Genomic DNA, 72,089 nt, shown 5'->3' with positions numbered 1-72,089 from the left:
CATTACTGCTGTTACACACTCTGCAAATAGCTTTGAAAGGAGTTCCACAAGCATGTCCTTATGCAGGAGTACAAAACAGAAATATCACAGGATGTAGCCATGTACTGCTAGCAACCAACTGTTACAATGCCAATGTGCCAGTGCTGAAAAGACTGGTGTGGTGTACAGACAAAGTATAATATGCTAACCTCTAGCTACCATTTGGATATGTCCACAGGTGGGAGCTACACAGACAGACTACTTGCTTTGATAGACTAACAGGTACACAGCAACCCTATATGTTCAGCAAGATAAACCTCACATGATAATAAGAAATGCTCTTTGCAGTTCTGCACCCCTACCCAAAGGTACAACACACCTGTGTATTCAGGCAAAAAACAGGGTGTAGGTAGGCATACTCAGTACTGAAATATGTCCAGTTGTGTTGAGCAGCCTGTGCTAATGTCAGCCCAAACAAACCACAAACTGTTCATAAGTGAGTAACGTAATAATTACAGTATAGCAGTTCACAAACACTGCATGTGCCACAGGAATACAGTGCACTAACCACATTTGTGCGGCAGTTAAATGTTTAATTCAGAAAGAAAGTACATACTCCCATGTATCCTGTGTTAGCATTTGGAGGGGTGAGTACATGTCTACACTGAGAAGTGTGTACTGGAAGCAGAAACAATCAGGTTTAAGTATAACATGCAGATCACTGGCTACAACCCTAGCTTCAGATAAGAGACGTATACCAACCTTCTGACTGACACAACAGTGTCCAGAACAAACAAGCATGGGCCCCACCTTGGAAAGCTGAAAGGGCTATGCCTTCCTAACCTAGCATTTTATAGCAGTGGGCTGCAATCACAGTGATTAATGCAATCACCACACAGCAGGCTGCATGCAATTACTGAATTGTGGGCAGCAATTGATGCAGAGGCTGTCACATCACAAGTGCAAATACCTAGAAAAGCAGGCTGTACCTGCTGTCCACACATGCAATAATATCATTGCAGGTACAGGGAGATAGAGAGCGAAAGCGAGAGAGAGACACAGACAGAGACACAGACAACAGAGAGAGGGAAACTGAGACAGAAACAGAGGGAGAAAACCCAAAACAAACAACCAAAAAAAAAAAAAAAAAAACCTACAAAACTGTAACAGACGGAGCAGGGAAATACAAAGGTAAGGTATGTAACTCATATGTATGTGTTGGCATGTAGATGTTCCTGAAGAGTACTCTACACACTGCAAATCATCCATGTGTGGCAGTAGTACGTATCTATCTGTATGTGCACATGTGCATAGGGCAAGGGACATACTGCAACTGTTAGTGAAGGGTGGACAGATATCTGTCATTGAAGGTTGTTATGTGCATATATCTATGTAGGTCGTAGTGTGTGGCATATAAAACAGCATGCAGTGCTGATATATGTTATGCGCTGGTTAAACGCTGTGGGACTGTTTTGTCAGATCTGCTGTGTTACAGCCAGTGAGGCCTGCTAAAGCTACATGGGCCGCGGACACCTACATGCATTCTGCACAACACTGTGCAATATAATCACATAACTGTACATCCCACAACTGTCGCATAAGTGATATCCCCACCATGAAACGTGGACTGTACATGTGCCTATATGTACATCTATGTGTACAGCAATGGATGTGTATATGTATGTGTATAGATATGTATGTATATATATAAATATATATATATATATATGTATATATATATATATATATATATATATATATATATATATATATATATACATATATATATATATATATATATATAGAGAGAGAGAGAGAGAGACATGGGGCCATATGTACTGCAACAGGTGTGTGGTGACCAAGGCATGAACTGTAGACAAGTGTTGATACTGCCGTGCCATTCCTCCTTTCCAAAACACTGTACCCATTAACTACCACATAGGTAGAGATCTACCCAACACTGAAGGTGTGATGAGAGGACATGGGACACAGGTGGACAGTAGCCACCTCTTTGATAAAGACAGTGCTACACTAGACCTGTAATCTGTCTGTGTGGTATGTGTCATGACAACAGATGTGTCATCTAGGGAAATATAGGTCAGTGTTCCCCTCTACTCATCACAATGCCCTGTGTGGTATGTATCTCACATGACAACTACAGCAGGTGGAAATGCCACAGACATACCTCACAAAGGGTAATACTGGCCACAAACAGATGCCCTATGCAGACTCACTCACAAAACCACATCTAGACTATATTGCATACCGGCCACACAGAGGTGACCTCTGCCAGACATACAGAGGTATGTCACACCCATAGCTGGGTGACAACCACAATGGCAACATATCACAATCCCTGCAGGATACACACTCTAGGGCCTTAAACCTTGTCAGCTGACTAAACAGCACATGCTGGAGGGATAGGTTCCTATCTCAGAGATATGCCATACACTGGAATAGACCACCTATCAATAGCAAACAAGGCTCCTCATTAGCAGTTGTCATAAATACCCCTGATGATTGTTTGGGAGATTGGTAATACACCCCAGGAACCCCCTCTGTGGTTCTGGTTGGCAGGGGCAAGTGAAATCAAAGTACATGTGTCAAAGGCCAGGGTAGCATATGGCTAGGCTGCTGTAGGCCCTAGGGCCAATAGCATATTACCTACCTATGACACTATGCACTCACACATGTACTCAATGCAATACCTGCTATGTGAGCTTGAATAAGTGTAATGCTGAATGTGTGCAAGGTCTGGAAAGGTGTGATAGGTTAGTGTGAAGTTGTATCTGACATGGTAGTGTCTATCCTAGCTGTGATGCCAGCAAAAGATGTATATTGTACTGTTAGGCAGACATAGTAGTATGACATAAAATGTAACGTAGTTCCTTGTTGATGACCGTGGTGTCTCATTTTAGGCTAAAGCAATACATGTATGCTTAGTGAGTGGTACTGCTGGTGAATCCAACTCCCATATGAACTGTAGTACTACCTGAAGCTGTAGGCCTAAACAGCACAGTATGGTGTGTGTTCACATTGCTTGGAAACACTGTCTTGTGTGTTTCCTGTAGTCTGCACAGAGGACAAAACTCAGGCATAAGGGTTTGTAAGTAGGGGCACACAGTACTGTATGGTACACAGGTAATGCTCATCTGTGTTGGCATACAGTGGTGCATTGTATGTTTGTCTGATGTGTGTGTAATTATGCCTGTACCATGGCTGCAATCATATGTGTGTTACAGGGTATACATGTGTATCCAGCAACTTATATACTCTGTTACAGCAGTATGCCACCTATAGTAACAACTGTACACATATGTTAGGCAGGGCTATGGCATCAATGACTAGGGTGGTTGACTGGTACTACTGTAACGGTACTTTACATTCATTGCAATGGATGACATCTCTGTTTGTGCATTGGCGTGATATATACCCCTGTGTCGAGGTTGTCCATTGTGTCACAAACAGTGTGCCGGGTACTGTTGTATAGTGGTGTGATGTATAGAGTGTGCCAGGCACTGTTAGTCAGTTGTGGCCTGAGAACCAATAAGTGGTATTGAACGTGTGTAACCTCTGACAGACAAATGGATGGTATATATGTCAGTAAAGTGATATCTTTAGTTAAAGGTTTAAAGTGTGCCACAGGACTGGCTCACACATATTGTTCATATCTTTTTCAGCCAGATGGCCCACCAATGCAACCTGTCATACACAGCAGTGGAGGAAGATGAAATTTTGCAAAGCCTGGTGCAGCAGTACACAATGCTGTTTTCCCAAAGCAGTCATCACCAGCAGGAGCGGACTGCGCTGTGGCAGGATCTTGTTTATCGGGTAAATGACATAGGCATGCATAACTGGACATATGAGCAGGTACGCCATCACTGCAGTGATTTAATTAAACATGTCCGGCGGCATGCGTCTGATATCCAGAGACAACAGCTTGCCACAGGTGGTGGGGTGGCCATTCATTCCCCCTCACCAGAGTGGAGGAGCTGCTCCTAAGCATGGTGGCTCCTGGACAACAGCAGCAACAACCTATGACATGCGTTGTCATGGAGGCCAGAGCCACCCAGCATGTTCCCATGGAGTGAGCAGGTAACATGCCCTATCTGTAGACTACAGTTAACTGTATTGTTAGATTATGTCTACGTGATATGCGTACTGTGTGTTTAGCAGTTGAGCTGCCTAGTGTTGTGCAATACTGATATTTGGAATATTATCTCTACACCTGTGATGGTTGACTGTTGTTCTACTGTATTTTAGCATACCCACTGTAGCAATGCCACAGTTGTGGCCAGTGACGAACTCTCTCATATTCTCATAGGTCCCTCTGGTGTGACAGCAGGGCAGATGATCCATGCTGGTGAGTGTGGTATAACTGCAATGTTGGTAATGAAATGTGCATGTCATAGGTGAGGTGTAGGCCATGTAAACGTGACACACCTACGCATAATGCATGCCATGCATGTTTGCTGTAAGATGTTGCACAGCTCAGTAATGTCAGTAGCTGCCTCAATGACATGCAATACACAGAGCATCAGACACAGTTGTGGCAACACCGTACTGCACATTGGATAGGCATAGTTGCTACAGCTGTACATAACATAACATGTTTATCATACGCAGTACACAAAAACATGCTACATATGGTGTTAACACACACCCGCTGTAAGGTCACACTTCAGTATCCCACATGTCATCCACACACACATGATGTACTTCAGGGGTAGAGGCCTATCATGGGGCTGTGCAACACTCTTCAACACATAACACAGTCATGTTAGGCAATGCTCCCTATTGGGCACCACACACACCCATGTACAAAGTGGCTGTGTAATTGTGAACGTAGCCACGGCACTGCCGTTCAGGTACAGCATGCTAGGCGGTGGTCTGTCACACATTAGTAGCCTTGAGTGACCACAAGATGCATGATGATGATGGCACATGGTACTACACCCCATCCAGTTACAGTGACCACAGTACTACACATAGCAGTCATTGCTTTGCACCTCAATGTTGTGTGTGTGCAAACATATGCACCTATACACAATATGCATAGCATGTTGGGTGTGTGCTTACATATGCCAGTATACACAATATGCACAGCAGTCACCATCTGTACAAAGTGTCACATATTTGTCCTGGAATGCTATTGGGTGTATAGGTCACATGACACACATTGGGTATGTGTGCTGTTTAATGTTGCAGTCATGTAGCATGCCATGTTATGGCTGGCACTGACATATCTGCAATATGTCCCACACTCACTAAAACCACTGTACAATGGCCATGTTGAGCATTGGGATTCCTTCATGTCTACATGCACCACTCATCCCGTGTGTGTACATAGCATGCATGTGCTACACCTGTGCCCACTATTATCTGCTATGGACACAGGCACTGTAGTCACGCATGGCAATCTATGTGTCACACAGATAACACATGCAGCCATGGTATGTATACCTGTGAGTGATGGTGCACAAGACATTGCAGAGCTGATAATACATGCGCAGCAATGTTGTGTCCATGTACACATTGTGTTCCAGGGTGTAGCCAATCACTGAACAACTACACACATGCATCAAAGCCATGTATAATATCATTAAATAGGGCCGTCTACACTTGCACTGCATGGTCTTGAGTAACACATATTCTGCATGCTGACACGTGTGAGGTGACTGTTTGCCTTGTGATACTGTCACCCAGCTTCACCCACTACTGAGTATGTGTTGGATTGCTGGTGTGTGTGTGTGTGTGTGTGTGTGTGTGTGTGTGTGTGTGTGTGTTTGTGTGCTATAGTGAGGAGTGTATTTGTGTGCATGTGTGCATGTGTGCATGTGTTCATGTGTTCATATGTTCATGTGTGCATGTGTGCATGTGTTCATGTGTTCATGTGTTCATGTGTGCATGTGTTCATGTGTGCATGTGTGCATGTGTGCTAACATCATGTACAGATTGTAAAGTGTTTCCTGTCTTCCTCTCATAGGTGCTGAGTTTGGGGTGGCTGAAAGCAGCAGGAAACCTGAAGTCACTGCCACTAATAATGGAGGTGATGAGACATATATTCTGGCACAGGAAGGTTTGACAGGGTCTGTCATTGCTCCACAAATCGACAGTACACAGTGTTCAACCCCATATATGTGCACACTCATACTGCCAATACATCCCTCATCACCAATGGCCTTAGCCGAGAGACAGCATACAGTTGGCATTGACCAGGAGAGTGTGGTACCCATGGCACTTGCATCCCCTCACAGCAGCCATAGCAGGATTCCTGGAATGGTACCACATAGGCAGATGTCCAGGAGTTCTCGGGGGAGCATCACTGGTCATATTGCCCCTGACAGATGTGCCCCCAGAGGTATTACAACCTCCAGTATGTTCCGGGCTGTAATGCAGGCACAGGCACGTATGGAACGGTACACCAGACAGGGACTAAGGGTGCAGAGGGCCCATTACACTGCTATCAATGACAGCATCCGTGACCTTGACGGTGCCATCCGGAATTACACCGAGGTCATTGATAGACGTTGGGGGGAGACATTAGATGCCCTCCACAATGTGTTTTCCATGAACCAGGACCATGCGGGATGGTTGAGACGTTCACGTGGACACATGTCAGCAACATCAACAGCTGGCAGTCATTGCAGGCAGCACACAGATCACAGCTGCACCCATAGTGGCAGTACCAGCCCCAGCAACTGGCCTGTCCATTGACCATGCTAGTAGACCACGTGCACGTGGCTATGGCCAGTCCCAGCAGGGACATGGGTCCAGTCATCATACCTCTGCCTCTAATGATAGTACCCAGTCAGGGTTGGTACCTGATACTGCCTGTAGCACCCCTGCCAGGCACAGGTAACGTGTCTGTGTCCAGAGACAGTGATCTGTACAGCCTAGCAGGTACAGTCTGTGGCTGTCCCACAACCTCCTGTATATGGCAGCCACATGGTGGAGCTGTGTGCATGCAGACACACACACATAACCAAACAGCTAGGGCTCACACATACACACACACATTACATCAACATTGACCCATGCTGTACTGTTGTCCCTCACATACACACACACACACACATGTCAATTGGATGGGTCAATGTCAGGCTTTAGAAAACCAACAACACACCCTGTGCATAATATGACACCTGTGCCACCTCTTGTCATCTGTAACATTGAAGGAGGAACAGGCTAACATGGTTCTGATGCACAGGGTGACATTATAGCAGTGTAGCAATATTAGCAAGTTGTCAAAAGGAAAGTGTAATGATATCCTTGTAGGTATATCTGAGCAGGCATTATGCATCACAGCTCTGATTGTCAATGTAGCATTGTTTACACCAGTGTTAGGTCTGAGTATGTTTTGTCCACCCATGTGCCACTTGGCTGAAGTGTACAGTGTTGCCAGCATGTGTTAGTGAGTGGACAGTACGTGTGTGGTGTGTGCATTACAGATTAGCAGGTGTACATCTGTGAACATGGTGAGTGCACACTGCATGTACGTGCATAGTAGACACATGGGACATGTGACATACCCTGTTGTATGCATTGTTAACATCTTATAGTATCTTTCAATGGCCAGTATGCATTCTACTACAGATATGTACTAACATGGGTACACATGTGTGTATGACATGGGTTGACACTATGCTGTGGGTGATACTGTTAATATCTGCCAATGATTTGCAGTCTGGTAGCATACACAACCTCAACATTATGACTATAACCAATCATTAGATGATGTCCTGACAAATGACACACAGTTGTAGGGAACTCAGTAACAGTTGGATTCTTCTGGTACTATACTATAACAGTAACCAGTGGTATTGACTGCCAACCCATTACTAGGACAACACCTGTTTGGCATATAGCCCTCTTAGGTACATGCAAACATACTAGGGATATCTGGAAATGGATGCATTTGCCTACAATGCATTCCCTGGATGGGACACATTTCCTACATAAGGGTATCATACAGACAGATAACTGTTGTCCAATACATGCTGTATAGCAGTAAGCTGACTATGGCATAGTCATCCACATTTACTATATATACTATCCCGACAGTGCCACATAAGTGGTAGCCCTCAGCATGTATGTTGGGTACCAATGTGTACATACAGCCACGTGTTATGTCATCTGTCCCTTGGTGTCCACATATCCATAGGTATTCTGGAGTCCCTTGGTGTGTCACATAAGACATTAGGGGCCTGAATGCATATCCACAGAGCTGTTGTACACCCATAATGACTGTCCATTATAGCCAGTCGTTGTTGTGTATGAACATGTCTGACATATACCCCAGGCATGTACCCTCACTCACAGTACTCTATAGTGACTGTCATGGGTGTGTGTGGAACAGATGACCTTGGACACATCACAACAGTGGCTGGGCTTGTCACATACATACATATGTGACCTATGATCTGAGAAGCAGCGGCACAATCTGTCAAAGGAAACAAATGTATTCATGTAGTATGCAGGCTTCACACCTATGTACTGATTGAGGTCATATGTACACATATTTATTTGCCACACAGATACCTGATGTGTGCAATGCACATACTGTTTTAATCATGATATGTCATACCATATTAAAAGCAAAATCCACACTGCATTGACCAACTGTGTTACACACATGCAGCAATTGCAGGATTCAAATCCCTACCTAGCTATGTTATGATACCTGAGAGATACGTATTAACACGGTGTGCTATATGCTTTGCTGGGTGGTTTGTCTTCTCCTGCTATATTTGTAGGATGCTGTCATCATCAGATTTTCCAAAGAGGAATGTACCTCTTTTAATGTGTTTTCCCAGTCTCCAAAAAGGGAACTCCTCTCAAAGGAAATCATACACATAGTCAGCATTTGCATGATTCAAGCCCCTACCTAACCATGTTATGATACTAGAAAGATACGCATTAACAGAGCACGCTATATGCTTTGCGGGGTGTTTTTTCTTCTCCTGCTATATTTATTGGATGCTGACATCATCAGACTTTCCAAAGAGGAATGTACCTCTTTTAATGTGTTTTCCCAGACTCCAAAAAGGGCAATCCTTTCAAAGGAAATCACACACCCACCCATCCAAATCACACACATACTGTCAGCATTTGCAGGATTCAAACCCCTACCTAACTATGTTATGATTCTAGAAAGATACGCATTAACACAGCGCACTATATGCTTTGCTGGGTGGTTTCTCTTCTCCTGCTAAATTTGTAGGATGCTGACATCATCAGACTTTCCAAAGAGGAATGTACCTCTTTTAATGTGTTTTCCCAGTCTCCACAAAGGGCACTTATCTCATAGGAAATCGCACACATACCCCCCCCCCCACACACACACACACACACACACACACACACACACACAGTGTTTGCAGGATTCAAACCCCTACCTAATTATGTTATGATACTAGAGAGATACGCATTACCATGGTGCGCTATATGCTTTACTGGGTGGTGTTTCTTCTCCTGCTATATTTGTAGGATGCTGTCATCATCAGACTTTCCAAAGAGGAATGTACCTCTTTTAATGTGTTTTCCCAGTCTCCAAAAAGGGCACTCTTCTCGTAGGAAATCACACACCCCCCCCACACCCACACACACAGTGTTTGCAGGATTCAAACCCCTACCTAACTATGTTATGATACTAGAGTGATACGCAGTAACACGGCACATTATATGCTTTACAGGGTGTTTTTTTTTCTCCTGCTATATTTGTAGGACGCTGACATCATCAGACTGGACATGGTAATGTGTGTACACTTTGTTTTATGCAATCCCAGGAATGAGCCATGTGGGTCGGCAGGTGTCAACAGCTTGAACAGGACCCCATAATTCTTACCTTGTGTGATCTATCTGTGGACACATTGACATTCCTTCATATGTCAACACATATGTATGCACAGATTGTTGGTTTTGTGGATATGACATGTGTCTGGGATGTTGATAAAGGGCTATTTAAAGTCTATGTGGGACATGTGTAGCTCTGTTCAGTGATGTATGTCCTGGGTGGATACCTTGCAAACAGTCTAGCATGTTTGGGATCCATGATCTGCACATGAACATACCACAGTTGGTAGGGTTGTGTGTTTGTCAGCTTCCAATAGCTCTGTTTATGACTTCAACCATGATGGACTCCATGGCCTTGCAGATCAGACTTCATAGGCTTACTGGACTATACTTCCCATGGTGGGTTGTGCATCAACACTTGTGGGGAGTGCCATATATTGCTGTAACACATTCAACGGTTCCAGATCCTGTGGAGAGGGTGAGGCTCAACAGACTGTTCAGGTGCAGGGTCTGTTTGTTCTGTAGTTCATGCATGACACATATTGGGAAACAATGTAATCCAATTGCTGCCATGCTTTTGGCTTTGGAGGGAGCTGGTCAGCCATTCTACATGTGATATCTCCTGGTATGATGACAGGGACTATCGTCTGTGGGAGGTGGATATGTCTATATGGGTCTGTCTGACAGGATGTCGGCATTGTCAGTCAGGTTCAGTTGGGCCTGACTCAAGACATATATGAGTGTACATTGCTATTTATGACATAGCTGAAAGAGGTGTCATGATTTATTCTGGACTCCTTCTCAGCTACTCTTTACAAAACACCAACGAACCTGAGCACTAATCCCTGCTATACTCTTTTACACACTTAACACCCTACTGATCCTTTGTGATCAGGCTACCGAGTATGTCATCATAATATCCTGGCATGTCCAGGGGTCGGTTTCATGTGTACTCTCCAGTCCAGCTAGTGAATATTGTGGTTTTGACACAATGTCACATCTGCCTCATGTGCACAGACAACCCTCTCCTTCTCCCAACAAACTCAGATATATGTGAGAGATGCAACAATATTGACATACAGGGGGCTGAGCTCTCTCGACCCATGACTGGCATAGTCTATCAGGTGGTGGACTGGCTCCATCATTGTCCATGCTAGTGCGTACAACCTCAGATGTTCCTCCCTGGACCTCATGACATGATACATAGAGGAACTCTCTGATCATGTAGCCCAGGCCAGTATGACCTTGACCTTGTCTAGCATCTTACACTCACCAAGTATGATGTCACAGTATACCAACAAACTGATCACTTTTAACAGTTGGCTAACATATTGGTGTCATTCACAGGGGATACAGTGTCTGTCAGCCTGGGGTGACATGCTCAACATGCCACGTAGCTTCCCTATGGACAGCTTGCACCTGTCACCCTTGGACTTTCAAATACTGGCTAAGGCACTTGCTACCACCATACCGCCTATTTTAAACAGGGCTCAAAAGACAAACCCACCTCCATAGACATTACAGAGTACATGACACTGAGGGTAATGCTGCTCAACACCAGATGTGTTACCCTCAAATTGCGCCCACTCAGGAATCTCCTCAGTATGTACAACAGCGATATCTGTGCACTAACAGACACCTGGTTCAGGCTCGCAAATGCACACCAGCACTACCAGGTTATATTTCATACCATGCTTTCTGACCACAAAACTCGGAATGGCCAACACAAATAGGGGGAGTATCCATATACATCACAGATACACATACCTCCGGGTTGGTAGCACTGCACAAAGCATCACAGACCATACATATGCACCTAACATTGTGCAAATCTGCCTTTTGGTTTGTTGCCTGCTACAGACCACCCTCGCACACTGAGGAACCACACTCAGCTTTCCTGGGAACACTGGATAATATGAAGGTCTCCCCAAACACCATTATATTGGGTGACTTCAAATACCCACACATTGACTGGGGATAGTACTCAGGCCCCAACACGCTCGCCCAACAGTTGCTACTATTTGTAAACTCATATCCTATGGCAGAACCGGTCACCACACCCACAAGAGGGGACAACATATTGGACATGATCATCACCAACATGGGGACTCTATGTTCCACACCTGAGATATACCCCTCATTGGTAAGGTCAGAACATACATTTATCTCACTGGACATCCTTATCCCGTCCCCACACCCATCCTGGGTAATCTTGGTGAGATTCTCAAAAGCAAACATCACACTTCTGCAAACCAAGGTGGTATCCTTCAGAGACCCTGCGATAGTGGTAAGTATGGCTCAGACTGCTGAATCCTTTACATACACATTCTATGGACAACTAGTGGACTGCATGGATCATGCTATCCCAAATAACAACTGGACTCACTCCTCCAATGGTAGGGGACCTGTCTGGTAGACCCCGGCCATTAATAAGCTATACAGTGAAAGGAGGATGCTGCTACATGATAGAGCACAATCTCAGACAGGGAAGGCATCTGTGATTTGTACTAGCAGATAGCTACAATCACTCATGTATTTATGTCAGGCCCGCTTCTAACGGACAATTGCACCAGACACGTATGACACTCACAAGGCCTTCTTCAGTTAATTCAGGTACCTGGGTGGACACTCACTGATATGCTGTAAGTTGCTGCATACTGACTAAACATACCCTGAACCACCCAACATCCTGGCAAACAGGTTCAGTGCAGATGTCCCCCCCCATCCCCCCTAAGGAGCTACTGTCCATCCCAACAGAGTGTAACCTCCCTGACATCACAAATAAGCAGGTGAGTGCTGCCCTCCCCACAGCGGACAACACAACATCAATGGGACCAGACGGTGTCCCGGCCTGCGTCATGACAGACGTAACCCTCACATTACGTCACTGTTCAATATCAGAGTTACTGCAGGATATATACCCACAGAATGGCGTACAGCAATAGTGGTCCCACTCCACAGAGTTGTTGCCACAACGGACCACAGACAATATCGGCCTATAAGGCTAACTAGCCTGTTCTGTAAAGCTATGGAGCATATTGTAATGGGACTCATGCACATAGACATCGGGAACCTACAGACACTGGGTCCTACACATTTCAGCATTGTTGTGGGCAGATCTTGCTGCTTGGACCTGTTCGTATTCTTTAAACAGTTACCAGGTCCATCGGTGTAGGGACGGTTGTCCACACAGCCTGCCTGGACCTTGCACAACCCTTCAACACAATACCCCACTTGGCCATTATGCATAGGCTCACCAGCGTCGATATCAACACATATCTCACACGATGGATTGCTATCTCTATCAGGGATAACACCCACATGCTCAGTATTGCAGGTGCCATGTCTGACTATACACCAGTTACACATGGCATCCCATAAGGCTCAGTCCTGGAACCTCTCTTGTTCAGTATATATTTGCGTGACGTACAGGCTAACACAGGAGTAATATGGCTGACCATGTTTGCAGATGACTGCAAACTGGGTGCCATAATCAACTTTCCAGCTGGCACATGCATACTCAAACAGGATCTCACAGAGATAGGATGACTGGTGCCTGAGCCATGGCCTACAGCTAAATGCCATTAGTTGCATAGTCATCCCCTTTGTGAATAACAACATGCCCACACATTACCATATAGGTAGTAATCCATTACATACGGTAGTAGTTGTTAGGGGTTTGGGGACATGACTTGTTCATACTCTCGCCTTTGACAATCATGTTGCCAAAGTGGTTAGACAGAACTACTATATAGCCCACCTTATCCCATATGGTTTCACATGTTCATCAAATGAGGTCATTGTGCCCCTATACTCATCACGACCATGCTTGGTTACAATGCCACATTTGGGATGTACCTTACCCGACACCTGCAGCAACTGTCTGTAATGGCCACAAATGTTCCTCAACAAGCAGATGTGGGGACTCACACGGATGCCCTGCATAGTTCAGATACAGTAACTCCAGCTCTACTCAGTCGCTTACCACCTACTCGGATGTGTTGAGTGCCTGTAGTTTATGGAAATATCCGACCCAGAATTAATGGACATGCTCCACCTCAGAATATCTGACTCCCTTGGAGCTACACACTCCAGGGATATATACCTCAGCACAGATGTTAATAGGACATGCTGGAGGGACAGATTCTTATCCCAGAGGCTCCCCTCAATCCAGATTGTAATCCCGGTTTCGCATGGGCGGAGCCACCCACTGACCACCTACAGGAGACATCTTGACAAGTAGATGGGTGATCGTATGTTTACCCATGGGATATCTTCTGGGTCCCTGCTAGACAGAGGCACAATACACTAAACGTAAATGGGCTATCTTGTGTGACCTACTATTCACAGGCACAGTGTTCTACTTTGACAGGGTTGTGAAGCCAAACACACTCTGGCTAGGCTTGTACATGCCCTAGGGCAGATAGCCTAGTATTAACCTCTGAACCTATGATAATGTTCAGGATGCACGATACTGTTTGCAGGTTTTATTGTCTTTGCTTTCCCACTTTCTATGAACAACTTAGGTATCTGCAGAACATATTTGATTATGACAGGGTTCCACTATATTATATATGTGTCTGTTGTCATACAACTGTGTGCACAGGGCAGATTGCTGGATAGTGAGTGGTTCCTGTGTTAACACATGCAACTGCCAGATATGTGTGGCCCACTGCTGTACTCCAACATGGCCTAAGTGTGTGAGCATGCCCAGTTCAGACTGTCAGTGTTCTGTTGCCTGACATTTGTCTCATTTATTCAAGTGTGTGAGCATGCCCAGTTTGTCCTTTCAGTATGTTGCTGTCTGAGGTCCACTACATTTGTTGATGTATGTGTACATGTCCAATATTAACATTTCTACTGTGTGTGTTGAAAGTCAGGTTCTATTCTTACTGCGGGACTCACCTTTGTGTCATAACTCGACAGGGATTATGCTGTGCTGCAGGGTTTCCATGGAATACTTTGCATAGACTTATCAACATTTCTTCATACAGACTGACCATTGCAATGCTGTCCTGGTTTAGTGGTTCAGTACTATGACTATAGTGTGCAGTATCCTGGGTTTGAGACCCATCACTGCTTTACATTTCAATGCTGAGCAGACCAGACTGCTTAAGGGCCAGTAGAGCAAATATGAGCATGTTGGATTTTGTTCACCTATGCCCTACCTAGGTTCATAGGTTCATAGGTTCATACTAGGCTATCTGCCCTAAGGCATTTACAAGCCTAGCCAGAGTGTGGTTGGCTTTCGCCACCCTCTGAACTGATTTTACTGTGCCCTTTTTAAGGTTAGTTTACTGTGCCTCTGTCTAGTAGTGACACCAAAGTAATCCCCGGGGTAAACCTACAATCTCCCATCCACTCGTCAAGATTCCTCTTGAAGAGAGTCAGTGAGGGGCTCTGCCTAACATGGACTGGGATTATATTCCAGAGCAAAGGGAGCCTCTGGGTTATGAATCTGTCCCTCCAGCATGTCCTATTTATTTCTGTGCTGAGGTTCAAGTCCCTCGAGTGCATAGCTCTAAGGGATTTGGATTTTCTGAGGTGGAGCATGCTCATTAATTCTGCGCTGACATGGCTTTATACATCAGGCATAGATTGCCTCTAAGTAGGTGGTATGCAACTGAGTAGAGCTGGAGTTTCTTTAACTGAGCAGCATACGGCATCTGTTTGAGTCCCATGATCCTCTTTGTGAGGCACTTTTGGGGTCTTTCTAGTTGCTGCAGGTGTCGGGTAAGGTACATCCCAAATGGGGTATTGTATTCAATCATGGGCCTGATGAGGGATAATAAAGGGGCACAATGACCTCCTTCGATCTAGATGTGAATTCTTTCATGATAAGGTGGGCTATATAGAAGGTCTTTCTAACCACTTTGGCAATGTGGTTGTCAAAGAAGAGATTACTGTAAACTTGGGTGCCCAGGTCCCTAATTACTTCTTCCGTACTTAATGGATTCACGCCTATGTGGTAATTTGTGAGCACTTTGTTTTTGACAAAGGGTATGACTATACACATTTTAGCATTTAGCTTTAGGCCATGGCTCTGGCACCAGTTATCCATGTCTATGAAACCCTTTTGGAGGATGCTTGTGTCAGCTGGAGAGTCAATTATGGTGCCCAGTTTGCAGTCATCTGAGAACTTGGTCAGCTACAGTCCTCCTGTGTTAGCCTGAACCGCCAAAAAATATATACCGAACAAGAGAGGTCCCAGGACTGAGCCTTGTGGGATGCCACTTGTAACTGGTTTAGAGTCTGACATGGCTCCAGCAATTCTGACTATATGGGTTCTGTCCTTGAGCCAGTTTGCAACCCATCTTATGACATAGGGGTTTATATTTAAGCTGGAGAGCTTATCTATGATGCCCGAGTGGGGTATTGTGTCAAAGGCTTTTATGAGGTCCAGGTAGGCTGTGTGGACTACCTTCTGCTCATCAATGGCCTTGGTGACTGTTTCAAAGAAATCCACCAGGTTTAAGAGGGAGGATCTGCCCTTAACAAAGCCAAATTGGGTAGGATCCAGTGTCTGTAGGTCCCCAATGTCTTTGTTTATGAGTTCCATGATGATCCTCTCCATAGCTTTGCAGACCAGGCTAGTCAGGCTTATGGGGCGACAGTTTCCAGGGTCCATAGAGGCACCACCTTTGTGGGGTAGGATCACTGTTGCTGTACGCAATTCTTTGGGTACATATCCTGTAGTAAGGCTGAGATTGAACAGCAGCTTCATGTGGGGGTTTAGCTCTTCTTGGAGTTCATGTAGGACATAGCCTGGGACACCGTCTGGTCCCATTGATGGTGTGTTTTTTGCTTTGGAGAGGGCGGCTCTCACCTGAGCATCTGAAATGTCAGGGAGGCAGCACTCTGCTGGGATAGATATTTGCTCTTTGGGGGGGGGGAGGTTTGCACTGAACCTGTCTGCCAGGATGTTGGCAATGTCTGTGGGTTCAGTGTATTTTTTGTCATTTTGGACCAACTCTGAGCATATCTGGGAGTTGCCACCCAGGTTCCTAACATAACTAAAGAAGGCCTTGTGATTATCTTTAGTGTCCTGTGCAATTTTTCTCTCGAAGCTGGCCTTGGATGATTTTATGAGGGATCATAGTTTTTTTGCTAGTACTGATCAGAGATGCCTTCCCTTTTAGGGATTTTTCTCTATCATGTAGTAGCTTCCTCCTTCTGTTGTACAGCTTATTTATGGCTGGGGTCCACCAGGCAGGACACCTGCCTTTGGAAGATTGGGTCTTGGTTTTGTTTGGGATAGCATGATCCATGCATTCCTGAAGGTGTCCATAGAATGCATTTATACAGGATTCTGCAGTTTGAGCCATAGTTTCCACTGGCCCGGGGGCCTTGAAGGATTCCACCTCGGTTTTGAGAAGTGTGAAGTTAGCTTTTGAGAAGTTTTTCACTGTGGTTTTCTGGGCTGTGGGTGGGATCGGGAGGTGGATATCCAGTGAGATTAAGTTATGGTCCGATCTTACCAATGATGGGAATACCTCTGGTATGGAGCATAGAGTCCCCATGTTGGTGATGACCAGGTCCAGTATGTTATCCCCTCTTGTGGGGGTGGTGACTAGTTGTTCCATAGCATTTGAGTTTATAAATTCTAGGAACCTTTGGGCTAGGGAGTTGGGGCTTGAGTAATGCTCCCAGTCAATGTTTGGGTAGTTGAAGTCACCCAATATAATGGTGTTTGGAGAGTCCTTCATAAACATAGACCCAGCTTGTCCAACATTGCTCAATATTAACCAACATTGCTGGACGTTGGTCAATATTACTCAACATTGACCACAGTCATGCTAGTTGGTGTGTGCGATTTTCTTTACATATACTACATGGTGGTAAATGCTGTTTAGCACTGCTTTATATTGCTTAACACATGGCAATCATGCCTTAGGTGGTGCTGCAGGGCTGGCTATGTCGGATGCACAAACTACACTCCCTATACATGTTTGAAAGCAGGTAGTGTCAACTTAGACAACCCTTTTACTATATATGCGAGTAAGAGAGAGGTATAATTTCCAGAGTTCCTACTGAGCCAGTGTATGTGCTATGTGTTGCCTCTTTGCCAAGGCCAAAGCATACTGGGCATGCCTCCTTCTGCCTACTGGGGCAGGCTCAGGTTGTTCCTCCTCTGAGTCATGCTCTGCCTGTGATGGCCTTGGCAATGGTGGGGTGCTGTTTGGCCCAGGCCTATGCTGCTCCTGCTACAGCTGTTTTCGCAGGATCATATTATGTAGCATAGCACATACCATGACAATTTGGGTACATGTAGTTGGTGAGTACTGCAAGGCTCCACCAGATGTGTCCAGGCACTGGAACCATGACCTGATCAGCCCAAACACACGCTCGATTACATTTCGTGTTTGTGTGTGTGCCTCATTATGGCATTCCTGTTCAGGTGTGTGTGCATTTATGATGGGTGTCATCAGCCACGGCTCCAATGCATAGCCAGCATCCCCCACTAGGTGACCATGTGGGATGTCCCCGGTGGCAAATGTCTGGTACAGCTGCGTCAGATGCCAGATATGGCAATCATGGTAGCTTCCAGGGCAGCCAGCACACACATTCAGTATTATGCCCTGGGCATCACACACGACCTGGCAGTTGATGGAGGAGAAGCCCTTGCAGTTGAAGTAGACCCTACCCCGCTCACCGGCTGGTGCTTTGATGCATATGTGCGTGCAGTCTATTGCACCCACTACCTCAGGGTATTCCGCTATTTGCTGGAAGAGACGAATGTTGCTGGCCAATACCTCATGGGAATTGAGGAAATATACATGATCACCAGCATGTGCTGACATGGCATCGAGGAACTGGTGCAGTACCCTGGATGCCGATGCCTGTGATATCCCCATCATATCACCAGCTGGTCTCTGGAAGGTACCTGTTGCTAATATTCTTAGGCCAGCACATACCTTGGTTTCCACTGCGATGGGTTCCCCTCTGTTGGTTCTGTGTGTGAGGCGTGGCCTGCACAGCTCAACAATTTGCTGCAAGAGGTCTCTGTCCACTCTATAGTGCTCCACTATCTCCAGCTCATGTAGCCCCTGGCAGGTTACCCTGGGCCTGTACACTCTTCTCTGTCTCCTCACTGTGGGTTGTCCAGCAGTATTTGCATTATCACCACCCTCAGCATGTTGCATATGTCACCTTATAACGGCAATGGCAGCCCCTAACATTTTTGTCTCAGTAAATATTTTTCAGTTTTCACTTTTATTAGCTTACTGCAGTGTTGCAGTGTCTCTTGAGAGAAACATAATGGACTGTTGTTTGCAGAGTTTTAAGTGTTGGGCTGGGCTAGTGTACTGCCTGTGTAATTGCCTGATTCTGATTGTTTTCACCTGCTAGCTCTGCTAGTACTCCCTGGTAACTTCCTACTATTTTGTGTGCTTCCTTTTTCCTTTCTGTTTCCTCAGGGGGGAGCACCACGCACACAAGCGCAAACACGCGCACAGCAGCTAACATGCACGCACACATGCTTACACGGACTAAAACTTGCTTATTCTTGTTAAAATGGGCGCACACCTGCACAAACACGCTTACACCTGTTTACACAGCCTTACATATGCTTATTCCGGCTTACACGCGTGCCCACACGCTAACACGCACGCACACTGTCTTACTCGGATTTACTGGGGCGCATACGTGCACATGCACACTCAGCAAGAAACTTTGGTGTTATGCGCGGCATACAACTTCAATTTCTTTACTTTATCTAGCCTACCTGTTGACACACCTCTTTCAATGATATGTAAATGTCAGCTGACACATGCCACTCTGCTCCAATGAGCTTCACTTCTTTCATACATACCCCCTTCATGATATCACCTATCTTCTACTCTGTTATTCCCCTTATCCTACTCCTACACTCCACTGACTGTGCTCATTTGCTATGTAAACTTGCGATTCACTATCCTAACCCTCATTTGCATAGGATTGCCTACTAATGCTTGGTTACATCTCTTAGACTGAGCTTCCCCCCTTAGCAACCTCTTTTTGGTGGCCATGTTGTCTTCAGCCTGCCATTCACTTGCATTGTAAATTCATATCAGCAATAAAATCCACATTTGTGGATCTTAATTATTGATTTTTTGGTTTTTAGGGTGCAGTGCGTTTGCGGGGCGCAGCGCTACGCTTAAACCCCGGAGATCAGGATAAAAATAAAAAGTTATTTTATTTTTATTTTGCATCACTTCACATTGCCAATGGCTGTATTTTTGGCCATTGGCATGCTTCCTCCTGTAAATGCATCCTTTTTTTGGTGCCGTCACAGCTCCGTTTTGCTATTTGCAGAACTGTACTCAGTTGTCAACTGAGTACATTTCTGCAAATGACACTACTCCTACTCGGACAGGTTCGGGTTTCCTGGATCGCAAATTTACCTCATTTGCATAGCTTTCACTTGCAATTGAGGTAATTTGCATATTCAAGCCTTGTCGGTGTAGGACTAGTTTTGGGAGCTCTGTTGCATGCCCCTACTGGCTGTTCCTGGATCGCCCGGCAGACATGTTGGCTAAATGGAGTCTTACTCTACTCTTAGACTCCATGCAAGCCTTTGTGAATCTGGCCCAGTACTTTAAATTTGAGTTTTGAACATTTTTTCAGTAAGTAGTAAAACAAAATATATGAAACAATAATGACAAAAGTACCATTTTAGAACATTTCAATCATAAAAGGCCACTCAAACTGCTATCATTGTAATCCACGAATATCTGTATTCAACAAGTATAATCACTGAATTGTCTGAGTATACATCATACGAAGGATTGTGGTAAAAAAAAATGGTCACAGTAAAGTATTCCAGTTTGCTTTCTACAAATGTGCATCAGTCCTCCAAAGACAGACTAATGTCTTTTAATTTTTATCAGCTTAGCAGTCAGTCATTTTTATCCAGAGACTTCTCCCATCCTTCTGAGATGTCTGCATCAAAAAATGATAATAATCTGGGGTGGCTCATGCTATAGGACTGCAGGACTGCAGCTCCCCCACCTGTAGAATAAAATTGAAAAATAAAATAATAAAAAAAAATTTATGGACTCCACACATGCATGCATGGTTCCTGAGAACTCCATACATGCTCATTCCAGAGCTCCAGACTGCTCTGTTAGGCAATCTGGATAGGAAAGGCAGGAAACTCCACCCTTCCCACCCAGAGGTCTGTGCAGTGATGACTGCACAGACCAAAAGGTCACCGGACTGCATTGCCTGCAGGATGGCGGCTCCAGCCTACTACTCTCATGGGACTAGCCATCTCTCATAGGAGACCCATGTGTGGGTGGCCATTTTGTGGAGGGAGACCCATGTGCAGGCCAGGGGATTTGTGTTTTATGGAGGGTGTGTGTGTGTGTGTGTGTGTGTGTGTATGTGTGTGTATGTGAAATGCCCCAGTTGCTACATGGTGATGGATAGAGAATAAGGCTTGAACCCTGTACCTTGAGCCCATGTGGCAGGAGCCTGAATTCCCTACCCACCACCATTTGTAAAAAGATTGCAGATGTTTCCCTCATACTTGTTCTATTCCTCATAAAATCTGTGGTTTCTGTATTTGTGTCCTTGCAAAGCTGGTAGTGCATTGGTGCAGTGGTAGCATTGTTGCCTGACAACTACAAGTTCTCTGGTTTGATTCTTGGCTGGGGTGCCTTACCTTCTCTATAGAGTCTATATTCTCTCCCTGTGTTTGTGTCCTCCCATCTTACAAAGACATGTGTCTGTCTGGAGTGTTTCTCCCTGGGCCTCTGCTAAAATTAGCTTTTTTCTAAGTCAGACTTTCCTGGTTAACAAATGTTAAAAATGACACGCATTTGAATATCAGACTTCATATTCTACAGAAAGTGCATGGTAACGCAAAAGCTTTTATTCTAGCAATTTTCTAAGTGTATAAGATGGATATTTGAAATTTGTCCCTATTTTTGGGATTGTATTCCCCCATTATTGGCTTCATCCAGATTTTTTGTGCTAAGGTTGAGAGCTATGGTAAGAACTGAATTCGCTGAATATGTTTGGGGGCTATATTCCCCAATTACTGGCTTTGTCTGGGTGTTTTTTGCTAAGAGATTGACAGCTATGGTGAGAAGTGAATTCACTGAATGTTTGGGGGCTGTATTCACCCATTATTGGCTTTGTTAAGGTGTTTTGTGCTAAGAAGTTGACAGTTGTGCTGTGGTGAGAACTGAATTCACTAAACAGCTGATCTGGCGTAGTGGTATGTTGCTCTGACTGTTTTGCACAGGGTCCTGGGTTTAAGGCTTGGCAGTGAAATGTATGGTGGTAACACAGCATTTTACTCTAGCAACTCTCCAACATTATACAAGCAATGTTTAAAATGTGTCCTTGGTTTTTGGGCTTTTATCCCCCCCACAATAAACTTTGTCTTTTTCCAGATTTCTTTGTGCTGCAAAGTTTAGAGATATAGCTGAGTGAGTAGATTTTACAAGGAGCTGAGAGCTGCAGGGGAGCAAAAGTTTAGTGCTGCTTATGCTGAGTCTACTTGCCTTGTTAATAGCACAACCGGTAGTATATTTGCTTTTGATGCAGAAGGCTGTGGGTTCTACTCCCACAGTAGATAGATGCATTGCTGATACTGTACTGTGCAAAGGGGGTGGATGCTACACTCCTTTTTGGCAAAGATACCTAGTAACTATGAACCTGTTATCAGTTTGCCATCCATTCCCTATTGCAATATTGCTAGCTTATCATTTTTTAGTGTAAGATAGGCAATTTATTCCTCAAGGGTAACAGGCAATTTATTTGTAGATGAAACAATGAAATACAAAGTTGTTTGCTAGCAGTAACCTCTTCATTAGTTACAGATCTCTTTAATGTGGAATTATTTAGATGTCTTTTACTTCAGAGATTGTGCATATGTACTGATACTGGTGGACTGTAGAAGTTTGAGTAGACTTTTATGATGGAAATGTTCTGAAATGGGCAGTTTTGTCATTACTGGTGCATGCATTTTGTTCATTGTTTACTGGAAAAATTTCAATACAAATTTAAAACACCCTCTAAAACTGTACTGTATTGTATAAGGAATATAATTTAATACAATCAGGAAGGTGTATGAAAGAGCATGTGTATGTTTCATGTGCAAGGGGCCTGTGATTTGAAAACAGCCCAAACCCAAAGTTAATCTGCCACTGGCAAAATGTATTTTCTTTGACTGTGGGTTTCAATGTTGTTTTAGTGAATGTGAGTTTTCAAGGTCAGAGAAGTTTTAATGCTAAGTCTGTTTTCATTGTGAGATTGCATTGCTTTGTTTAGCAGATATGATATCTGTTAGTGTTTGCAATGGAAAATGCAAAATAAAACTTTCAAATGAAGTCCAAATCATCGCAGAAGTAAAGCAGTATGCACATTAGTGTTTATGGTTTTTGTTTTTCGGCTTTTCCCAATTAGTGTTTATGGTAAATGGGGTGAGATAGCCAAGTAATGGTTCATTGGAATGGCTGGGGGGGGGGCTCCATTCGACCATGATTTTGTGATGGGGGGGAAGGGCAGCAAACTCAGACAGCCCCAGCTGAATTATACTTCTCAACTGTCCAGATTTTTGCAGAATGAAGAGATTTTTGCTTCTTATTTTTGGTTTGTTCCTCATAAAATTTGTGGTTTCCGGTCAAATCATTTAGGAATTAAGTCACTAAATAATGACAGACACTGAGTTTCAGACTTCATAGCCTTCAGAAAAATGCATGCTAAAGCAAGACCTGTTATTCTATCAACTGTCTCAGTTTATACAAGAGCAATTTTAGTACTGTTTATATGTTCCCCCAATATATTTGGCCTTGTCCAGATTTCCTGCATTAACAGGTTGAGAGGTACGTGCAAATAAATTGCTTTATAGAATTAGGCATATCCAAACCTCTCAACTGTACCCGGTTTTGGCTCAAAATGTTGCTCTTCCCCTAATAATCTCTCCGCAAAATGGCAACTTTGGAAGAAAACATGGAGGGTTTACAATTAATAAATAACTGTAATAATCAGTTATAGATTGCTTTTATTTCAGAAATGCATGTAGATTCTTTTATTTTGTCAGCTGCTCAAGTTAGCAGTACTAATATTAAAAAGTGTCTCTTCTTTGCAGGTTCCCAGCTGTATTGTGTGGCATTTTATATTTTTGAATCACATTTTTTGGTCCATTTTTTATAAAATTGTGTCTTTTGGCAAATTAGTGGCAAATCATTAAAGACTGAAGTAAGAAAATAATGACAGACATTTCAGTTTCAGATTTCATACCCTTCAGAAAATTCATACTAATGCAAGACCTACTATTCTATTATCTTTCTAAGTTTATAAGAGCAATATTTAAAAATTGTCCTTATTTTTGGGCCTTTGTCCCACTTCTATGTATGGCTTTGTCCAGATTTCTTGCTCTGAGGTTGAGAGGTATGACAAATGTATCAGGGCCATCGCAGTCAGCCAGAGACATTTCAAATTGTGACATACTTGTTGCACCCCACTCCCCCATGTAGTGACTCTGGATGTGTCCAAGCAAGGCAAGGAACAATTATGCAGTGTAAATGTGCAGACTATCCCCCCATCCAAGGTAGACACAAGTGCTACAATGGCTTTTCATCTGTCCTTGATTTTGCAGAATGTTCTGGTTTCTGTCATATTTTTATACTGTTGATGTATGCTTATTATTCAGAAAGTGGCGGTTGCTCTGTGTTTAAGTTACAGGGCTTTAACGACCATCTGGTAAGCTTGTCTGAGATTGTAAGATGCAAGTAAGTTTTAATAAACATACTGTTAATGAATTGCCAACATTGAAAGCCTTTCTGTTGTTGCCATGCAGAGAATACTTACATAACTAGATAACATATAAGCCTTGGGTATTGAAATGCATATGACAGTATTTGTAATAAAGGACATGATTACATTATTTTAAGAACTCATTACAGGCTTTACCTGCAAACTAAACAGAATGCCAATCTATCATGTTTGGTCCGTATCCTGTGCAGTAATCCTTTAAGCAATGTATGCTGAGCTTGTTTCCTGTTTGCTTTTCATTTTTTACTTTGATCATGTTTTCCCCATGAAACAAGTAGATAGTTGTTGTCAGGCAGCAGGTCTTTTTGGATAAGAAGCATTTTTACAAGTGGGGGTATCACAGAGATTGCTAATTTCAGCAGGTTACTTGGAACTTTAATAAAGCTGAATATAAATTATAATTAGAACTGGAGTGCAAGGAGAAGTGGTTTGAGTTGAGTGCTGCTTGTTTTTCTTATACTTGATTTTGACTAGCATTCCAGTAATGTATTTAAAAAGTAATTTATTTTTTCATGCCTCACAACCTTTTTGTTTCCATCTAGATATTAAGTAAGCTGCCATGCAGCCAATGGATTGAAATATTTTTTTTTCTTCTACACTTTCCTTTTTTCTTGATTGGACTCTCTTAACGATGGTTTGGCACCCAGGGTAGCAGCGTATTTAATTCAAGTTACAGTTTTTGTGGTTTTGATCATAGCCCCTCCCATTTCTAATTGGCCACACCCAGTCCCATTGACACCACCCATTCAGCTTTCTTCTGCAGCCCCCCTTTGATTTGAAGTCACCACCCGCCACTGATAATAATGATGACCAAAGTCACATATTTCAAAATTGTTTCACATAAAAACACAGTAGCCAAAGTAGTCCTATTCACACACACAAACACACACACACAACACACAAACACAACATACACACACACACACACACACACACACACACACACACGCACACACACGCACACACACACACACACACACACACACACACACACACACACGCACACACACTAGACCTACAAAGCCAGATTAAAGATTGTTTAAAAGGGATCAGATAAGAGATTAAAATACTCTCATCTACAGAGAGATCACCACCCCCACTAGCAGTTCTAGCTACTTTTTTGACAGTGTACATGTCTTACCTGTATGAAGAAATACGTTACATGTACTTTACTGGTAGCCTTTGAAGAAAAACATTAACTGTATAAAGATTACTGGCATCATACAACAAGATCCAGATGTAGCACAGTATAAATAGAAGAACATTTATGAGAGCATAAGAAATATTAACTACCCGAAAACATATATTAAATCAACTCTGTAACCAAAACCTGGATATGCTGAACGCTGGATAAACCGCTCGTATACAAGGATGAAGAAAATAATTTATTGCCACACAAACACAGAGTAAATACTGGTTAAGCGCTTTCAACTGTAGATCCCAGTCTTCTTCAGAACAAATAATTACTAAATATTCTCCATTTTATAGTCATCTAATTAATTAATTAAATGATTAATTGAATAAAATAAAATGGAGAATGTTTAGTAATTATTTGTTCTGAAGAAGACTGGGATCTACAGTTGAAAGTGCTTAACCAGTATTTACTCTGTGTTCGTGTGGCAATAAATTATTTTCTTCATCCTTGTGTACGAGCGGTTTATCCAGCGTTCAGCATATCCAGGTTTTGGTTACAGAGTTGGTGTTCATTTGCATTGTTTTGAGTATTCTATTTGGATGGCGGATTAGTTGGATATATCACCTGCTTCATTGTCGAAGGATGATTTTGCTTTATTAAGAGCTGATGTCACAGCTCTTCAAGGTGAAGTACACAGACTTTTAAATCTAGTCACTAGTTTAGTGACTGCCAACGGGGAGAATAGAGAGGCACGTAATTTAGTAGCAGCTCTAGATACAAATGACGCTGAGTTATGCAAGCCAGGATTAGCGTCAGTTGCAGACAAGTGTAATGAGGGATGTGCCCATGCGCTTGCATCATCTTCAGGGCAGTATGGACTTGACATACTGCATACACCGGATTGCGGCTTTCCGAAGGAGCTAAGGGACACTGATGGTGTCTTTGACTCGAACTTTAACATTGATCTTCCGGATACACGTAAAGGGACTACAGTGGATGGTTTTGATTCACCTAACAATGGGGAAGAACATTTCCCAACAAACGAATGATTTTGTAATTCTCCTGAACATGATTTTACTTTTGATTTTAGCTTCAGCAGGGTACGACAGGACAGACAACAAACAGGGGCACGTCCGAAGGAATTACCACCAGTTAAAAAATATGGCAACACTAAACAGAAGGCTATTTTAGCTTCAAAAGGTACCATCTCTCATATTGTATCCAGCCCTTGTAAATCTAAGACTTGTGCTCAACAAGGGAGAGTGGATTTTGAACATAATGTAATGAATAATAAGCATAATGAAAAAGTTTATAATGAAGAATGTTTGATGGAACAGTTTTTAGGTGATAATTATGATTTTTTTGATGTGGATGTTGGAAATTTGAATGAAAAATTAAAAAGTACAGAATTTATATATACATCTTTAAAAGAATTAATTTATGATTTTGGCAAAATACTTGTATCCTATAAGAACACGAAAATTGATAGTAACTATTTGTCTAAGTGTCTAAAATTAAAAATTGTACCTAAAGGTTTAAGATTTTTCAAACTGCCATTAGGTATAGCTTATGGACCGGACATAGTTAAAGATTTTAATGACTTATTTGATGGATTTGCGTTTGCATTTATAAAAATGTTAATCAAATATCAAGATGAAAAACTTATTAAATTGGCTAATGAGTTAGAAAGCATGAATAATACCATCACAAGACACAAGGATTATGAATTATGGAAAGAGCTATATATGAAACAATATACTATTGCTGACAATAAGACACATACCATTTTAGAGAGAAAAAATAGGAAAATATCACAGGACTTAGACTTATACAAAAACAATAGAGCCTATGTTTGGCTATCTAATAGAGCTCTTGAACATATAAAGACACATCAGACTGTAAAAAAACAATCTAAAGGTTCCCTTAGGGAGGAAAATTTTCAGGGGGGGAGATTTTTTCCAGCACGAAACCCCAACAAACAGTGGAACAGGGTCTGACAAAGAATACAAGTGAGCCGCTATTACTATCTATGATATGTGTTGATCATACATCAGATAGTTTGCTTAATGTATCTCATTCAACTGATTCCAAGGTTAGAAGAACTACTAACAAGGAGGAGTCAGACGCCTTAGACAAGTGTATAATTATTCAACGACCCATTTTAATTACATATGATGGGTTTAATGTATTCAACTACACTGAGGTAGATGTAGATACTGAATTTGTTAAACTTTTGAGTAAGGGCATGAAATTTATTCCTATGGTTGGATTGAATTTAGTGGGCAACATTAAGGAAGTTAAGATATTTTTCAGAAGACTGAACCTAGCCCTACAATTTGACAAAAATGATTCAAATGAAGAGAGAAGTATTGGTATAGCGGGCACAGATCTTGTGAAGAAAAGCACATATATCCCTGTGTCTAATCCACAAGTATCGAACTTCGAAAAATTGGTTTGTAATGATATTTATTGGTTACACAATAATTTGAGGAAGGACAGGAAAAATGTGACCAATACAAATGATAATCTCTCAACAAAAGAAAGAGAATGTTTATATAAGATTATGTGCAATAAGGATATAAGAATTATGAAGCCTGATAAGGGGGATGGGGCTGTAATTTTTTACACCAATGAATACAATCAGGGCATTTACAACCTCCTCCACGAATCAGGCAATTATGAAAGTGTATCCATCAATCAAATCAATATTGGTCATAAGAGAATAGATTTGAGTATTGAAGAGTACCTTATAGATAATAGGATTTCCAATGACACATATTCATTTTTGAAAACAGATTACCCCGTGTTAGCGAAAATGGTAGGAATTCCTAAGGTACATAAATCTATAGAGAATCCACCTTTCAGACCTATTGTTTCAGGATCCAAGTCCAAAACCTTTAATATAGGGAAGTTAATAGATAGATGGTTAAAACATATTTATAATACAATTCCACATATCATGAAAGATTCATGGAATTTTTTAGGAGAACTTACAAGGGACAAATGGAATCCCTATTTAATTTATCTTACCATCGATGTTATGGATTTGTTTTCTAGCATCCCAAAAGATGAAGGTCTGGAATTTTTTGCAAGCAGTCTTAGGAAACATTCAGGTTTCTCTTGGGATAAGATATGTCTAATTTGTGACATGATGTCCTTAGTACTGGACCATAACTATATAGTATTTCAAGGGGAATACTTCAGACAAACCAAGGGAGTGGCAATGGGAGCAGCTTGTGCTCCCATTTTCGCGAACTTGGTTATGTTAGAATGGGAGTCTGAATTTCTATTTAAAAGTGAATTTTTTTCTGATATAGTATATTACGCTAGATAACCACACGAACAGCACAGTTCCCAATGCACGATATGCCCAGCACAAAAGGCAAAAGTAGACACGTCAGGTGAAATCTGTGGAATAAAATTCAGAGATTTCACCTGACGTGTCTACTTTTGCCTTTTGTGCTGGGCATATCGTGCATTGGGAACTGTGCTGTTCGTGTGGTTATTTGTGGACTGTTCCCAGCTTGTTATATTACGCTAGATATTTGGATGACATATTCATTTTATGGAATGCATCTGTGGATAGAATACATGAATTTATGGAATTTCTTAACAACACAACAGAGTTTTTGAAATTTACACACAATTTTAGTTCCACAGAAATTTCATATTTAGATATATTACTCAGCCATAATGAGGAAGGTTTTATCTCAAAAGTGTACAGAAAACCTACGTTTTCAAATGACTACATTCATTACACCAGTAACCATCCTCCTCATGTTTTTAAAAATGTAGTAAAAGGACAGTGCATTCGGGCTGCAAGGATGTCATCCACAAAGGAAAATATGGAGACTGAGTTAAGGTTCATACAAAATTTATTCCTAAGTCGTGATTACCCAGAAAATATGGTCTATGCTATTACAAAATATGTACAGAATCAGTGGGGTCAGAAGTACTTACCATTATTAGGCTGTTATAATATGGACAAACAGACAGAGCAGGGGAAAGAATATTGTGGAAGAGTATGTCTATTGATGTATACACCCCATACACATTTAATTAGAGAAATTCTGCAAAGACACTGGGAAGTAATAACAACACTTGATTTAGAGCAAAAGCTAGGTACATTTCCCAAATGTGTATTTAAGACAGCTCCCAATATGAAGAGAATACTGGAAAGAGCTAGCTATGAAAAAGAAGATGGGGATAGATATAAAGGCACATCTAAATGTGGAAGATGTCAACAGTGCAGATATATTAATGAAGCTAGGACCATCAGGCTAGATGATATAAACCATACTATTATTAAGTGTAAGACGGGGAATTGTAATACGAAACAGGTGGTCTATGCAGCTGTATGTAATAGATGCATTGCATACTATATTGGTAAAACGGAAAGACAATTGAAAAAACAAATTTATGAGCATCAATACAAAATACAGAAGTGTGATACTAAAAATGCTTTGTATAGACACATTTTAGAGAAAGGGAAAGACCATGGCTTCACATTTGCAATTATTGATCAGATTACCCACATACCTTTTGGAGGGAATTGGAAAATGATGTTGGCACAATATGAAAGCAGGTGGCAGATCTATACTGATTCTACTAGACGGCCTGGTTTAAATGATTTTATTAGTATAAAACCTTTCTTAGCTCTTTCATAAAGTTTTATGTATAGTATTTATGTCTATTTATCATTTATTATAATTATTTATTATATATATATATATATATATATATATATATATATATATATATATATATATATTTATATTTTTAAGGTTTTAATTACAGATAGACATAAACAAAAGATTTTTATTATTATCTAGTAAAAGATTTTTATTATTATCTAGTATAGTATATATATTTTATCTTTACACTTCGTATTTATTATTAAGAATGTTTATTCTTACACCCACATATGTCATTTTATATATAAGGGAGATTAATATTATTTAATTTTTTATTGTATTCTTAGCAGTTTCAGGGATTAGCTTGTTGCTAGTTATATATATAGTATATGCATGGATATGTATTTCTTTAAGGTTTTTGGCGGTTTTTTATTCAATTAATCATTTAATTAATTAATTAGATGACTATAAAATGGAGAATGTTTAGTAATTATTTGTTCTGAAGAAGACTGGGATCTACAGTTGAAAGCGCTTAACCAGTATTTACTCTGTGTTCGTGTGGCAATAAATTATTTTCTTCATCCTTGTGTACGAGCGGTTTATCCAGCGTTCAGCATATCCAGGTTTTGGTTACAGAGTTGGTGTTCATTTGCATTGTTTTGAGTAATATATTAAATCAACATGCATAATCTCTCCCAAAGTAAAAGTAATCTGAATATTTTTTCATTGAAGAGAATCACTACTGATGCTGATGTTTCTTCTGGCAAACAACTTTGCATTTCAGTGCTTCATCTACAAATGCAGTCTCTGCTGCCCTCGAAGAATAACTTGCATATATTGCATTGAAAATGGTATTCTGGTGACACTGCCATAACATTTCCTAAAGTAGATCAGCTTTGCAATAGGGGATGGCTGGCAAGCAATTACAACAGGTTCATAGTTGTTAGGAATGCAGTCCAGGAGACCATTAAGGAGCTTAGCCCAAATTCTTAGTTTCTCCAAAGCTTTGTCTGCTTAATGGCCTTGCTCAATGCCACATAGTAGGTAAATAAAGGTGGAAAGATTCAAGCCTTGTACCACTGTCACTGGAATCAGACTATAAACAAGTCAGACCTTAGTCCACTCCAATCACTACTGGAGTAACAGTTTTAACTAAATGCAGAAATCCTTCACAATCAAATCTTGTTGAGAAGTCTATATCACATTAATATCTAACAATTATTAAATAATGGATACTGAAGTTTAGGCTGCTGTGAACATCATTCCATATAATGCAAACTCTATGATCTTACAAATGTCAACCTCCATTGCAGTTGCTGGAAGCCGTAAAGAAGCTAATGCTAAAATATACTACTACAATGCAGCATATTAAGACTGTGTTTCACAATCCAGGCCTATTAATCAATTAATTAATTCTTTAGTGCAATGAATATAGCAAAGCAATTACAGGCAATATAAATGCAACAGCTTTTGTTCAATGTCATATGAAAATCAGGAATATTACTGCATATAGAATACTATTCTTTTTGGGGGGATACTACATGCTTTCAGGACACATATATCCCATTTTGACCTCCCTGTCTCTTTTCTGTCATCAGAACAGCTATACCTTCTGACATCCTCAGTACAGGTCTCACCTACTTGAATGACTAATAATGCTGTATTCCTGTAGCATGCACCTTCAGAGTCAACAAAGCTGGATCATGGACAGATGGGGATCTATGCAGGGTAAAGAACCAAGCCCCTGCCATCTATACCAATAACCCTTTACTTGGCTGTCTCTCCCCAATTGCAGTAAACACTGTTCAAACATGTTAGTCTGCACACTATTTACTTTTTTACTTTTACAATTATCACAGAGATTTGAATTTCATTTAAAACTATTTTAAACAAAGCAAAACATTCTCACATTCACAACAGACAGCATAAGGAACAGTAAACTTCTCTTCCTTTGAATCTCACAATTAGTAAAAATGCATCTGGCAATCCATTAAAATAGAAAAGATATGATGTTATCCATACTCAAATAGCTTCTACTGAAGTACCTATTAACATCTTTGTGATGGTTGTGGGAATTCAAAAGACAACATGTATAGTGCATTTACAAACACCATTGGAGAGCCCACTGGATATGTGTCCCTTTTCAGGAGCAGCCCAGGTGGACTGTCTGTTGCAGTAACTTGCCAGAGTCACAGAAGACATATGATGTCTGAGGGAATCAAAACATTTACTACAAGAAGCAGCCCTTTAACAGCTCCCAACCTTACTCATCTGCAGTAAGTACTAGACAAACTGTTATACCCCAAACACAATGCATTTCACACCTGTGTGTCTGCAAAAAAACAAGATAAATTAAAAATGTATTCATAGTTAAAATAATAACATTAAACTCAGGCGTCATGTTGTCCAATTTATTTTGAGCTAAATATCAACACACTGTTAACATTACAGAAACCAATGATCATATACAAAGAACATGGCTCATTTAATGATGTTCCTGTCTAGTGCAATCAGTTTATTTCCTTTATACAACAGCTGCTGTGGTTCATAGACACTAGTTAATAGGCTTGCAGTCCAGGGGACTGCTGAGGTGTCTAGCCCAATTTTTTTAGTTGCTCCAAAGCATTGTGTGGTTGAGTGACTTGCTCAAGGACAGGCTATAAATATAAGACAAAATTACAGGTATTATGCAAAAGTGGAGAAAAATAAAAGCAGACTACTCTAAATCACTTAAGTTATCAGCACAACTTTTGTTCGACATCTATATTGTAAAACACAAAAACTGTAAAAATCTATTGACTTGACATTGACTAACTATAATCCTCAGTAATTTATCTGGCAGTTAATGTAGAAGATTATGGCTTTTGTCTACTGTAGTCAAGATACAAGGTTTAAGCCTGAACAAGTCACTTAACTAAAATGCTTTCCTTAACTAAGTCATCACACACACACACACACACACACACACACACACACACACACACACACACACACACACACACACACACACACACACCTAGCTGTTACCATGAAAGGTAGCTTGTCCTGTACTGAATGCTGCTGTGAAGTTATCTGTACCTGCAAAGAAGTCAATATACCTGCCTGGATGTGAAATTAAATCTTGTGCCAGTTCTAATTCACTTTGTGTGATTGTATACATGCTTGCTTGCGCTGTCTTTTGGATGGATGGTTGTATCCAAGCAGGAAATTGTAATCAACAGGACAGATACTGAGAGCAGATAACCTTTTTCTTTTCTAAAGCAGCAATACACAGACATGAACACTTTTCTTCTTTTTAAAGTTGTGGCCAGCCCCCACAGCCCCACCCCAGCAAACACTGGGCCCTAGACAGTTGACTAGGTTTCCTAATGCTGAATCTAACCTCTGGGTTTATTTGTATCACATTTTTCATGCTTATTCATTTTTGTGGAGGGCAGCACAGTGGGTTAAAGTACAAGTACAAAGATGTGAGGCAGGTAGTTGGGGATTAAGGCTCTTTTAGAGAGGTTTCAGTAGGATCTACAAGCAGTGGTAGAGGCTGAAGTTAAGGCTCTAGAGTTGCTCGATCTTTTCAGAGAGCGGCCAGGAAAATGGCCAACACACTTCCTTATTAGGGTCCATAAAGACAGATTGTTAATTAGCTATAATTTAGCAATTTTTCCATTAAGGAAGTGATGAAGGAACTTATCAAGGCTTTTCAGGCAGGTTTTTCAATTCACTTATTGACTAAGAGTACCAACAGGATTTGTAAAACGATGAGGTCAGTTAAGCATAAGGAATATCTGTGTTGAGATTATTGGAAAAAGAGATCAGGGTTGGTGGGATCTTGGGCCTGTTACAGTTTTCCACATTCAACCAGTTTTGTGTATCACATTTAGGATTTGCCCAAAAAAAGAAGCTGGTAGAGTGTTGCTTGATTCACCAATAGTCTCTCACAGAAGGGAAAGTAGTCAATGATCATATTGACAAGGAACTCATGAACATTTGGTGTTTGGAGGATACAGTGAAGATTACTAAATCATTTGTATAGCTATAGCTAGCCATATTGAATATTGATACCTATGGCTGATGCTGACTGGCCAAAGCCATGGTATGTTCTTGTAGTGCAAGTATTATTTTGACAAGGCCATGACAAAGGGGTGTGCAATGGCCTCTACTGCTGATAAGTTTAGCATGGCACTACAGTGGATTTGGGAAAAGTGAATGGGTGGGCAAAAAGAAGCTCATTACCTTTTACTGGTTGGTGAATGGATGGATGGATGGATGGATGGCATGGATGCTATTATTCAAAGTTTTTTTTTTAAGATTTGTGAGGAGGTGTGCATGCACTTAGTGCAGGATAAGCAGGAGTGCACTGTAAAGGAGATTGTATTCTTGCATCTGAGGATTGATGCAAAAACTGTATATTTCTACTTCCCTGTAGATAAGTTGATTAAGTTGATGGAGCAGACTGTCAGGTAGCTGGAGTCATCTAAGGTGAGGGTGAAAGATGCCATGGAGGTACTGGATTTCCTGAATTTTGCTTGTATGGCTGTATGACCAGGATGGACCTTTTGCAGACTGGTGGCTAACTTTGTGAATGCTGGAAAGAAGAAGCCCATCTCCATTGTTATACTTCCAGAACTGACCTTCACTCCTTCTTCCACGATTGTGACCCAGCTTCCATTAAACAAAACTCCATTCACTCTTTCATTCCAAATATCCCATATTACATAAATAAATTCCTGTCTATTATTTTCACATATATTCTTTTGTTTTACAATATCTATACCTAATCATATTCATGTCTGTATTGTTTATGCCATTACAATTCTGAATACAATTTTCTTAATGTAACTTTTCGCAGAGTTTTACCACTTTTACATTTAAAAAAAAACAAACATTCTGTTGTCTCTTCCTCCCAACAAAATAAACACTCTTTCAACATTATTTTTATATGGTATATCACCTTTACTGGTAATGATTTTATTACAAATCTCCATAAGAAATCCTAAGACTCTATTCTCTTGTTACACCACTTTTTCCTTACTTAGTAGCTTTGATCACTTTTTCCTGGTAATTTTTTCCATGGATTTACATAACAACATTGCTCTATCACATTACTAAACCATGGCCTTCTATCTTTATATTATCATTTTTTTTTATTTTTCACGTTAGTATTTTGCTTGATAATTTTTAATTTCTTCATTTATATATTTTTGTTCTCTCTTTCTTATTCTCATTACCTCCTAGAAATGTCTGTATGTATATTTAAACATTCTCACTATTAATTTCTCATTTTCTTCCCTTACTCACTTTAATACTCTATATAAGAAAAAGCATAAACAACTGGATTTAGTAATCCCCAAGCCCCCCTCATCTTCACTCATATACAACATATCTCTTGAACCACATATGAAAGAAAATACCAGTTGCTAACCATTTCCTTTTCATATTTTTCTGGGGTCATATAAACATTTGACTTATATGCTATTTTCTGATTAACACAGAATTCATCATATGAACCTTTTTCTTGAATGTTAATGTATACATCCTCCACAAAAGACGTATTTCTTTCATTTCTTTTATCACACCCTCCCACTGTATCATAACTACATTTTCTCCCAAATTGTATCCAAGCCCAAGATACTTCATTCATTGAAAAATATACACTACCAATGTTCACAACATCACCCACACCCTTACTTTTATCTTTATTCAAGGTCATACACATTTCCTTTAAGATTCCATTCAGTCAAGCCAACACGTTCTTCATACATATTCTGTTCTTAGTAACTACAACTATATCACTTACATATGTCAAAACTACTAGAATCACTACCTCCTTTTGTATCACATATTTAGCATTTTTCATTTTATAAATGACTTCACTATTTCATTCATTACCAATGCAAACAATTTTGCACTTATGGTACATTTTTGTCTTACACCACCTGTTATGCATATTTCATTACTCAGTCACCCATTCAGTAATACTCTCACTCTCACTCTGTTGCTTTGATATGTTAACATATCATCTCTCCTAATTTTATTACTTATTTCATACTTCTCCATAACATCCCACAAAGCATCATGTACTACTGAATCAAATGCCTTACTAGTAGCACCAATCATAAGTTTCACATCCTCCCTTTTAATTTTAATATCATCTACAATTTCTCTCACAACTAATTCTTGGCATCCCTTCCCTTTTATACCATATACAATTTCTTCTGTAATATTTCTCATTCTCCCGCCTATTCTTCTCTGTATTATTCTCATAAAAATGTTGTAATCTGTGTAAGTTTGATGTGTCTCCATTTTTTATTATGTTTTTCCCATCTTTCTTCCATATAAATTTTAATATCTCACTACATATCACTTCATAAATAAAACCCTCCTTCAAGCATTCATTCAGTACATTTATAAAATACTCTCTTCACCAATCCATTCGTTCTTTTACATTCCATACCTTATAGCATCTGGGTCAGATACTGAATCAACATTTAATTTCTTAGGATATACTTTAAAGGTGCAGGGAGATCAGTGCTCTACCCCTGAAAACAAATACAAATAATATAAAAAAGGAATTCACCCAATTCACTAGCAGTAATTTCTTTTTCAAATTTCTCCTTACCTCATTCTGGAAATTCTTTAAATTTCCATTATGTCTTATTTCCTTCTTTTTATTCTAAGACATATTTTCTAGACACTGTACCACTTAGACATTTTGCTTTTCCCAGTTAGGGGTTGCCACAGCAGAACTCCAGTCCGCTCATGATTGGCAGTAGATTTTTACAGTGCCAAGTTGCCAGCCTGATGCCCAACCTTCAACGAAGGCACACCCATTCACGCTCACACCTACCTGCATGTCTTTAAAGTCACTCGACCAGAGGGAGGACATGCAGACTCCACACAGAAGGTGCTCCAGCCGAGAATCGAACAGAAGAACCTCTTGCTGTGACGCGACAATGCTAACCGCTGCACCACCGCGACTACACTGTACCACAATACTCATAATTTATTTTTGTATTCTTTTTACCTCTCCTTTTATATTTTTCATTTCCCTCATTATACAAAAATAATCCATTATTATTTTACCCAAGATACCCCCCTTCTCCCTTATAAATAATATATCTGCCTAAACAGTAACGCCTTAATATTTTTCTTAATTTCTTTAAAATATTTTTCCCATATCATAATCCTCTCTTGAATTATTCTCTAACACATTTTTGCCATATTTCACTGTTTCTTCCTTTATTATACCATCCTGCCATTAGAAAAAAAAACTTTTTTTTACTTCTTTTTAAATTCAGTCCACCATTTTGACTATTTTTAGACGTCCTTCATAGTTTTATGATCCTTCCATAACTACACTACTCTCCAGTTTCATCCTATAATCTCTCATGTATTTTTTTCATTCCAATTCCTATTTAATATACTCCCTTTCTCTCATTACCTACATCCATATTGCTAAAAGTTTTGAAACACCCGTAACAACTTTATCACCATCTGCTACTCCCAAGCATTCTGATAATATAGTAATAACCAACAACTGGGTGTGGTATATTGAAGATTTACCCATGATTGGTGCAGTTTAATCACAAGGTCAAAGCACGAGTGATTAAACAAAAACATCAGTGGGTAAATCTTCAATATATCACACCTAGGAGCCAGTTATTCCTATTATACAATGACATTATTTAAGAAAGAAATCCCTTACTTTTCTTAATGTGTTTGTAAAACAGCACTGTGGTAATCTTCCAAGTTATTTCCATATTCTTTATAAAATAGAGCCAAGCAGTGTCAAGTCCACAAATTAAACTCAAAAATAAGCACTGCAACGGCAGGGATCCACAACACGAAAATCTTTATTTAAACAAATGTACACGATTGAGCGCTTTCTTCCCTGCTACCAGGGATTTCATCAGAATCTACTTCCATTCCCAGTTTTCCACTATAAATACTTAAATTACCTCATGATGTTACAAACTATTAAATTAATTGATGAATTTTAAAGTGCTAAGTGCATTTAAAACATGTTAAAAACAATATAATTACCATATAACTATCCACATTTTAAAAGAAACAATAAAAACTTATAGAATACAATTCATACCATATGTTCCCATAAAACATTTTCATTTTGTGAATTCCACTTTTCTATTTAATATAGGCTTTATTGTAATGATTTCATTTAAACCAGGGGGTAGGCTTGCTTGTAATTTTGTTTGCCACTTAGTTTCTCTTTCTTCTATAAATGTTCTATAATCCCCACCCCTTGGGTTTCTTAAAACCTTTTTCTAAGATTGTAAATCTAAAATCTTTGCAGCCTTGAGAGCTACTAATATGCCTATATAGTGCATTGTTAGAGTTGTGTGTATTTATCTGGTATGTGTGTTCATATATTCTGTTTTTCATTTTTCTTTCAGTTTTACCTATGTAAAAACTGGGATAGGTTTCACATAGCCAGATAAATCACAACAGTCATTTGACAATTCCCTCTTACTGGTTTCACTACATTTTGTAAATAATTGTTAATTGTTATATTTTGTTCTGTACATATGTATTTACACTGTGTGCAATTACCACATTTTGTAGTCCCTAGTTTAGAATTCAACTTAGTGTGCAATTCAAAATTCTTTTTCAGGTTTACACCTACTTTGTATACAAAATTTGGTTTATTACCCCCTATATTCCACAACTTAGGGTTATTCCTCAAAATAGCCCAATTCTTTGTTATAGTTTTCTTTACCTCCCTTGCGTAGCCTCCAAATGGAACTATCATAGCTCTTTCGTAGTTCTTATTATTATTTTCTATGTTATTTATTCCACTGTCTTCTCTCAAGCCATGGATGTTACCTAAAAGTGGCTTATATTTTTTACCCCATTCTCCTTGAATGTATTCCACATATTCATTTACAATTTTTACCAGATAGCCCCTCTCTAGGAACATGCGGGCTACATTTCCTAATTCCTCATGCAAATCTTCCTTTTTTGAGGTCATCCGTGCCACCCTGATAAGTTGTCCCTTAACTATGCTATGTTTTTGTTTAATCGGGTGGTCACTGGAGTATTGCAGGTATGAATTGCTGAAAGATGGTTTTCTATATGTCTTAGATTTAAAAGTACTTATGTCCTTGTTTATATATGTATCCAAGTAGTTTATACCTTGTGTATTGTAAACATATGTGAATTTCAAAAATCCTGTACTGTTATTGAGGTACTCTACCAGATCCTTAATGATACTTAAAGGACCCTTCCATAAAATAAAAATATCATCCAAAAATCTGACGTAAAGTCTCATATGTTGAAAGAAAGCACTATTAAACACATAGTTTTGCTCCCAGTTTAACATCACCAAGTTTGCAAATACTGGGGCACAAGAGGCACCCATTGCTACACCTCTATGTTGCTTATAGTATTCTCCATCAAAGAAAATGTAGTTGAAATCTAGAACAATTTCCATAAATTCCACTATTAAGTTTTGTTTATCTGAATCCAATGTTGTGTTCTTATGTAAACAGTCCCTAAACATGTCTAATCCCTCCTGTTTGGGAATGCATGTGCATAATTCAATTACATCTATCGTAACAAATGTTATATCTTTATCCCACAATTCTTCCTTAATTCTTCCCAGTAAATCCCATGAATCTTTGATTATGTCATCACTGTTGTGAACCTGGTGTTTCAGCCATTTATCTATAGTTGCTCCAAAAGGGTATGTTTTTGACCCTCGTCCAGCCACAATTGGTCTAAAACATAAATTTTCAAAATTTTTGTGGGTCTTTGGTATTCCAAATATAGTGGCTACTTTTGGGTTTATAACTTTTAAGTATTTGTAAATTTCTCCTGTTATTCTTTCTTCTAGGAGGTAATCTTCCAAGTAGTAATCTATTCTTTTATTACTAATATTAATCTCGTTAAGGGATGCTGGTTGATATGTATTTGAGTCGTTCAACATTTCGAATATTTTCCATATTCTGCCACTTTGTTGATGTACTGCGCATGCATATGAGACTTATGTTCCCACATTTATGCAGTAAATCTGTGATTTGGAAAGCAAGTAACAGAGAAAGGAAGATGTCTGTTGCTTCTTCTTTTTTTTTTTTTAAATAAAGAAACTTCAAAATCCAGACACTTTATAGTATGAGAGAGGCCACATATACAAGGAGAATCATGTACATTTCTATAGTTTTGTATAACGTTCCTGATTTTCCTGGTATTTTCTCTGCCCTCCGTATGTATCTCTCAACCTCTTAGCTCAAGAAAACTGCAAAGCTTTAGCATATATAAAATAGAAGAAAGTCTGGCTGACCAGATTTTTTTCTATTGGAATATGCTCAATTTACCATGGCACACTGGTTGGGATGACCAATCAGCATTTACGTTTTTGAATGTTAATGAGCTACCATTGTATAATTAAGCAATAACCCACGGCTGGATTTGGGTAAATCCAGCATTCCTCACACCCAGCCGTGGGTTTTTGTTATTATACAATGACATTCTTTAAGGAAAAAATACTTACTTTTCTTAAATAATGTCTTTGCATAATGCCTCCCTGATGCCCTTCTACGGTTTTCCAGTACCCTGTTTTTTTTCTGATGTACTGCACATGCATATGGGACTCTTGTTCCCATGCTTACACAGTACATCAGTGATGTGCAGAAAAAGCAATGGAGAAAGGAAGAGTTCCATTGCTTTTTTCCTTAAAATTGAAAATAAAAAAAAGAAATCGGGAGACTTTTTATGTTTGGGAGAGCCGGGACAGACAAAATAAAAGGATAATCAGGCAAGCTTCTTAATTTTGCAGAACATAAGTGATTATCATCTCATTTTTATCTGTGCCATCTTCCTCATTAATTTCAGGTCTTCCATTTTCTTTTTTGGGTCAAAAAAAGAAAGAAAAGTAAACAAAAAAAAAAAATTAGGAAATATAGTAATGGGAAAAAGTCTGGGCGACCAGACCTTTTTCCGTTAGTATATTCTCAGATTTACAGCAGGCACGCTGGTTGGGCTGGCCAATCAGTGTGCTTGTTTTCGAATATTAATGGCCAGTCATTATATATTACAAAATAATCAATATCACATCCACTGATTTTTGTTCACACAGCTAATTTTCCACATTTTATCACTTCATGTATTTGTTTTACAAACTTACCTTTCTTCTTACTTTATCCATTTAAATCACAATTAATGACTCCTGCAATTCCAATTTTCATGTTAACTACCACATACTGTAATGTTTGATAACACAGATTTTCTCTTTCTTTGCTAATTATATATCCATATAATGCTATAATTCTATACAGTTGTTCTCTCCACCTCACATCTACAATAGCTAACCTCTACCCAAAGTTATATCTAGCGTTTGTACTGCTTTCTCATACTTTTTTTTACAGAACACAGACACTCCCAAACAACTTTCACATCCTAAGTTCCATATGACATTTCCATCCCACAATTATTCTGTTTGCAGTGTTTCTTTACTTGTCAGAAATCCTACATCCTCTAACAGAACAACACCCATATCACACTTAGCACACCATTCCAGTTTCCCAAGCTTGCTTTTATAGTGTTAATAATACTGTCCACATTTACTGAAAGCATGCTCAAATTATTGCTTTTCTTTCTTTCTTTTTAAGTTTAGGGGAAATAGTTTGAAATGTTATTATTCTTATTTTTAATCATTCCCCGATGGAATATTTTTCCTGGGTTTATCTGCAAATAAATCTTTATTCCTCAGAATCAGATTTCTCACTTGCTAGAACTTCAAAATATTTGTTAATATCGATCCCTTTCCTGAGATCTCTTCCCACATGCACTTTCTCTCTCCTCATTTCCCCCTCCATATTTTTTCTTCTACTACAGTTTTTCATTACCTAGTTCACCATCTCCCCAGCCTCTTGTTATCCTTCTCCATGTATGTTTTCTTTCCTTTCCTTTCCCCTTCTTTTTCATTATTATTTGTTCTTCATCTAGTTCACTCTCTCCCATAGCCTCTTGTTGTCCTTTCTTGTGTATGTTTTCTTCCCTTTCATCTTCTTTTTTGTTATTTACTCTTTGCTTTGACAGTCTATCCAAAGTGTCCTTTTTTATACAACCTTCATTCAGGCACAAAAAACCTTCTTGCTGTATGTTCTTTCTCCCACTCTGGTTACACTGCACCTAGTCACAATCATTAATTAAATGAGAAAGTCCCGACAAAGGAGACATGATTTAAGCTGGGCAGCACATCTTAATGTCACTCTATGGCTAGCCATAAAAATAACACTTAGTAAGTGTTTTGCCATATTTTTTTTCACATTTCAAAACAGTTTCCAACCTCCAACCTCCATTCCATAAGTTTCTCTCATCTTCTAACTTTCACAATATTATCAACCTGCATGCATTTTCTAAGGCTGTCTTGTTCCAGTTTGTCAGTTCTAAACTGCAAAGTAACTTTTTTCAACGTTTAAATTGCTACTACAAAACAAATGATAGTTTCATGGATAAATGTTCTCTTTCTTACACAGTTCCTTAAATTTTATCATTAGTTCATCAGTTTGAGATGTTAAGTTCCAAAATATCTCTGTCCCAGTATATACATAAAATACCAAATTTCTTGATCTTTAAAACCCAGAACAGTTACCAAATTTTCCCATACATAACATATGTCTATTATGATATCATTTTTGTTTTTATTCTCACAGTTGGTCTTCTTTTTAAAAGTAGTTTCACTTACAGTTTGTTGCTGCTGCTGTCCTTTTTTGCCTGTTTTCATTGCTGCATATGTTTAGTTACTGCATTATCTGCTGCCTAAAAAACAGATATGTTTTCAGTTTTCTGCTGCTTTCCTCTTTTACTTTTGGTCACTGCTGCATTTTCTGCTGACATATCAACTGGTTCTTTTCCTCAAAATTGCCATCCTCAGCATTTCAAAAAAGATATCTACAATCTCATCTGATAAAACAGCAGAACTGTCACCTGGATCATACTGCTTGATTATTTTTAGCAGAACATCATCTGCGAGCCCCCCTGACACTAGTTCTGATATCTGGATTACCTCAGTAGACTCTGTTACTTCCTTCTCCGTGGAGACAGATAAACATTGCTCATTTGTATCCTCCACCACACAGGAATGTTTGTTTACATTCTCAAACTCCATATCAAAGATTTTTCTCCAAATTCTACTTTCCACCTCCAAACTCTCCATAGCTTTTCTCTCCTGATCCATGCTGCTGCTTCCCTTAGGCCTCTTCCGTACTGCTACAGTAGCCCTCCAGCATCATCTAGCAGCACCAATGGGAAGGGTATGTTCCAAGATACCCTTGACAAATTTCCCTTTGTAGTATAAATGCCATCCTGGGTCTCACTTGAAAAGAGGCTACTAGCTTAGTAGAACTAATCTGATCAACAAAGCATAACTAAAAAAAATATAAAAAATTATGGTTATATGATGTTTGTGCCTGTTTGATTTTCAGAAATGTGGTTCATATTTTTGCTACTGTTTAAGCATTTTTTATTTAAGAAATAGTCACAATGCAACTTGTTCTATGTAATTTGTCAGTGAATAGGAAACAAAGATATGTTTCTTCTGTTTATTAGAACTGGAATGTTCAACTAAATGACTTGTTGTAGCTGCACCTAAAAGTCCCTTGCTGAACACTTTTTATTTACTGCCTGTAAATAGTGCCTCATGTAGCATGTCTTACATCTGATGCATTAAAGAAAAAAATCTAACCCAATTCAAGAGAATAGAGAATACAGCCCCATTTAGGACCTAAATGATCCAAGCTCAAGGATTAGTTTGGGGGACTGCAGGAGACAGCTTGGGGAATGAGATGAGTGGCTCACATCAACTCATCCATTCTGTGGGAAGGTTGGTGATCCAGTTTATGCAATCAAGGAACTTGCAGGTAGATGAGAGAATGGCATGGACTGGATAAACTAAGGATGTGCACTTGTCTCCTGCCAAACTGCTTCAGCAGTGTTACAGGAATGTTTTAATGACACTAAGGTGTATGGTTAGGGTTGGGAGAAGGGACAGCATTATGGTTAGTGTTAGCACCCATTACAAAAGAAGGCAAGTTTTAAATATGTTATTCTAATTAAATCAGTTTGTAAAATAACATTTTTTTTCTTCCAAATGCATTTTCTGAACAATAGCAGGTATGACATTCTAAAGTCTGGCATTATTGAGTGTCAGACTGACTGTAATTCAAATTATGACGCTAGAAAATCAAAAATTCTGAAAGGGACAGCACAGAAATGAGGCAAAATAAATCAGAGGATGTTCGGCAAAAAGTGAATGTGTGTGGTAATTTAACTATAGCAAGCTGCTTGTTATGTTTCTATCTAGCAGCTGGCTGTGATCCAGGGTAGATGAACTCTTTTTTTCTTTAGCGTTCTAGCTGAACACCCTTTTTCTCTTTTTCTTTGCCTTCAAATGAAGATCTTTTCCCCTTGATCTTGATGCTATGAGGGATAGTAACCACCAGGTGTCAATGAAAAGGAAGTGTAGTAGCAGCATTTGCTATCAGATCTCTCTACTGTCCCTAATTATGAAGGAATGTAGGCCTGATTTTCCCAAGCAAGGGTGTCCCTGTTTTAGGAGGAATGTTTCTATTTTTTGACATTTGGCACAAAGGTTAAGGTTGTGCACGGTGCAATGTTTGATCCCATCAGTCCTCATTTGCCTCCTATGTGAGCTCTAGCACGTCACTTAATCAGATATCTTTCCTGGGTCACCCCTGGAAAGGGACTACCTGGTTAAGAAATAGGATTATTATTATTATTATTATTATTATTATTATTAATAATGTTTTATTATTATTATTATTATTATTATTATTATTATTATTATTATTACTGTTGTTATTAATTGCCAGGTCTGATTTACTACTTTCACACAATTTTCTGAATTCCCCTCCCCTGTAATTTTTGCCTAATTCACAGAAATACCACACTACATAACCAGCATACTAATGACCAATAATTTAAAGAAAGAAGACATCTGTTATATCTCCCTTATCTTAAGAAATAATAGATGACATTGTGTATTAGAATTTTGCAATACAGTTGACTAAGGTATACAGATTTTGTCTCTTTGATAATGTGCTTACATTTTTCCTTCTTTTTTGTCACTCTGTTTTTTAAACATGTGCTTCTGACTAGCATCCCAAATACATACTGGAAGCAGAAAACATTATGTGCTATTTGGTATTCCAATTTTATTCTAATTAGATGTCCAGACTTTTAGCTGGATGTTCCTACATTTCAAGGGCCTTTGTTCCTATTTTCAATGTCTGCAGTTTAAGAGGTATGTTTGTTAATGAAATGTCAGTATTGCATTTGTGGTCATGGCTGAAGTGTTCTTTGTGTAGTAGATTAACTGTAACAAGATGCTTATTTATAGCAAGCAGCTTTTTGTAGTTTCAAGTAAAAAGCCCTTTTTAGGGGTCTAAAAAGTGAGAACTTTTTTCTAAGCTATGGTAACTATTCCTGATTGCAGAATACAGTGACAAGTGCAGGGCCCTATTGCACCTATCTGGCTCAATCGTACTCAGGCCAGCTCTGCAACAGTGGAATACTCCTGTCTGATGCTCGTTGCATTTTTCATTTGCTTTCTTTTAGTCACTTACTTCAGCTCTACAGAATGCAGGCTCACCCTTTAAAAATGAAATTATAGTAGAGGGTGGTGTCTGCAGGGTTTTCAGAGCTATAACAGGAAGGATGAAATGAAACATGTATTGTCTGAAAAGAAAACCAATGCATGGCCTGGTCCAAACTCAGGGTGACTGTGTGGCACTGTAAACATAGTTGGTTATAAAAAAAAAAAAATCAAAATAGCCATAATATTGTCAGCAGTTACTGCCTGTGCAGACCTATAGGAGTGTTGACAGTTTCCAACTGTACAACACAGACTAGCTGTTCATCTCAATCATAGAACTGCAACTGTATAGCAACCATTACAGAAAATGCATGCAGTTGGCATTTTCAAATTCATCTTGACTTGGCTAGATAGTACTAGTGATTACTTATTCAGTTATTATGGATTAGTTATTCAGTATAATATGTGGCATAATCTCAGAAAATACTGAAGATTTACTCTATATGAAAACTGTGTCACCAAGATACAACAGTCAATGCAGGTCTGAGTTGTTTTATATGAATTCAGTGTTGCATATGTGCATTGCATACCTTTTCTAGGTATGCCTTATTGCACAGTACACTTGTTATTGATATCCAGTAAGTTCAAACATTTGTTACATTTATGTTAAAACAAATCTTTCTTCTGCAAACAAGAGTGATTCAGAATTATTAACCACGTACTTCCTTTATTAAACAGACTTCTTGTATTTCCCATGGGTGAATTTTTTTTATATACAGAAATTCTTGTACATTTAATATTTGCTGTGCTAGCTTGTAAATGTTTAAAAGCATTGAGTTATTATCCTGGGGATTCAATAAACTCGGTGTAGGATTTCTCACAGCCTTAATGGAGTTTACATGTTAGCGAGATGAGCAGCAGGACTTATTGCATACAAATGTTCTGCATCATGCTTACACGAATACAAGCAACATTTTATAGCCACCACATGTGCAGAAAGAAGCTGCATACAAGTTTGCCTACAGTCATACTTGATCATTAAGATTGAGAGGACAGCCACAAGGACTACTGGGGTAAAGATACTACAATAACAGCAGTATTAATAGTTTTAAGAAGAGTGTACTCAGTGCAATGTGCAGTACATTTATTTGCAGAATGACATAATAGATGGTGGGATGAGCAGCAAGGGCAAACAATGAAACATACACTAGGCAGGGAAAGAGTGCAGATAAAAATGGGCATAGACATGAATGATAGGAATGAAGAAAGAGGAAGAGAGCATATTAAATATGGCAATGCACCCAAGATAGGACATGTAAAGGTATGTACACTCCCAAGACAAGTCAGTAGCAAAACATTAGGCACATATGTATCTAGCACAGTATGTACTGCTGTTTACACCTCCTATGCGAGTATATTTCTATCATCATGCAAGCTATATATGTGACAGTCACACAAAGTTACATGTCAGTGGATAAGAATGATAGTGATATAAACATCACTGATACGAACACTGGAGGGGACATTTAGCAAGGACAATACATGCAATATGGGGCATGTGCATATTTGTGAAGATATGCAAAATGACTTGCTTGAATATGACTAACATGTCACTACAGCTCTCAACCAATAATGGGCACATAGCAACAGACACATGGACAACTGTAGACAGAAGGAGGTACAAATCAGTTAGTTTTAAAATATGACCACCATTATTCTGTGACTCTGAAAGAATATGTGAGTGAAAGTTATTATGTGTATTCTGCAAGAACAGATGTGGTACAACTATAATGATTGCCTGTATTCTGTAAGTGGAATTCACCACCCCTTCCCCAAAAATGACCACTTTTTGGAGGGATTATGAGTGACTGTGTTAATCTTGCAGTTAAAATCCGATGCAATCATGGCCAGATGAGAGGTTGTATGACACAAACACCACAAACTACACCTGCAAGAATCAAACCCATGACAACAATGATATCAATGAGCTGTGCAATTACTGGGTGCAACACAGAAAGACGTATCACACATGCATCTTATTGAACTCCTTGAAGTGAAGTCTGCTCTGTCAAATACTGATGGATATGCAGCCCAAAGAATAGTTACGCATGGCTGACTAGATGTGTGAGCTCACTGAGACAACGGTGACACACTTGACTAAAGCATCCCTGGTTTACATCGGTATTGGCCATATGGATAATAACACTTACAAGCGACACACTATTATGAGTAGATTCCCTAAACACAGCTGTGTATTGCATGCATCTGCCACATGTAATGGTGATGGATATTATCTGAATCATCTGCGATTGATGTGACGAATTAAGATGTGATCTATTATAATGAATGGTACAGCAGCATGAGTGACAGATGGCAATGCATCGACAATGCCCATGTGCACAGAAACTACAGTAGTGCAAAGTCTAGCATCAATGATTGAGGAAGCTGCCTCTGTGATATTTTGCTGCCACTGTGATATTTTACACATAACAAATGCTATATGGAGCAGATTCTGTAAGCAAATGCAAACTTCAAGACATGTACCACATGATCACGGTCCCCCTGACTTTGCCATTGAAAATGTTATACTGCCATAAAATCCTGACATGCATGCATATGAGTTCATGCAAACTATCAAGTGGCAATACTGATGTGATGTACTGTTACATCTGTGACACTGTACAGTCACACTATCACTGTACCTAGGATACAAGTGGACTTCATAGGTGCACAGGCCAGTACTACTCTACTGTTCAAAGATCCTATAAAAGCCTGTCTATATTTAACATGAGTTTCACAATTTGCAATAACTAAGTGTATGATGTTCACACAGATATGAGCTTATGCTATGTTATCTGATACCAGCCTCCTCTATCCATGAGGGACATGGGTATAACACCAGTCGTACAATTAAATTTAACCATCCATTGTTCAAGGTTGCACTTGAAGAGGGTCAGGAAAGGCCTTTGCTCTACATGAATGGGAAGCTTGCTCCAGAGATGAGGTAGTGTCTGACAGCTGTACCTATCTCTTCAACATGATTTCTTATGTCAGAGACTAGGTTAACATCCTTGGGATGAGTGACCCTTGTGCAGTTTGCTTTACCAATGTGTAACATTTTCATCTTGGCTAGATTGGAGACTGCCTTGTAGGCCAGACAAAGATTGGCCCTTAGTAGTCTGTGTAGGTAGAATAAAGTAATAGACCTTTCAATCTTTCTGCAAAGGGCTTATTTTTTTAGATCCTGTATCTGTGTTGTGCAAAAACTGTTGTTGCTCCAGCTGTTGCAGATGTGTTGACGTGCATGCAAAATGGTCATTGTACTCAGTTGCTGGTATGATGAGGGGTGAGTACAATGGAATTTATAACATTATTTGAGGTGGATGGTATACCCATACTTATGAATTTAGCCACATACAATGGATTTGTCACCACTGTAGACACATGGTGGTCGACATTCTGATTACTGTCTACCTAAATACCCAGATCACATATCACTGGATCTACTGTTAGGGGTGTCTTGACTATATTGTAATTAGCTTGGGTATTAGCTTTTCAAAAGGGAATAATTATGCTTTTTTGGTCATTTAGTGTGTTGCCATGGCTCTGGCTCCAATCAGTTGTGTGTGTTAATACTTTCTGCAGTATATCAATAGTGTTCATGGATTCAATGATTGTCCACAATTTACAGTCATCTGCAAAGTTGGTGATACAAAGGATTTCTAAGTTTGCCTTGACTTCTGAGAACTAAATACCAAACAGGAAATGGTCTAGTACAGTAAGTAACCTGTGTTATGGCCCTGGTCACTGGCCTCTTACTAGACATTAATTCACACACTTTGACAGTATGTGTCCTGTTGTGAGCCATTTGGCTTCATACTTGGTGATGTACTGGTCTATGTCCTGTTGAGGCAGTTTCTCTGAAAAACTTGATTGTGGAATTGTGTCAAATGCCTTGGCCAGGTCAAGTTAGACAGGATGCACAGTCTTCCCATCATTCATGGCCTTGTTGACCTTCTCAAAGAACTCAGTTAGATTTAACAGACATGAGCTAGACTTATTGAATGTAAAAAATGTGTTGGCTACACAGTCGGGAGATTTCCTATGTCCTTCTTGATAAGGTCTATGACAATTCTTTCCATTGGCTTAAAGTTGAGGCTAATCAGGCTTATGGGTCTATAATTCCTTGTGTTGGGTGATGGTGCCTCCTTGTTCAGATGGATGACTATTGCCATCCACCATTCTGCCACAACATAGCCAGTCTGGAGACAGTGGTTCAGTAGGGATCCAACTGTGTCTGCTAGGTCAGGTATTAAGTTATTGAAAAGGCAAACTGCATTGTGAGATACTGATGTCATGTTTTTAGAGTAAGAGAGTGCCACATGAGCTTCTCTCTTGAGAAATAAGCTGAGTAATGTTTGCATGTACACTTAGGGTGACAATCAGTGAGGATGGTGGGGTTGAAGTTTGATCCAAATCTGTTAGCTTGCAGGTTGCCTATTTCCTCCAGTTGAGTATGTGTGGTATCATGCACAACCAGCTCTGTGCATAGCTGTGTATCCCCTTTAAGATTTCATACTTAGACAATGATTTGTGACACCTCCAAATTCAATCTTGTGTATGCATTACATGCCACACTGTGGAAATGCTAACACAGTCATACAGCTCTACCTATTGCATGTAATTGCATCAATTGACATCGTATGCCTGTATGTTTAGCATTGGAAAGGTGTATGTGAGCATTCTGGTACCATATGTGGAAACATACAGATGATGTGGATGTGGTTCATGCAGAACAGTTGAAGACACAAATGCTGACATCACACATAGCTGTTGGGGAACACTTGAATAATCCTTGTGAATAGTAACACAATTTTGCATACAATGAATTCCCCAAGGTTGCATGTAAATCTGAATTTATTATATGTTTGTGTATTTAACAGCATTATAACTTGTGGACGAAACAAAGAATATGTGCCCATATAATCAGTATGATGTAATATCGCTGTATGTCCCATAACATTTTATGATGGCAGGTATGGACATGAACACCTGTGCAATACAGCAACTGGAGCTGTGATGGTTGAAATAGAACTGTGCAAAATGTCGATATACTTCACTACAAGAACACATGCCTTACTAAGGCAAAAATATACATAGCATCATCCCAGATCAACAGTTCTCAGGAGACTTATTATTACAGTGTTATGGAAGGAACATGTAATCAAATGGCAGCAGTGCCCATCATTACATTACCTCATATCACAGAGTGGAATACACAGTTATAGGGCTACCATACATCCACACCTCAAAATAGCACATGTGGATGCAACATTGACATGTACAATGTTCATAGGGTCATAGGACATTACGAGGCTAATGGCCAACATCACATAAAATCCTAGCCATTATTATACTATTTAAAAAAATAGCATTATCTATATGATGGAAGATAGTAGAGGTACGTGCATATGTGTGCACGTGTTTGATTGTTTTACATACCGCCTCTGCCCATATATGATGTGCGCACCACCCCATGACAGAATTACCAATCACACATCCAGTGGTCTGGAGGTGGCTTGCAGAGAGTCATAGAAGTGCTCTGCTTCATAATATGTGCATGCATCTTTGAGATGACAGTATCCTCCAGTGTTCTGCCAAAAGATTGTTATATGGACAGAGGGGAAAAAGGGGATGCTACTCCTGAGTGGAGGTCAAATGAAAAGAGATTCAAACGATCCAACAATGACCATAATATACCAACAACCACTCAAACAGCAGTTGAATGAGGTCAGATTCAAACATTAAATTTGTGTAAGTATTCCATATACTGTAAGACTAAATCCACCACAGATGTCTTACTTTTGCAGAGTGAACTTTATAGAGGATGACAGCATCATTGCATACTTAGAAGAAGATGTAGGTAGAAGTGTCTGGCATAGCTGTGGACGCACCTGCTGCTCAAAAATTATCTACAGACTGATAGTTGAATGAACACACATATACGCAAGATGACTGATATGAGATTAGAACCCATAACTACCTAGTTACACAAGCTGGGGAACACAACACTTAATGCTAATACCACAGCACAAGTCTAACTTCCACAGTATCAGTACAGTGGATAACATTATCAGTGTATGGTGAAAAGAAGATGTTGGTAGGAATATCTGATATAGCTGTGGACTCACATGCTGCACAAAAATGGTCTCCAGACTAATAGCTGACTAAACATGTACTCAAGTTTAGTGCTGTGGAACTAGAACCCCTACTTAGTTACAGAAGCTTGGGTGCACAGTACTTAATGCTAGTGCCATGGCACAAGTCTGAAATGCTAGTGCCATGGCACAAGTCTGACTTTTGCACTGTCTGAGTGCACTTCATAGTGGATGACAAAGATTAGTACTAGTACTAGGCTAACTACCCTTGTAGAACATATTAAGCCTAGCCTATTACTCCATGTAAGAATCAAACCCTGCACCTTGTGTTTGTAAGGTAAACACTTTAATCATATACTAACCTTCCACCCCACCATCAGTCTATGGTGAGAAGAAGATGTTTGTAGAAGCATCTGGCATAGCTGTGGACTCACATGCTGCTCAAAAATTGTCTCCAGATTGAGCATTAATTGACATACACATAAGTTGACTGCTGTGAGATTAGAACACCTACCTAATTACACAAGCTGGAGAGCACAGTACTTAACAATAGTGCCATGGCACAAGTCTAGCTTTAAAAGTGCCAGACTACACTTTATAAAGGATGGTGAAAAGAGAATGTTTGGAGACCTTTATGGAATTGCTGCGTAGTCATGTAAAAATGTAAAATTATTTTCTGAATGATACTTGAGAGAGGGCAGCAGGACATGGTCACATGCCATTCTGACAAGACACACACTCACCCAGACATACAGGTGCATACACAAGTTGATTCATGTGCAATTTGATCTCATACCTAGTAGTTACTCAAGCTGGAGAACACAGGACTTAACATTTATGCCATTGCAGAACTATGATTTTTATCATTTGTCATAACGCTCTTTGTAGAGGATAACATCAACATAATGTTGCAGAACTGAGACATACATGTACCTGTTTCTCAGTATGTTGTTTAGATAACATACTCACACACACACACACACACACACACACACACACACACACACACACACACACACACACACACACACACACACACATGCACTATATCCGCATTACTAGAATTTTTTGACAATATCAATGTGATATGATCCTAGATGACCGATGTCCTGTGTCAGTAAAAACCCATACCAGATGTAACAATGCAGCTATGCTCTTTATTTATGTAGTGTTCTTGACAGTGGCTCAAGTACTGATATATTATCTGCAAGTTCACTGCTGCAGGGCACACATGCATCTCAGAAAGTATGTGTTCAGTGAAGCACATGTCCCTGCCCTTTTCTTATATTTATGAAAGCCTTTCTATGTAATGGAAAATAAGAGCCCAATAACTATAGTAAGACATGCTAAACACCTCTTTATATACTGCATCAATTAGAAACTAATTTGTGTGGATGATAGGAAAGTGTTAGTGCATGAGTGATTCCCATTTCCTGAATTCAACTTGAACTTGTGAAGTAGTCTGGAAGACATGTTATAGGAAAAATAGCTGACAGATAATATGCTGCTCATGGTGCAGTTTATATAGGAAATGTTGGGTGCAAACGTTTATTACATAAATAACTGTTACTGCTGTCTCCCCAATTTGTGCAGAGTTAAGCGTCAAGCAAAAGACAGTCTCTGCTTAAATAAAAAATAGTAATATATAATTTGGGTCACTTCCATTCATGCAAACAGGCTAGGTGGCAATGTGTGGCATTCAGCACTCTGGGCAGTACCGAGTGTGGAAAATACACTTGTTGCCTACATTTGCTGTGGCACAGTGTGTAAGAGCAGTGAGCTGCTGTTTAAAGCACAGATGACATGGGGTTTAAATCCTGATCATTGTCTTTTTTTTTTTTTTTTACAAATGATGTTAGGATGGCATTAACCAGATAAGTGTAATCAGGACTACAAATGTGACTATCAGTGGTTAAAGGATGTGTATTTCACAAATTCTATCAGTAATGCCTACTTCAATATAGTTGTACAGCTATTAGTTGTTTTGCAGACCTCACTACAAATCCCAACTTAACTGTGTGTGCAGCTTTCTAGAAATGGTAAGGGTTGGTACATATTTTTAAATAATTATTATGACTCCGCAGAATTGTAAGATATTTGTGTATAGCCAGATATCCTAAAAAGAGTGTGCAGTATGCCTTGTCACAGTAAAGATAATTTCCACATCAAATTAGATGAATATTTCATCTATCACCTGAACATGACACAAACAGAATCCTGAAGAAGATTTAAAAACCTTTCACAATACAGGAGCACTGATAAACTATAAAATCAAGATAACATGTTTGTATTATCCATCAGTCATGTCAGTCTGCAGACACCATCTGTCAACCTAATAGATACAGACATGTAAAAAGAGGTGGGAGCGAAGGGATGAATACAAGGAGAGAAGAATGCAAATCTAACAATGTTTTAAGTGAACATCCATGGACATGTTTTTGGTCTGTTCTCATTATTAAGCTGTCATGCTGTGTAGCATGAAATGACTGATATAGGGGTAAAAAAAGGTTAGGAGAGGCACAACAGGCTCATGCAAAGCACAACAAGGCTGGATAAATATGTGATAATGGTGGAGATGGATCTTACTTCAAATACTCATTTTGGGCCAGAATTCAATACAGCTCCTTGAAAACTCATAACTGTGGCAAATATTAATATGTGTGTGATCAAACATATTATACACATATAACACCACACAAAGTATTGATGAGAAAAACTACTGTCAAAAAAATCTTCAGTCAAGTGATTTATGTCAACACTCCACATAGGAAGTTGCATTTTATTACATTCAGCAGTCTAAATAAGAGTAACAGTTTAAAAACAGTGCCTTTACTCTGGTTGAACTCTGTGTTCCTTTAGTGTGCTGAATTTAAGCAACATTGCACAGAGATAACAAGACTAGTGCGGTTGATGACAACAACTCACCAGGTTTTGCCATAGGAAGTGAAGAGCAATTCACTACCACTCAGCATTGATGCACAATGCCCAACTTCATGCAAATGAAGAGGACAAACAGTGAAGGGTTTATTAGGGGGCATTTCTGATCATGTGTGTGGTGTGTGATTTTCTCTTTTTTTGACCAGATTAAAAGTATGAAAACTAGGTAGATAGAAAAGTGGTGAAATGGGGTGTGGAGGGAATAACAAAGGGGAAGCTATAAAGGAACTTACAGGAGGGAATTAGGAAAGAACTGTAAATATCTACTTCTTCAATATTCTAATGTGAACATGTATAGGAAATTTGATGAATTTGGACTTTCACCACAACCCAGATGGGTGACAACAGAGTTTAATTCTGTATAGCCAATTGGACCAAATCAACTAGAGAGGAATGTTGGGGGAGGGACATAGAATGTCAGGGTCAGGTAGGTAGGGTAGGTAAGGAAGCAGGTGCAGATAAACAGGACAAACAAGACAGAGGGATGGTGATGGAGTCAAAAGGTTTGGGACATCATGACTGGGGATAGGAAGGGGACATCAGAGGCACATACCTGTCAAGCATGAAAACAGTGAGACTCTAGTACTAACCCTCAGAACTGTCATTAATGTCCACTTCCTTGGTTACCCTGTGACACTATTTGACATGAGAATCATTTTCCACTCTAAGGAGCAACCTGTCCAGGTGGCTGATGCAGACACCAATGCCGGTTTCTATGACATCATGCACCATTCCTGGCAGCTCCTGGAAGGTGAAGTAATCACTGCCTCCACCAATACTCTTGGAGGGTAGCAAAGCACCAGCAACTGGAGCAAAGCTAACCGATGTGGATGGGCCAGGTAGTGCAGAATCTGAGGACACCAAGTTGCGTCCCAGAGGTGTGGTCAGCCTACCTCCCTGTGCTGAACAGCATTTTGTTTGTTGGCAGAAAAGTTTGATATCAAAATGATGTGTTGTCATTTAAAAAAGAGAGAGAGAGAGAGAAGGGGTGGGGTAAGGCAAAAAAGAAAATAGATGATTAGAACCATCATATGTCACATTAATGCTTTATTACAATAAATATGCTTTTATTATTATCTTAGATATACAGCTTTGCCAATCCCAAAGAGAACTGTGAATTGTAAAAGTAATCCTTAAAATATGTAGATATTCCATATTTTTTAAAGATACTACAGATTAACTTAACAACATGGCATTAAAGCCAATACTGCTGGAATTAAAATGTGAAAATGATATATCTTAAATGTGAAAGTATAAGTAACTTGTGGGAACTGAACCCACCAAATCTTGAATACACTATTACACTTGCCTGATGCAATTACCAAGAGCTACAGAAGAAAGAATGCATGCTTGCTTTCACAGTTAGGATCTGCATGCTTAAGTTGCTCGTAAAGTATGTAACAGCAATAAATTTAATACAATCATGCTCGTTTGTGGTGCATACATACCCCTTGCCTCTCGGAGTCTTTCTTATCTTTCAGGACAAGCCTTCCTGTTTGCTGAAATCTCCTGAGCAGCTAGAAAATAAAAAGGAGAGAAAAAGAGCCATGAAAGCATTAAGCATATCAGTCTTGGCTATTTGCAGCTTTCCATAACATTTAAAGTTGCTTTATCTGTATACTTACACAACTGTGGGAAGTCGGCAGTTCTAAACTCATCCACTCACTGGACAGTTGCTTGCATTGTTTCAGATCACTATAATGGTACCTGCATTGCTCCCCAGTGTGTGGTATGTCAGTCGTGCTGCATACAGCTTTGGCTAGGCTTTTCCAAGCCACAGCCTCATACTGAGATCAAGTATAGTACCCCTTTAGCAGCCTATAGCTGCAGTGCTTCATGAGGAGTGCAACAAGTATTTTTGACTGCTCCACGCCCCACCTTTGCACCATCTTTCTTATCTCCTGCCATACCAGCAGAGGTCCTCCAACAACATTAAAAGTGTTTTCCCGCCACTTTGTAATATTGCACTTTACAACCAGCATGCAAACCTGCACAACCATGCCAACTGCATTTGTGCAATGGAAAGCAAAAATAAACATTGCCAGCAAAGAGGAAGGACGTTTATGACACAGCAAGGATAATGTAACATTTGGCATTAATTTATGGCATGTGTGCTGTTACATCTGGTTATGCTTTGTCCACTGATCAACATTGAAATGCTAAATGTCTTGGCTTTTAAGCCATGACGTTGGAGGGATCAATGGGATGACTTGGGACTTATTTTGTGGGGACTTACACACTATTAAAAGGAATTTGTACAATGTGGGATTTAAACCTATGTAAAAAATGCATACTTTTCCACACAAATGATTATTCCTCATTGTCAAAGAAGAACTGCTTGCCAACCATAGTCATTACAAATATACACTTTAAAGAGTGAGTGGTGCTATACTTCAATCAAACCTGTTTGTGTGTGACATTACAAGGTCCTGGCTTATGCATTATCAGGTGTGATGCAGGACTAATGTCTGAAGATATACTGGAAATGAATAGACTTGTATTAGTTTAGTAATAGATTTTGGAGTTCTGGTACAGATTATACAATACACTGTTTTGATGAGTGTCAGAAAACTATGAAGTCCATTACAGGTATGAAAATGCATTTTTTATTATATAAACATCACTGTCATGCCAAACCAGTTGCACATATAATACATGTGATACCATGTGTATGCTCAATTAACCTGCTATACATAGCTACTGGTATGTAATATTGCCTTTATATTCAAAGATTGGTGACAATTTACAGTGAGGCACCTTTATTAAAAAAAGTTTAGTGTGCTGCGTTAGAACCCTGGCTCGCCTGTGTTCTGGTCATGAGCTTACACCTAGAGCCACAAGGAAAGCTAGGCATCAGATGTCTTTTCTACACCCAGTACTGTTCACAGTGCATCACCAATTAGCCTGTTTCCATGAAGGGAGTTAAACAAAAAAAAAATGTTTCAATTTTTTCCATAAGCAGTGAACCACCATGTGCACAGGTAGCCAGCACACAAATGTAACATGCAATAGCGAACATATATTCCTTGTGTTAATACTCATTATGACTATTCCTCAGCAAAAATGACCACTGTGGAGCTACAACCCCACTTTACATAGCTTATCTATTGTGTACCTCAATGTATTTACACCTTGTACTACACAGACAGTTGGTTAACAGGTGTAATCTCTTCAGTCATTATCATCTGAGTTACTGACCACCACACAATGACACTGAGCGTGGTTGTGCTTCTAAAGGCAACTGACATCAAATTTACAATTTTTATGCAGTTAACTAAGTTCGCACAAGGCCACATGCTGTGCAAATGGTTTAGCCAAAAAAAAGAAATGATAAAAAAAAAATTGAAACAAAGGTCAAACGATTACACAGCTCTGGATTCGAGCCATCAGAATAATACAATTGCAAACCACAATCAGAATGTGTTATCTCAGCCTGCTGCAGATAGAGCTTTACTGCAATCAAATCATGTGCATGCAAGCAATTCACATTTCATCTCTAATACTAACAGTTCATATACTGTAGCTGGACATTATCAGTTGACTTAACTTGTGTGGTTAACATATTTAGTGCAATGAGGGATCACACAAGAATTTATTAATATGTTTGCAGAAATTCAGCCGTCTTCTTTTTGTATTTTGGTCATTCTTACCTTATCTGTACTTTAGTATCAGACACACAGTCTCTAGTACATGTTCTATCATTTCCTTTCAAGGTGTGCTGAAATTACAAAACAGTGAACAGCAGTTTTCATCAAAGGCAGAAGGCTTGTGCTATTATGGACAAAAATTTTACATGTGTGGTGTTTTGCTTTATTTAAAAGCTCACTGAAGTTAGTTCCACACTTTGAAAGTGTATCCACACTTACACACCCACTGCAGGGAAAGGTGTCTGAATTGCTGTTGTTGTTTTCCATTGCTGACACTAATCATTCACAGTTGCAAGCTAATAACACCTAACAAAATCATCTAGAGGCTACACTATGTTTACTTCTACTACACAAAGTTAAAAGTTTGGTATTCAGCAATTATAATGAGTTCACACCTCATTTGCATCTTTCCAGTTCTCAGAGGGCTGAATCTACACTATAAAAATGTAGCCAGGTTGCTAGGGAACTTGAAGTTGAGGAGACTTGTTTATTTGGACAAAACAGATGATTGGTATTTTAAATGTGGTTCAGAAGGATTAATTTTGCGAAGGTATGTGTGTATTATTCAAGGACATTTTAGATGTTGCAAAATTAAACAATTGTGTTTATATATCCAAGAGAAAATGGAACATTTATCTGTATGCACCACTTATACCTCACTGTTGGCATAGGCAGTTTTGTCAGGCATTTACATTTGTGAGATAGGCTTTACTTTTAAGGCAATTATGTTTGTAACATTTGCGTTTGTACTGTCCTGTACCATTGGAGGGAAATGTAATGTACATGTCGCTGACACTGGTGTTCTGCTTCTGAGATGGCCCAGGGCAACCTCCACAGGAGTGGTAGGCACAGTGAGAAGTGACTAGCATTCATAAATTGACTTTTCTGTTGAAAATGTTTAGACATCCTGATAATTCTGTGGAAAACATGCACATCACTTATGTGGTATTCCTTGATTTTATTTCGAGTGTGTGTGTGTGTGTGTGTGTGTGTGTGTGTGTGTGTGTGTGTGTGTGTGTGTGTGTGTGGAGGAGCCATCTACCATTCTGTTGTCCAAGCTGAGAAGTGTATTTCAAGTGCTTTATGCTGAAACTGTGTAGAAAGCCTGATCATTTTGTTGAAAACATATACATTACTTATATGGTATTCCTTGATTTGTACAAACCTTTATTTGTATGGAAGGGGGAGGTGGAGCCATCTAACATTCTGTTGTACCAAATGAGAAGTGTGTTTCATGTTCTTTATGTTGATAAAGGGCACACAGACTGATTAATTTTATGAACAAATACATTAATATTGTGATATTAATGAGTTTTATACTTCTCTGTTTTATGTCACATAGGATTATGGCAACCAAACCTACAAATACAGGACATCCGCTTCAGTGATGCTAAGAATAAGGTCATAATCCAGGTTCTGAGGAGGCATGGAACCTTTCTGCTTGAGAGATGCCAGGGGGATATGGCTGCCAGGAAGGAGATTTGGAACCAATCTGTCAATTATGTAAATGCAGTTTGTAGTCATGGACACAGTTATGATCAGGTGCAGCATCAGGAGACTGATATGATTTCATCAGCAGGGAGGAGTGTGGCTGCAGTTGCCCAGGAACAGCTGGATACAGTCGCAGGTCCTGCTACCAGGCCACAACGGACACCATCTGAGGAGTCCCTGTTCATTGTGAGAGATCCTGACAGCTCAGTGAAGGCTGCTTACCATGTGCTTGATGTCAGTTCAGATGTACTGTACCTCGCAGAAGTGCAGGAGCAGATTCCTGGTAAGCTTACATATGGCAACATTTATATTGACTTGTAAACTAAAATAATAATTTGACTAATAGTTTCTGTGATACATTTTTTCTGTCTGTACCTATTGATATGTTTTACAGTTACACAAGAGAATTGTTCAGTAGATATTAATGTAGGTAGATGGAAGTTTCTGTTACAGCTATTTCTTGAAAGGCATATAGGTAACTATGTATTCACTGTCCCTCTGCATTATTCCCGTTGTGATGCTTAATTGTCATCCTTTGCTTGTTTCATTTTTCCAGGCCCATCCTCTGTACAAAGTGTTGAGATATCTGCACATGGTACAGAAATGTTTCTTTGCTTATTCCTAAGCATTATTTAGATATATTATCTGTATGTGTGAGGTGGGTGCAATGAGTGCCTGCATTACTGTAACATTTGTGACTGTGTGACTACTGTTATTTTTTATTGCTATATTTTGGGTTAATCTTTAGTATAGCAGTGCTTTCATTCCTGTGTTTGTTGCTTATTATCACTGGTGATCCTAACAGTGGAAGTGTAGGACTCCTACCAACAGATGTCAGAGTATTGGTAGGCTCTGATGATGATGGTGGCCAAAAGAAGGCACAGTCAGTGGGTGCAGAGGTTGACTCTGACACTGAGGTTGTGACTCACACATCACCTCAGATTGCCTTCAGACATAGACAGTATGCCTACACATACCCATTCTACTGAGTCCTTAGATAGTGGACAGGTTGGGGTGACACAGTTGATCAGGGTAGCTTGGTTACTGTGGTTTTACAGCCAGCTGTCTCTGACTGTAACCAAAGTATAAGCATGGTGTCACTTAGCAGGGTTGGTTGGCGTGCTTGGAGGATGCCTGTCGTCTGCCCTACACCTGATGCTGATGTGTCATTACATGCCACTCAGTGTATGTTTAGGGCTGACATGGAGGCACAGGCATGTAACACTAGGGCCTCTGGGAGCATTCTCAGGGTTCTAGATGTGGCACAATCTGACATGCATGATTGCCTCCACTGTGTGGCAGAATCAGTGAATCAGATGAATGACAAAATAGAACAGGCAGCACCTGCGATAGAACATCTGCTGCAAAGGGAACAACATCCATGTGGCCTAGGTCTACAACATCATCTGGTGTTAGGCAATGTGGCCATGCCCGATCCCACTCCAGTAGTGGCACTACTTCCACTGCTCCATCAGTGTTTAAGGTGCCCACACCCATAAGTGGTAGGCAATGGGGTTGTGGACCTGAGCATAGCCATGATAATAGCTCACTCAGCAGACATAACTGACATTTTGGTAGAACTATCACATCTGACCATGGGCATGGATGTGCCAGTGCAACTCTTGGCAGAATCAGTTTTCATTGTCGAGTATGATTACAATTAACTGATACCTCTACCATGCATAGCTTATATCTGTCTGACGTGCCAGTACATAGTGCTAGCAGAGAGCTTGGCTATGTTCATGCAGACACTCACATACAAATTTCACATCATGTACCTATACAGACACACACACATACCAGCTACACGAGGCATTAATGAAGATTGCAGGTCATTCTGTTTCAGTAACCATTTGATATTATTTACATTTCTGCCTGCTTGTCTTTCTTACTCACACACACTCATTACTTTGGTGTCAGGCTTGGCCTCCTGCCCCTTCCAATCCCCACACTGTGCAAATGATAATTGTACCATCACCTTGTTTCTATCTTTTGGATTTAGGATTACATACGTATATTGTCTGATGCACAGGGTGCATAGATAAATGAGTGCTTGCAATATGTTTTGGTGATGTCCTTTGTAAATTATTTCAGATTCCTTTCAGTATTTTAGTGTTGTGATTTCTACCTTGAAATTGTTGCTATGTCAGTCAGGCTTGTTGCTCCACATGTGAGAATTCAGGGATAAGTAGATTTTGGACTGCTTGTTCTATTCTGGGAATTATAGACACATGAGGAATGTTAGCTGATAAACTGTATAAATACCTCTATATACGTCAGTCCTGTGACATATTGATCTCATTGCTTGACAACTTACACACATTCTACTTATGTACATATTCAAGTAACAGTATGCTGGTGTCTGCCATTCATTCATGTTCTTACATATTTATTTCCCTGTTCTAGGTTCAACTCTTACACTGATAGTCCTACAGTTACATATTGGATTGACTGATTAGCATACAGTTCAGCTGCTTATGCTGTAAGTAGTATGCCAACATGTTTACTGTGTTTGTGCAGCTCTGTCATGTAGAGACACTTACTGAATACAAATCAGCACTCTACTGTGTGTGTATTGCCCCACAACATGCACATGGTTTTAGTGAGCCCTGTTGCAATCATTGAGTTCAACCCTATAACTCTACTCTTCATGATACTTTGTAGTGATGATTTTATTATGTGCTGTTCTGAAAATTTCCTTTTTCTACTAACTCTATAAATCCAAGGCAAATTTGAAGGAGTTTTCTTACTTCAGTGTACAAAATTGACTTTTTGCAGGCCTCATTCACCAATGAATCAAATGTGGTGTCAATCGCTGTTGAGTTTTCACATCTGGAAAGACCTGATGAATAAGCCCTGAGACCAGATTTTGTTGTGTAGTCAAGAGTATCAAATGTTTAGATCCATAACTGCATACACATCTACATCTTGAATTCTGCCTACAAATGACGACAGCAAAGTGTAGACTTCCTGCTGAAAATGGTGACAAAGTTTAAAGCAACATGCATCAATAGACATGGAGACATGATATATTTGATGGTACCAGTCATGATAAGACACATGAAGCTGATGAGGTGCAGTGCCATCCTATAACCTTGCTGGGTCTGTGTTATCTAAGAAGATTTGGATCATTAACAGCTTTTACTTTCTCAGCTCTTGCTTCTTGCTGTTTTCATACATACAGTCAAAACCATCACATTGTCTTGGTTTGTTTATCTTCTTGCTGTTTATAACTGTCGTTGTAGTTTGCAGTCATTATTTTTGTTTGTAAGACATTTGCTCTTTGCTCTGATGCACTGAATATTTTGAACGAAAATTCCAAAGTGTTTTATACATTTAGTCCTCATTGTCATATTGAAGATCTTGTAGGACTTCTTAGAGTCTGTTGTATAGCTTGTTAAATACCATTTTACTCTTTGTTCTTGCTATACATTTTGTTGGGTAAATTAAATATAGTCTTCTCATGACATATAAGTCATCATCACCTGTTGCTATGCTTTTGAAATGGACTATTCTCTGAGGTGAGGCACAAATCATCTTAATCCTCAAGGATTTGAACTGATCATAGGAATCCTCACTAAGGAACCATCAAGAGTTTTCTACTTACATCCTTGACTTCTCTGTAGTAAATCTTATAAATGAGCATGAGCAGTGGATGTCAAAACTGGACTAGATCTCTCTTCAACAAAGAACTTAAAACCAGGAAAAAAAGTTCTGTCCATCTACAGGGATGCACCATAGGCAGTTTTTTTTTGTCTAGTCTTCACCAGGATAATCATTCCAAATACATGTGCCCCTTTGTGTGTGCATGTGAACAACCCCCCACCCTGACAGCTGCAAGAGGATTTTGTCCCTTTACTCCTTTCTTGTCGCCCACTGATGTCACCATTAATCAAATCCTGGTGACATGCATCATAATTAGTGTTCTATCTCTCTGTGTCATAGAGTTCTCTTTTCCTAGTCTGACAACAGTTCCAGAAATAGTGCCACTCATTTTCTGTTCCATCATAAGTCTGTTCTCCCAGGCTTTTCAGTAGCAAACCTGGTTGATATAACTTTCAGTGAACCTGTGATTGTTTCTGTGTCTGTCTTTTCCATATAATTTATCCCAATACAATCTTCATGTATAGTAAACTAAAGTAGTGACACAACGCTGATGTGTATAGTCATCTATTTATGATGATTTATGTCCTCAGATTCCTCAGTAATTAATATATAACATTTATACTTAGATCTTATTTCTTTTTTCAAATAACTTTTTATTGAATATGTTCTCACATAAAATACAAGTAGAGAGAAAAACAAGATGTAATTGCGGTTCATTTGAATGTTTCAGAATGTTTAACATGAGGAAGTTATTCAATAGATAATATACACTTTACTAAATAACATTCAAAATAGCTAGGAATACAGTATTGGATAAACCCAAGGAAATTATTATATGTTAGTCATGGTAATATTAATTTAACATTTCACTTGTACATTAGTAACAGATGATAGCAAATTTAGAAGTATAACACCAACCTACACAAAGATATTAGTTTACTCTACTAAATCTTATATACATATTTACAAAACATTGTTGCCTTAGATAATGCTACTAGTCCCAACTAAGAGATGTGTTTACTATCTTTGTTTTATTAGCATTTGTCTTGCAATTTATGATAATATATCAATTAATATCTTGCAGTAATTCTGATAATATGTTTGGTTCTTCTAACTTTTTGTATAAAGCTTCTTAACCAATATATGTTTTTTGGCCATGCTTTTGTGTTCTGACCATATTAGTTTTGACCTGTCTATCCAGTTTTTTGCTATGCAAGATTTTAATAGGGTTCATAATGCTATTACTATGTGATTAAAGAAATTATTATTCTTGATTTTGAATATATGCAGTATTGCCATCTCCCATGACAAAGTGAATTTTGAATAGTGTGATTTCTCTAAGAGTAATCTTAGTGAGCACCAGAATTTATAAACTGTTTTGTAGCTCCAGAAGATGTGGAGGATATCTGGATCTTTATTAGGACAGAAGGGACAATAAGCTGACTTAGATGGATTGAATTTGTTTAGGTGTACAGGTGTATGGTATTTACTATTAAAAATCATGATCTGGGTATATATTAATTTTTTATATGGCATCAGTTTCATAGTATTTCTAATAGCTGATTCTTTCTGATTATCTGTTATGGTATTACCTTTTCATTCCCAAAACTTTGAGAAAAGTATTGTATTTTGATATTTAATTTTTGCTATTAATTTGTATGTATTTAAGAGCATTTTCTTTTTATTTAAGAGCACTTTTTGAATTTGTTGTGCTAATTTGACATCTTGCTCAATTACATTGATATATTTGGTTATTATAATAAGTATAGGATTTGTTTAATTATCACTTTATAATTATTGTTTGCAGTAAGTAGGTTTATTATATTTCCATTGAGAGGTTTTGTATTTGGTAGAAGTCCCATACTGTATAATTTTTTATTAATGGGTATTTATCTAGGTTTACCATGGATTTTGCTAATTTTATATCTTGGTTGTTATGTATTGGTTGTAGCAGTATTTTTCTTGAAAATGTAACAGTTATTAATTAAGACTGGGTGAATTTTTGTTGTCTTAAGGATATATTGATTTAAGAAGGGAATCACTTTTGGGTTAACTTTAGATGTTGTAATATTTTGGTGAAATAATTGAATCCATAGTGGATACCATTCGTTGCCTATTGGATCATGGTTTGCTATTTGCATGATGCGACTAGCATTAATAATTTCATAATACAGTTGAAAATCAGGAAGGCTGAGACCTCTTTTTCTTTTGATAGTATTAGTTTATTATAACTAATTCTTGTACTTTTTGGGTACCATATGAATTTTGCTAGTCGAACTTTCATCTTGTTGACGAAGGTAGCTGAAATTTTCATGAAGGTGGCATTAAAATGGTATAAAATCCTAGGCAGAATATTCATTTTGACTATTGAAGCTTTTGATAAGGTAGATAGTTTAAGCTTTTCCCATTTGTTAATGTTACCTATTATATTGGACCAGGTTTTAACTATATTGTTATTGAACATATCTGATTGTGTATGGTTAAAGTTATACCTAAATATACATAAATATTTCAGCATATATTGCACTTTAACATTTGTCTCTGGAAAATAAAATTATTTATGCCCCAGGGGGTTATTTGGGTATATAATTGACTTCTTAGGATTCATTTTATAGTTAGATACTAGGGAAAACTTTTCTATGGATGATATGTCCTCTGAGTGATATGTAGTAATAATACTTCTATATAGAAATTAAATAGGATTGGTGAGAGTGGGCATCCCTGTCTGGTGCCATTAAGAATTTGTATTGGGTTAGATGTTTTCTTATTAATATACAGAGTTGTAGTTGCTTTACTATATAACATTTTGATCATGTCTATGTATTCTTTAGGGAATCCATATTAAGACAGTATCAAGAGGAGGAATTTTTGATTGACTCTTGTCAAATACTCTTGTTGCATCAACTGATAAAGCATATTTAGGGGATTTATCCTTGGCACATAAGTGGGATAGGGCATCAGTGGTTAATGTGTTGTGCCATACTTGTCTCTGACTCATAAAGCCTAGTTGTTTATGTGAAATTAAAGCTGGGGCTACTTTTTGTATCCTGTGTGCTAAAATTCACAAACTGGGAAAGCCAACAACACAAGAACTGAAGATGGTGAGTGAAAGGAAAACTGCTCTTACAACTGGTAAAACCTCACGATAGTTTATTGAACAATTCCACACGACTGGTTAAGCGCTTTCGACTGGTGATCAGTCTTCATCAGACTTCTGATTCAGACTTCAGTTCCTGTGTGCTAAAATTGTTGAAAATATTTTAAATCTATATTTATCAAAGCTATGGATCTGTAGTTGTTCGGATTTGTGGAGTTTGTATTTGATTTTGGTATAAATATGGTTTTGGAATTGTTTAAATAAAGGTCTGATATCCCAACTTCAATTATATAATTGTATAGCTTTAAAAGTACTGGGGTTAATTGTTGCTTAAAATGTTTATAGAATTCTGCCATGTATCCATCAAGACATTGAGCTTTCCCAGATTTTAACTTCTCAATTGCTTTATTTATGTCCTCTTCTGTCAATGGACTTTTATATTGTGAGTAATTGATCTGATGGAAGTCTAAGTTATCCACAAAGATTTGGAAAAGTTTGTCATTGATATGATCTTGTGGGCCATATATGGATTGAAATATTTCTTCAAAAACCCGTATTATTTCATTATCTGAGTTATGAATTTTGTCTTTATATTTTATTTCTTGTATTTTACATGCATGGTTACTTACATTGATAAGTCTCGCTAGCATTTTGGAAGGGGTCTGAGCCCATTCCGCATATTTATGGCATCCTTAGTTCTATAAATGTATATTGTTGCATTAGTATCTCATTTAATTGTTTTTATAGACTTGCCATTTCTTTCTCAAAAGTGGGAGTGTGGTTTCTTTGTAATTCTATTTCAATTTGTTTGAGTTTGCCTTCTATGTTAGTTATTTTTTTTACTTTTTTGCTTTTTGTAGAATTTTGCTTTTTGGATGACGGTACCCCTAGTCGTGGCATTAAAGGCTGCCCATTGAATATCCAGAAGAGCATCATTAATTACAAGGTTTTCTTGTAAATGAATAATAGAGTTTATAATCTCTTGTTCCGCTTCTTTAATTTTCAGCAGGCTTGAGTTTAAAGTCCAGTTTGAGGTATTGTGGGTAATATATCTCTTTTTATTTTTTGTGATTGTTAAATTTATTTTTGAGTGATCTGATATTGATCTGGGTTCTAGATTATATTGTACTTCATAAAGAGCAAAGCTTTGAGAAATTAGAAATATGTCAATTCTAGGTCTTATGGTATAGGGAGAAATATGAGTATCTGCTACTTAGACTGCCGGTGTTGTTAAGTTCAAAGGGATCTATTAAGTTGAAGTCATCAATTAGTCCTGATAGAAAGGTTGTGGCATGAGGAGACTGAGTGTAATTTTTATTTGATCTATCTTTGGATGGATTTATTGTTATGTTCCAATCTCTGCCAATTATAATGAGATATTCTGGGTGCTTTAATAATAAGTTATAGACTTCAATTAAAAAATCAAGCTGATAGCTGCAAGGCCCATATATATTACAAAGTAATAATGGTTTGTTGTATTGTGGATGTAAACATGAAATAGCACCTTCTACCTTTTGTATCAATGCTATGCTTAATGATGTTCCCTTTAAATTATTTCTTGACTATTATAGCTGTCCCTCTTGATGTGGTACTATCACCAGCTGTTATTATTTGCTGAACCCACTTAGTGTTTTTTTCTGTACCCATGTCCCATTGTTCCACAGTCATATACGTTTCTTGCAAAAAGGTTATATCTGGCTTCGATTTGTATATAAGGTGCATAACTAGCCTTTTCTTTTTAATGTCTTGTAAGCCATTTATATTCCATGAGGCTATGCTAATCATCTAAGTTGAATATTAATCTGAATATTCCTTTAGCTGAAATACATATATGTGCTGTGAGGAGAGTATTTGGCAAAACACTGTGGTTATTATTTGATGGGTGTTGGGACGCAATAGCCCGAGAAGGGGAGGAGACATAACACTCTTTCAGACATTCCCTAGTTCCTAACCACTTACCACTATCCTCTCAAAGAGAAGGGTTAGTCCAGTAAATAGTTAATATAAACATACTCCTAGAATTGAAAAAAACTAAAAAAATATACAAGTTTAACTATCATACAATAATTATGTTGCTTTCCAAAGCACATCACAACATTGCTAGGGTAAATGCTACCCAGCCAGAAACTTAGTTATGAATATAATACATGCTTTTAACCCAGTTAGGCATTGTGTGTAACTTATGGCTTGTACTAATCATATACAATATAATATATAACCTTGTAGAAGGTTCCATATGTCTAGTTATATACCTTTTCTCAAACCTTCTTTTGTGTGCTATATATAGTGCAGGAATAAATAACCTGACCTAATAGAGCAATGGACTCATTAACTGTACAGTGTATCATACAATATGGTATGAGCAGATGTTATATACTACAATTCTTATAATTCATCTAGATAAACAGATACAATATATCTCCATTATATTCTTCAAATTAAAATGCATCTACTACATAGTATTATCATGACCTTTCTCTAGAACTCCTACTGCTAGTTGATAAAAAACTGTTGAATAAGCATAAAGTCAGTTTTATTTACAAGAGTATGTCCACCAAGTCCTATGTTATGTTTCTATTCTTCATGAACAGTCTTATTCTGCAGAGATCCCTTTAACCTTAGCTTTTCTTTTTTTTTTCTTTCATTTCTTGTTAAAGTCTTGCTTTTTAGTTTCCATCATTCAAACTGTCAGTTATTTACAAATATATTCTTCTTCTATACCTGCCTTAAATTTACTACTGCTAGTGATTTAAGGAAGGTTTTCATTACCTGGAAGATTATGGAGCCATAAATTGTTTCAAATCCTTAATTGCAGTTGTCTCTTGATTTCCAGCATTTTAATACAGCAAGTTACTTCCTGGATGGCATTTTGTTCAAACTGGAGGCTCTCTTAGTGCAATCACATATTTTCCTGCTTCTTTTTGGGACTTCTAGGCTGCCATAGACTTGATTTGGCTCTGACATCATTGTATGAGTTACTTGACATGTGCAACATGAGGTCAAAGTTCATGGGACATCTGATGTGGCTTAAATTCCTGGAAAAATGGCTTTAGAATGTTGCAATGGAAGAAGCCTTTTTCTTGAAATATAAAGGTAAAAAAAATTCAGAAACTGCAAAATAATGCTTAAAAATACTAGCAACAGCTGTATTTTGTCAGATTTAAAGTCATTTACTATTTAGATGCATTTTAAATACTGTCAGAAACAGTATTAATGTTACTTACATTTTACTGGATATTTTGAAGGGCTCTCAGTGAATGCTTTTAAGAAAGCTGTGTTTGCTTCATCTTTACATTGTGTTTGGTATGTGGATCCCTTGTATTGGAATTGGAATTGAAGGATACTTCATTTGGAATTTTATTTTGTTTTTTATTAAGTTTGCACAGAAACATTTTAGAATGTGTCTCTGTTGCTTGATAGCTAAGGATAAGTCCTGCGCAACTGTTATTTTGTTACCTTTCCAAATGATTTGTTTTTAGCTGTACCAGCTTGTATAATCATATTAGCATGAGTTGCATTTAGTATTCTCACATAGACTTGCCTAGGGGCATCAAGAGTTTGTGATTTTCTTAAGGCTCTGTGGAATCTCTCTATTGTAATATTTAGAACTGTAGCATTGTTGTCCAAGAATAGTTCAATGATTTTTTTTCATTGCATTATGCAGAGAAGCTTGTTCTTAGGCTTCTGGGATACCCCTAATGAGCACATTATTTCTTCTTGATCTAGCTTCTAAGTCAATTATATTTTGTCGTAGATCAGATACTGCTTTTTCTTTGGCATTAGCTCTTTGTCAGATTTCATCTATTTTAGTCTCATTCTCTACAGTTTTCTCTTCATTTTTCTCTAGTCTAGTTAATATTTTATCTATATTACTTCCAAAGGCTTTTAGTTTTGTAGAGAAAGTGTGTATTTCCTTTTGCAAGGGTGTTAGAGCTGCCTCAAGTTCTTCCATGAAGAGAGGTTGTTCAGTCTTCATTTTGGCAATCTGTTTTTGTAAATCAGTTTGCTGTCTAACAGTTTTTTTGTCTCTCTTTATAGACTTCTTTCTCTAGTGAGGTTAATTGTGAAAGTCTTGTTTCTGATGTTTGAGATTCCATTAAGTCCATGGTCTTATATTTATCAAAGTTTTTTATCTTTCTATGTAGTTTCCTGTAGTTTATTGATGAGGCTTGAGCTTCTTGCTGAAAACCCTGAGTTAGCACACATTGATCTTGCAGATAAGTATATAAAAATATTGTGGGCCGGATTCACGAAACCTCCGTGTAAGACTTAATATGTCTTACTCGGAGGCTGCAGTTGAACGGTATGACGTCAGCGTGCCATGAATATTCATGAGGGCATGCTGACACATCCGTAACTGTTACACGGACTGAGTAGGCAAGCAGGGGGCATGTCTGACTGCCGAGCAGTCTAAAAGTCCACGCCCCTGCAAAGTTTTAAAAAGCATAATGTCAACAGACAAGAGCGAGTCCGCTCAAATGTACATGCCCCCAACACCACACTCCCTGACACTGTAAACCCCCATCAGAGTTATAAAATGGAAAAAATTATATATTGTTTAAATCCATGATATAGCTGCCCGTATTTGCACTTGTTTGCACGGGTGTGCCCATTGCTTAACCACAGTTAGCAATTGTGACATTGAAGAGCATATAAGAACTACTTATGCAAATAAATCCAAATAGCAATAGCGTAATGGTAGAGCGTATGCACAAAGAAAAGGCATTCACGGTTCGAGTCCCACTACTCCCCTTCTTATTTATGTTTTAAATCAGTATTTGAAATAATACCAGACAAATATGATTAAAATGTTATTAAAAGCAGTGACATGGCCAATGTATCAGCGAACAAAATATATATTTTTAAAAGACCCAGATATATAATAGCCTGCCATTCAGCAATGTTTTACACAGCTAAACAGAGGTGCCCATAGTTTAATAGCGCTATACCCATCTAAACAGAGGTGCCCATAGTTTAATAGCACTTTATCCAGTTAAACAGAGGTGCCCATAGTTTAATAGCGCTTTACCCAGCGGAATAGAGTTGCCCAAAGTTTAAAAGCACTTTACCCAGTGCAATGTGTTTGCACGGACGTGCGGCCGTGCCAACCAGGGCACCATGGAGCAACGTAGAGCTAGGTTGCTTAAACGCAGCCACAGCCCCTAGCCTGTCTAGACAGTATCAAAATAAAAGAGTGACAAGGTTCGAACCCAGGACCCTGTGCATCATAATCAAAGTACAGAACCACTAAGCCATGACAACTTAGCAGAAAC

Source organism: Protopterus annectens, chromosome 3.part0 (assembly GCF_019279795.1).
Source record: "Protopterus annectens isolate FY-2018-M chromosome 3.part0, PAN1.0, whole genome shotgun sequence".
Classification (NCBI taxonomy): domain Eukaryota; kingdom Metazoa; phylum Chordata; order Ceratodontiformes; family Protopteridae; genus Protopterus; species Protopterus annectens.
Note: the sequence above shows the minus strand (reverse complement) of the source record.